General features: G+C 38.7%; 2 protein-coding genes and 1 long non-coding RNA gene across 5 annotated transcripts in view; 2 read left to right on the forward strand and 1 right to left on the reverse strand.

The window, feature by feature from the left end:
- Nucleotides 1-24,703: 24,703 nt before the first annotated feature.
- Nucleotides 24,704-26,312, reverse strand: LOC119617669. The gene is made up of 2 exons (XR_005234025.1): nt 25,892-26,312; nt 24,704-25,389 (listed from the first exon to the last, which is right to left on the reverse strand). It is a non-coding gene; the product is annotated as an uncharacterized LOC119617669 (long non-coding RNA).
- Nucleotides 26,313-26,845: 533 nt separating this feature from the next.
- Nucleotides 26,846-53,378, forward strand: LOC108231077 (lysosome membrane protein 2). Of its 2 annotated transcripts, XM_017407925.3 has the most exons (13): nt 26,846-27,181; nt 37,145-37,302; nt 37,767-37,914; nt 38,072-38,260; nt 38,430-38,521; nt 39,129-39,248; nt 45,382-45,560; nt 47,825-47,943; nt 48,380-48,453; nt 48,555-48,606; nt 49,995-50,147; nt 50,297-50,323; nt 51,558-53,378. In XM_017407925.3, the coding sequence occupies exons 1-13, from the start codon at nt 27,059-27,061 to the stop codon at nt 51,663-51,665; spliced, it is 1,542 nt and encodes a 513-aa protein (XP_017263414.1). In that variant the 5' UTR covers nt 26,846-27,058; the 3' UTR covers nt 51,666-53,378. The 2 variants fall into 2 exon arrangements, with proteins under 2 accessions (XP_017263414.1, XP_017263415.1); XM_017407926.3 differs by lacking the exon at nt 50,297-50,323.
- Nucleotides 53,379-54,176: 798 nt separating this feature from the next.
- The window catches only part of nup54 (nucleoporin 54), an 11,145-nt gene continuing 10,476 nt past the window's right edge, over nt 54,177-54,845 (forward strand). For both annotated transcript variants that reach the window (XM_017407883.3, XM_017407884.3), the window contains exon 1: nt 54,177-54,291. In XM_017407883.3, coding sequence (XP_017263372.1) covers nt 54,249-54,291 — 43 coding nt within the window. In that variant the 5' untranslated portion in view covers nt 54,177-54,248. The remainder of the gene's footprint in view (nt 54,292-54,845) is intronic.

Consider the following 54,845-nt stretch of genomic DNA (forward strand, 5'->3'; position numbering starts at 1 on the left):
CCTCCCAAAAAACAGGGACCACCTAGCCTGTCGGGGGTTCAACCTCTTAGCTGTTTGAAGATAGGCCAGGTTCTTATGATCCGTCCAGATGATGAACGGTACCTCACACCCCTCTAGCCAATGTCTCCACTCTTCCAGCGCTAACTTGATGGCTAGCAGCTCCCGGTTGCCCACGTCGTAGTTCTTCTCAGCTGGTGTAAGGCGGCGGGAGAAGTAGGCACAAGGGTGGACCTTGCTGTCCTCAGAGGACCTTTGAGACAAGATGGCCCCAACACCTGAATCTGAAGCGTCCACCTCAAGGATGAACTGAAGTTCGGGGTTTGGATGACATAGTATAGGGGCTGAAACGAAACAAGACTTTAACTCATCAAAAGCGGACTGGGCTTCGGCAGACCAGACAAAAGGCTGTTTAATGGAAGTCAATTGTGTGAGAGGGGTGGCAACCCTACTGTAGTCCTGAACAAACTTATAGAAATTTGCCAAACCTAAAAACACTTGTAGTTGTCTGCGGTCAGAGGGGATGGGCCAGTCGGCAACAGCCCTGATCTTCTCCGGGTCAGTCCGATAATGGCCTTGTCCGAAAATGAAGCCCAGGAAGCTGACGGTGGTGACGCTGAACTCGCATTTCTCTGCCTTCACAAATAATTGGTTCTGGTTTAGTCGTTGGAGGACTGCTCGCACTTGGGCCCGATGTTGTGTTGGATCCTGGGAATAGATTAGAATGTCATCCAGATATACAAAGACGGAATTGTTCAAAAAGTCACGTAACACGTCGTTTATGAGGGACTGAAAAACTGCAGGTGGATTTGTGAGACCAAAAGGCATGACCAGGTATTCAAAATGTCCGAGAGGAGTTTTGAACGCAGTCTTCCATTCGTCCCCCTCCCGGATCCTTACCAAATGGTAAGCGTTGCGGAGGTCCAGTTTGGTGAAAATCTTGGCAGCATGAAGTTGTTGGTGGACAGAGTCAATTAACGGGAGAGGATACTTGTTTTTAATTGTAATGTGGTTTAACCCCCGGTAGTCGATACAGGGACGTAGGCTCTTGTCCTTCTTCTCGACGAAGAAAAACCCCGCGCCTAGTGGAGAGGTGGATGGTCGTATGATGCCAGAGGCAAGAGAATCTTCTATATATGTTTTCATTGAGTCGCGTTCAGGGCCCGAGAGGTTAAACAACCGACTAGATGGTAAGGGTTCTCCTGGTCGTAACTCAATTGCACAGTCGTAAGGTCTGTGAGGTGGTAAAGACAGGGCCCGTGCTTTACTAAAAACTGTAGCCAGGTCGTGATATTCGGTGGGTACCTTGGAGAGATCGGTCTGTGTCTCTGAAATGTCCTTAGTGCTTGGGACTGGTAAGGCAGATTGAAGACAATGTTGTAAACAGAAAGGACTCCACGAGTCGATTCTTTTAGCTGACCAATTTATGACTGGATTGTGTCGCTGTAACCATGGAAAACCTAATACTAACTGTGAAGATGGGGCAGAAAATACTAAAAATTCAGCTGTCTCTCTGTGATTTCCTGACGTGATGAATTGTAATTGGGGAACCTTAACTTCAATACGGGTGATAACCTGACCAGAAATATCCATAACCGGAAGGGGTGAGGATAATTGTACTGTCTTCAACTGCAATTGTTTGACTAAATCGCCAGATATGAGGTTTTGTTCGGCACCGGAATCAATTAACGCGTGTATAGGAATCTTTATCTGTTGGTTGATGATGGTGGCATGAACAAATAGTCGTGAGCCGAGGGGTTGCGAAAAACTACCCACTAGTACCCCCTGGACACCTAGTGAGTTTGTCCTTTTAAATTCGGACACTTAGCCCGGAAATGATTCTCTTCCCCACAATAGGAGCATTCCCTGCACTCCAATTTATTCGGCCAACAAGTTCTTTCACGTTGCCTCTCCCTCAAATGATTATCTAGACGGATGGACAAGGTAATTAAATCGTCTAGGGAGCGTGGTTCATCCCGACCAGCTAACTGATCCTTGATTTGCTCTTGTAGTCCGTGAATGAAAACCCCCTTTAATGCGGGCTCATTCCACCTGGATGTTGCGGCTAAGGTACGAAAATCGATCGCGAATTGTACCACCGAGCGCTGCCCTTGCCTCAGATTCCACAACTTCTGCGTGATTTCGGTTTCATTAAATCAAGTGCCAAATGTTCGTTCAAAATCCTCAATGAACTGGTCAAACGGTGTTAGCAGGATAGCACGAAAGCTATATTTGGCCTCGGCCCACTTCAAAGCTCTGTCACGTAGTAGCCCAATGACGTAAGATATCTTAGACGCGTCGTCGATGAAAGACTGAGGTGAACGAGCAAAAACTAGTGAACATTGCAGTAGGAAACCAGCACACTTACCAATTTCACCAGTGAAGTGCTCGGGGGTTGGAGATGAGACCTCACGGAAATGTCCGGAAGTGTGTTCCGGGAGAGACGATGTGGAGGAAGCGGAAGCGGAAGTGGATTCAGTGGCTTGGGGAATTACTGAAGAAAGTTTCTGGTGAATATCTTGAGCGAGAATAGCGAGTTGATCGAGACGACCGGTTTCTGATTGTTGTTGTTCACAAAGTGCATTAATCATCGATTCGTGTCGGGCAAGCAAAGAAGCTGCTTCGGACCCTTCGGCTCTGGGAGAGGTGTCCGCCATCTTGGACGTGATTCTCAGAGCCCACATAAAACTCGTTCCGGAAAAAACTAACTGGCGAAGGTAGGTTCTCGATACAGTCTTTCTACTAATCTTCTGTGTGAAAAGTTATGCTCAAAACTAATCCTCACTTAGTTCTGGTTCTGGCGTCGCTCAGGACAATCGTTTTGGCTGGAGCATTCTGACAGGATCGCAGGGTAATTTTGTCCAGAGAGCGAGACCAAAACCAGACACGGAGACAACAGCTGAAGGTAAGTGTGTTTATTTACAAGGTGACTTATATACAGTGCGTGCTTCGTGGTAGGATCTGGAAAGCAAGAGGAACAGGGTGAGTCTCGGGCACCAATCCTACTATCAGCTGAGCACTGCAAGATGGTTTAATTCTTGTTCTTTTGATCTTACAGGTCCAGGAGGTGTCCAGTGGCGAGGAGGAGATGAAGGAGGCGTTTAGGTGATCCAGGAGTTGATAAGCCAGTAATCCTGTCCAGGTGAGTATCCAAGTGTCCGAGGTAAGTATCCGTGAACCCACAGCTCCGTGACGTGGCAAAGAATCTATAAACAAGAGGCATAGAGAACGTAGTCAAAAAGGTTACCAATCTTGGTTAGAAACAGTGGCTGCGAATCTAACCCAGGAGGTTCGATGCTCCAGCGAAGGTCTGGTCTCAACTGGAGGCTTAAGTACTGGCAGTCTTCATCATCCTGATCTGGATCACCTGTGAAAGTAGGAACTAGAGGAGCCGCCCCAAGGCGGGGCTAAGAACCCAGATCCCTACACAAAAATCTCAACTTTCCTGCTGTATCAAAAGCCAATGAATACAAATTTGTTTTAAGATGAGTCTCAAAAACAGCAAGAATTAGAAACATGAGAAAAAAATGAAGGCTGAAAAGAAAGGATTGTGTGTTATAATCAAGGAGAAAACTTTGGAAATGTTCCTAATCCTGCTGTCTGCTGCGTTGTGACTGTGATGGTCCTAAATCAGCTCGACCGTCTACTGAAAAGAGAAAAAGCTGCACAGATGCGTCACTGCTTAAGTAAAAGAGACACTTGGCTGTTTATTGGTATTTTTAACACTGTAAACGTCAAATCGTGACCTCCGTGGATAATGTGCAAATGACAAATTTCATGTAAAATGCATTTCACTTCCATCCGTCTTTCACTGTTTTTGCATCCTAATGAGTGTGAGTCAAGCGCCAGTTTCTCATATATTTGCATAATTTTCATCTTACAGCTAAATAGAGGCTCTCAGGACCGTCTCCTGTGGAATTAGAGAACAGTTTTGGTTTTGGAGGCAGAAACCCTCTTTGTAATACTAAGATCAGGGATGAAACTTTGCATCTTAGGTGTTTCTGACTCAAATGACCCTCAAGCATTGTTTAGTTATGCTGCCGCTGGAACGTTCAACATGTATGGAGCTCCTCCCTCCTGCCATCCCTTTCCATGCATTTATAAGCAACTGCTGCACATCATCAGCTTTGCATCTCTCACATAGTTTGTTTTTCTAATATTAATCTTTTCTTTATCCAGTAAGGAGGACAGGGCTGTCTAAACAAAAGAATAATATAAATTAAGGGAAATTAAGGTAATAAATTTCAGTATTTTGTTTTAAGTTTGCAATGTTTTACAATTTATTCTATATTAAATTTCACCTTATTTCTTAGCCTTAGTTTATTATCACCCACTGCTGAAAGGCAGCTGATAATGTAAGTGTCTATGTGTGACAAAATATCAAACAAACCACCGAACAATTTGTAATGAAACTTTCAGGTAATAGTCACTGGATGTACATCTATAACTGAGTAACTTTATGAGTCAATCAAATTAAGGATGAGAGGATACATAATCCCTCCAGTGAGTTCTGGGTCTGCCCCGAGGTCTCTTCCCTGTGTGCCTGAAAAACCTCCAAAGGGAGGCGTCCAGGCGGCATCCTAATCAGATGCCCGAACCACCTCAACTGACTCCAGTGGCTCTAACCTGAGCTCCCCCCAGATGACGGAGCTTCTCACCTTATCTCTAAGGCTCAGCTTGGCCACCCTACGAAGGAAGCTCTTCTCAGCCACTTGTATCCGGGATCTCGTTCCTTCGGTCGTGATCCAAACCTCATGGAATTAGGTGAGTGTTGGAACGTAGATGGACTAGTAAATTGAGTTTTTGCCTTTCGACTCAACTCTTTCTTCACCATGACCGATCAAAGCAACGCCCTTATTACTGAAGACGAGGCACCAATCCGTCGATCCATCTCCTGCTCCATCGTACCATCACTCATGAACAAGACTCCAAGATAATTGAACTCCTCCACATGAGGCAGAGACTCACCCCCAACCCGGAGGGAGCATTCCACCCTTTCCAGTTGAGAACTATGGCCATTAACTAGATCTTTAGTTTTTCTCTGACTTATTCTTTGCATCAAAGTGTTCACTTTCTACTGTACATATCTAATTTTAATCTTTATGTCAACCAGCTCATCTGTAATAATGATGAAGAATGAATTTCCTCACAACAATATGTGAATATTGTGCACCAGATAAGCTGTTGTGAAAATAAAACCTTAAAGGTTGATATTTTCTAGCTCTATGCATATCAGTCTAATTTGTTTCAGCCAAAAAAAGTGCTGTATCCTGGGTGATATAGTTCATTCAAGTAGGTGTGAATTAATTTGCTCACTTTTCCCAGCTTCCCTCTTTTTTTCTGCCTCTCTTTTTGGTCGGTTGTCAGCATAATGGTCAGGTTTTTCATCCAAGCAAGGGGCCATTTTATGCTTAATTCAGAATGATTAAACTAGCAAAAAACAAGTCAAATGACAGAATACTTTTCATTCAGGAGTTTAAAAATGTCTTTGGCTATAAAGCAAAGACAGTCATAGCGGTGAGCCTGCTCCTCAGTTAATTAAATTGCAAGAAAAATCATTTTATTTCTGTGTCTTTCGTCTGTGCCAACGTGTAGGAGGCAGCAGGCAAGAGTCAGCCACCATTATTGAACTGGTTTCAGAGCCACTTTACTGAAAAGTTAAGTTCAGTCTACCCTGACACAAAAGCAATTGTGGCGTTGTGGTGCATGCACAAGAAAAATCAGTCTGTTCCACTTTTTCTTATAGATTGAAAGGGGCAGCTTGAATTGGGAAAGCCACGTCTTTGAAACTGATCTGTTACACTGAGCGAACTAAGTAGTGTATTTTACACAGCTGGGTGCTCAGAGCAGGACCTTGTATTGTCACTGCTAACGCTGTTCTGTTAAAAGTGGCTCTTTAGCTTTTAGATAAGGAACAATGCGGCAGGCAAAGTGAGTGGACTTTTTGTTTGATTTAACACAAATAGTGAGAAATACACTGGAGACTTTTTTTGCTTTATCAGAGCTTTTTTTTGTCCTTTAACAGCAGGTCAGAAACAATTTTGTGATATAGCCTGCATTTCCTTTCATATGTGGTAGCGGCGGCGGAAGCACCACTGAGTTAAATGCTGTCATTTTTCAGTAACAGCACTTGTTCAAAGCCCTGTGAAGCAGCCAGAAACACCGCACTGTCAGTCACCCCGCTGGAGGTGGAGTTAAACTGATTGGATTAAAAGACAGAATGACTGGAAGCTGCAGAGCTCTGCTGCCCTCTGTAGGTTATGCATATAAAAAAGGCATTATTATGTGTTGAGACGTGTTAATTTGAGAGGAGACCTGCAGGCATATTAGTGTTCCTTTACAAAAAAATAAAAAAATAACTGCGGTAACTGTTATATCATGCTAAGCCATACAAAATTATCTTTTTAACAGCTCTAGGTGTGAAGGCAGACTTCAAAGCTCTCTGTGAAATGTAGCTGCTCTGTGGTCCTAAACAGATTTTTAATGCTTGAATTCAACTCTGATTAAATGTTTATCCCTGTAGAGAGGAGCCATGGAGTGTCTTTAAAGTAAAAAATCAAGTGGTTTATCCTGAGAACAAGGTGAAACTGAATCGGTGTAATTGATATTTCCTCATTTTAATTATTGTCTTACTGGATATCAGCATACGTTTCACTCCAAAGGCAGTCTAAAGATTTACCATTTCAATTATGAATGTATCATTGTACAGCTTAGCTTATTGTTCAGCTTTCATGGCAAAGCTGAAAAAACATTTAAAAGTTAAAGGTCAAGCATTCCTGGAAGAAATGCATGCCATTCGCCACCTATAAGTTGTAGATGTACAAGCAGTGATAACTTTCTGAAAGTTTCATTAAAATCTATCCAGAGGTGTATGAGATAAATTTTGCTAATGCTACAGACAAACAAGCATTCGCACACAGACATGAGCAAAAACATTATCGCCTTCAGTGGTGGGCAATAATTATGTGTTTTCTGAAAACACATCCAGTTGATGTATAAACCAGTAACTTAGTATAAGCCTTGTGCCTTCGTTTTGTTACCTGAAATCCAGGGCCTTATCAATAGAGTGACCAGCAGCAGGTTATTTTATGCAGAGACAGACATGAGATTGGGGCATATATTCTTCAGGAGACTATACAATGGGTTGTTAGATAAAAAATTGAATCAAGTGTTTTTGACAATCCATTCTGTTTGGATTCAAGTACAACACATAGGTTGAATGTGAGGGATAAAATACACTTTTTAAACCCAACAAAATAAGGCACATGAGATTAAAAACAGACAGCACGCCTCTGCTAAAATAACAAGCTCAAATTTTGTGGTGGTTTTTTTTGTCCTGTAATTTCAGTGCCATAAAAATGACCACATGTGCCCACGGAGTAAGAACCATCCCATGTGAACCCTGAAGAAAGCATTGCTCATCAGAATCACACCGTGTGGTCAGATATGGTATTCAGCCCAGAAATGGTTCAGATTTTTTATTTATTTATTTTTTTTGTATCTACAGCAGATTAGCTTGTTGTGGTGTCAAATACCCTCTGTTATGACTGCATACAGGTTTCTACGTGAACCCTGTGTTTGGACAACATGCAACCCATTCGGCACTGCTGCTGTAAGCATGTCAGTGGCATGGGCTTCATTAGGCTTCTGCCACTCTACACTAAAACCTGGGTAAGATTGTGACAAAACTTGTGGTCTGAGTGAAAAGATGGACAATAGCTTCTTACACAAAGCATGAGTTGGATATGTGCAAAATACATTTAAAACCTGAATCACTATTGAACTTTTATTGTTTTGTCTTCTTTGAACTTTGTAGACTGCTGACTCACTTTTATGCACCTGGTTTTGGAAGGTTTTCAATCCCTTAAATGTATAATGTTTTGCTGTCTGTGCACCTTTGTTCCTGTATACTATCATGGTTTGAATATGTAGATTTAAAATTTTGTGTTAAAATTAAAATAACAAATACAAAATGTAAAGACTGAAACTTTTGTTTGGCTTTCAGTATAAACCAGTTTAATTTATAGTAGTTCATTTATAGTATTAAAAAAAACAACAGCATGATTTCACTAAAAGATTGCAGGATTTTTGCAGGCACTAATCAGGAGCAAATCAGAATTTGCACATCCACCTAATTCTCAAAGCCCCCTCAAAGGGAGACATGCGTCACAAACTGTGCTGCTTACCAAACAGCATCCCTCTGCGCTGAAACAGTTTGTCCACAATTAGATGAGATGATTTATTTGTGTAAAGAGCTTCTTTAAGCACAAAGTGCTCAACACTGTGTATTGTCTAAGAGTTGATGGTATTTGTGTCTCAGGAGAAGAAACAGAGGAAGAGGAGTAACCTGCTGCACTGTTGCTTTCACAAAAAAAGGGCGGCTATGCCAGGAAAAGTATAATTTATCCTCTCCTTCAGTGATGAATGTCAAACATTGTTGTTTTCAAAGACAAAATATAAACAAACTATGTAACTTCTAATTGTTGCTGTTTTACATTCAGAATAAAAAAAATGTCTGATAGAGCATTCCAGCTGATAGTGCGTCATATTAAAAAGGTTAAACATAACCCAACATAATTAGGTATGCAAATAAAACTTGTTCCCATCTTGCAGTCACATTCTGTCCCAGTTGGCAGCCATGCTGAGGAAAAAAGGGGTCCTGAGAGAGTGCAGCAAGCACACTTTGGTCCAGAACAGAAACTAAAATCATATATTTTAATTTAGTAAGTGATAAGACTGTGTAGTGTGATTTTTGTTCCTGGCTAATAAGTGTGATTTCCCAACTTCCTTTATTGCAAAACAATAGAAAATGTCCATTAGTCCTTTTAAACTTCCCCTTTGTGACTTACAGGATGGCTTCTGATGAATTTTTATTATCTTTTTTGTGTTGTCTAAATTTATTTGCTAAAATTTTAAGACTAGAACTTTGTCAAAATTCCTTAACTTACTTGAAAATCAATAGCAAAAAAAGCAAGTTTGTAAATTTGTTGTCAAAGCACAAGTTTTTGGATCAAAATAGTTTTTGTTTCCCCCATTTTGTTCACTTATAAAGAACTGAGAAATTATAGTTGTAAACCAAGAACAAGAAAAAGGTGAAAATTTGTGACCTAGTGTAACATGAGAATGCAATGATGATCAGGAAAACACAAAGTGTCACTTATTATTTTAAAAGTACCATCTTGAATATAAGTCCTGCTTGATACATACTGACCACATTGGTTTGTGTTTAAGTTAATTTGTTTTAGAGCATGAGCCGAACAGCTGACTAAAAAGTTTCACATAACATTGCACCTTTTATGAGCCACATTTTTAATCTGAATTTGACCATATTTTTATTCTAATCTCTGTTTTGTTTTGTTGTTTGTTTTTTTGCCTCTGTAAAGCATTTTGAGTAAGACCTGAAGTTTGCTGTAAGAAAACTTTTTTCTCTGTTTCTGTCACTTTTGTACCTGCTGTGTTTGTAGCAGAAGGTCATGTTTAGGTTGAGCAGTGAGAACAGCTATGATCTGATGCAAAAAGATCAAAATGTTTACACCTACTTAACTCAATAGCCATTTGTTTTGGGGGTGAGGGTGGTTTGCAGCATACAATTAGTGCTACTTGTTTTATGAATGCAGTGCTGAAAAGGAGCAAATAGTGGGAGCAAATGATGCACCAAAATGAAGTAAAAAACAGGCACTGCACATTTTTAGTCAATCTGGGCCTCAGTGTACAGTCTAATAGCTGCTATGCTATGGCAAGGCTACTTAGCATTTAGCACTACCATTTCATCTACTTTTTTACTACTGCTACTTCTAGTTTACTTATATAGCACTTTTAAGCACATTTAAAACTTACTTACAACACTTTTCAAAGCTTTTTGAGTGAATGTCTTGTTGGATTTAAGGCTGTTTCAGTGGCATGCTGTTTAAACTGGCTATACCTACAGTAGCTACAAAAAATAATTGATAACAGTTTAAGAATGTTATATGTGACAAAATATCTATGACAGTGTGTTTTAGTTCATTTTGTAAATGGTGATTTATGCTGTTTTTTCACCTGTTATACTAAATAATTATTTCTTTTTATGCTTTACACTACTTTAAGTGGCTACATTACAAACATGTTGGATTATCAGTTTTTACTTTATGAAAGGAAAATGAAAAACAATATTTCCTTTTAGCTTTCACTTGCAAGACCTAGTTATCTAATTTGTAGCCAATGCAAACATGTTTTTTGTTTTTTACATTTTGTCATTTTTCCCAAATGTTTTATACTGTTTACCTCCTGTAAAATAAAAAAGTAAGATTATGGTGTTAACTCTGTTTTGATCAGTTGGCTATGTCTTTAATTATGTTTGTGACTAACAGACCAGCTTTGAATTGATTTTCTTCCGAGTATACTTAAAGATTGCATGGACTGCTCACCCTAACAGTCCTCAGAAGTGACATATAGCTGCTGGCATTCCAGACCTCAACACGAAAAGAGCTGCATGCTGAAACACTAAATAAGGTCATCGAGCTATAAATACAGTTTTCTTGTCTCCAAGCATCAAATGTTGAAAATCAAACACTTAACCCGTACATTTCCAGCTGCTTCACTGTCAGCCTGCTCTGATTGGATTGAAAGTTTGGATATGACTTTTCACCAAGCCAATAAAGGCTACTGAATAAGCCTGTGTTGTTTTAGTGTAATGTCATATAAGTGTTAGAGCACTGCAGAGGACAACAGCTGCTTCAGGCGAGGGTTTTAAATCAGTGTGTAAACATAAAAATGCAATTACTGCTGCGTCACGGCTCCTGTCAACATGCACTTTGGACAGGGGTGGGAGAAAGAAAAGCCACACACCAACTGCATCTAATTTTAGCCTGCACTATTCAAAACTTTTTTTATTTGGGTCATAAACGTGAAAGCATTAACTTAACTATAAAATATATATAAATGCTTCCATGCTCAGTTTATCTTGGCTGTGGTTCATTTTCTTTGAACAAAACAAATAGCTAGGTTGTAGTTAGGTTTACTATTAACAAAGATTTATTCTGAAACTTTTTTTAAAAAGTCACTTACGTTATTCACCTTCTACATACTACAAGCTTCTCTAAAGCAGGGTGACGATGCTCAGTAGCTTTGTTTGGTGCTTTTAATGTTTTTTTACACCAAACTTGGCAGCATTTGCCACATCCTAATACTACAGTTGGAGTGGGCAAAGATATACACACTGTATTTTAAATTAGATCAATTTCACAGTGGTTGTTGCTTCATATTTAAAATAAAAAGATTAAAACTTTACAAAATCCGCAACATTATAGTCTAAATGTTTTTCTCAATTTTGCAGCCCTTGCGGCTGGGAAATAGCAGTGTCAGGATGTCAGCTGGTCTCCGCTTTTTTTTTTCAAGCAGAACTGTGAGAAAGTGCACCACAAGTAAAAAAAATTGAAGAAAAAGTTCGAAGGATGTCTTCCTGCAGTATATGTGTGAAGAACTGGGTGTTAACCACATCATCCGTTTGTGTAGATTTTCCTTAAAGAAAGACAGAAGTTCACTGAATAAAACTGCACAACAGCATAAATCATCATGCCAAAAATGGACTAAAATGCATTGTCACTGATATTTTATTAGCACAACATTCTTAGACTGCTATCAATTAATTTTGTAGCTACTGTATGTAGAGCCAGTTTAAACTGCATGCCACTAAAACAGCCTTCAATCATCAACACATTCACTCAAAAGGCCTCGGAAAGTCTTTCCTCTGAAGGATATTTCTTCATTTTGTATTTTGTGGGTGTTGTTGGCATTCTGAAAACTGTTATTGGTGCTCAGCCAGGGATCGCGAAGGCCATGGCCTTTAATCTACTTCATTTTTATCCCCATCGAACCATGCTGTGGCCACAGTGGTCTGAATGGGGGGCTTTGTAATTCTTGAAGTGACCTCACCCACCATGACAAAGCGGTGCGATCACTCAGCTTTGTTTTGATTTGCAGGAACCCTTTCCTCTGAGGGAGCAGATGGATCCCAACCATGCCGACAAAATACAGGCGTGGACTGAACCGTAAAGCACTGAGAGCCCTTCTTAGGAAATCTATGGTTTTCAAATGTTTTGTCGTGCTTAAGGAAAACCTACCTTGGTAACCTTGAGCTCAGGATGTGCTCCAGTCTGTTGACAGAAATTCACAGACATCTGCAGTCCGCACTGGTTATAGAAAAGATGTGAGACATATCAGATGGTTTTTCTTCTAATTCTGACTTCATTATTAGTTCTGCTTGACACAATTGACACTAGAATACTGATTAAGAAATCTTCCCCTCACACATTTAATGTGCCATTTGAAGAAATGCCTGTGCAGCAACGATTCTCCAAATATGTCAGATCAGCAGCTTTAATAACTCAAACAAAGGCCTAGTATTAGTTGAAGGAATGCACATCGCCCATCACCTTTCATGGCAGAGTTTGAGACTAAAATCATCTTATGCTGAGAAATGATGTAGTGTTATTGATTTGGGTCAAATCTTGAAAATAACATTATGCAATATTGTTACTCTCAGAGTATGTGGTGAGAATTATCCTCAGCTACTACTATGTCAATTTTTTGCTCTATAAAAATATTAATTTACATTCGAAATCTTTTTGAAACTTGTTGTTTGCTTGTTTGTTTTTTATAAAAATATAAGCTCAGTCCGAGTATAATAAGACATTAGACTTGCTGCAGTTGTTATTGGTATTAATATGCAACAGCAAATAGAAGCTTCGATATTGTGAATTTATTTTAAGCAGGCAGGAAACAATCGGTCATATGAGCAGAACAGACCTTTGAACAAATTCCATTTGAAACAAAGACAGCCAGGAGTGGGCTCTTCGGGGAACAGTCAGCATTGTGTCAGCCAAGTTGAGACAAAAGTCAGCTGGAGACACCATCAGCAACTAAACAAGGTGTAATAAATAGATAAACCATCACCTAGCCCTATTTCAGAGCAAAACAAATTTATATGTATTGTTTACAAATTTGACCCAAACAAGGACTTCTTTATGAGAGGTTAACCTAGCGAGCATCAGTGTTTATGTTAACTATCTTCTTTGTTTGCCAAGGGAGGGGTGCTCTGTTGTCCACTTCACCGTTTCCTGTCCCATATCCTTAAACTGTGTGGAAAAATATTGAGAAATGAGATAAACAAACACGTCAAAGTCAAGTTCATGATACATGTTTTCCTGAGACTGTTAACTATCTCAAAGCTCAGTTCCTATGCTTATCAATTGCAAAAGATTCTTTTAAATCTTAAGTTTTGATGCGCACCCGATGGCAGACACTCCAACAAAGACGGTGTCATCACGAAACTCTGGAAAATTCCCGATCTGTGCTGCTTCAAGTTGCCTGCCTGGCCACTTCTTGGGGGGAGAAGCAGCAGTTTGTTTAACTAAGTGTTAATATAAACTTTAGGAGGCCACCCCCCTGCTGACACCACATCATTCGACATTTCCACGTTTTCCCTGACAATTTGTTCCTCTGAGCCGCTTCAGGCTGACAATGAATGGACCAGTGCCTAAATCACTTGAGCAGAAGTGAGACCACCGAGTCCCAATTTGAAGGCAGATAAAAACTGATTTGGGATGTTTGTTTTGACTGTCCCTCTGCAGATGTTCCCACAGTCAAAACGCAGGAGGCAACACTGAAGACGATGTGCGAAAGAAATCAGCTGCCTTCTGCAGAGGAAGGAACAGTGAAAAAAAAAAATTAATTAAACACAAAATCAGCTTGTGTTCTTCCTGTTTTGCCTTACAAGGGACTGCTTTGTCATCCTTTTTTAGATTATGTAGCATTCTTTATTTAAAAGTCATAAGGAGAAATCAAAAGCATCATGGCAGCAAAGTGAAAACAGTGACACATCTCAGACTTTTTAACTTTTACCCAGAATAAGTCAACTGCACAAAAAAGGAAGTTGTTTTGTCAGCTACACTGGCATCCGCCCTTAATTTAATTATTTCACTATTTCAGGTTTTCAACTATGACTCAGGCTCAAATACCTCCATTATTCCACTGATTAATGGTAAACTTTGTACAGATAGCCTTTGTGCCCAGATAATAAAACAATTCAACTTCAGGTATAATATGATTGGTCTTTCAACACCACAAGCAAATATTTATTTAAGGTATTTTTTTACATGTTTTTATCAGAATTATTATTTTTCTTTTGCATAACCATGGTGGCTCAATTTTATTTTACTAATTAATTGATGTTCAGATTTCTGTCAACATTTTTGGTTGGATTGTTATGATTATTAATGTTATGTGGTTTTGTTTTTTTTATTCTGCAATTTAGAATATGTTTATTTTTTTCTGGAAGTATTTTTCAAAACCAGTATTTGCCATATTTCACTACCTGTGACCTTAAAACAGCAACAACAATGACAGAAATCTGTTACACAGAGACAAATTTCAGCAGGATAAAATACTCTGCCGACAGTGGTTTTAAGATTCAACTACATACAACCAGTTATCAGACATTTTAAAGTGTAACTTGTCTTGTTGTGGTATTTTTAGTTTACAGAAACCCATAAGTGTTAAAACTGAATTAGAGTCAGTAAAACAAATGCATGTATGTCTCAATAGGAAAATTAATTAGTAGTAAAACTGCAGCAATTTTCAACTGGGAAATGTGCTTGGTAATTAACTCATCTTTTTTTAATGGCTCTAACTTGGTAGGAAAAAATTTCTAAGGCTCAGATTTTTCTGACATTTTCTGGCATATCCATTCTCAGAAGAAAAAAACTTAAATAAATTTACAAGAAATTGCCTCTGGTAACTTTAGCTGTTGCTGAGATCAGATCCTAGATTTGAACTCCTCCAGGTCTTCTGGTGCTGTGACCTCACACAAAACTAATAACATCTCTGTTAGCATCAGACGATTTAATTTAAAGTTATTTGTCAAATGGTACCTAATACAGATTTACCATTGGTGTTAGCTACCATTGCTATATATCACATGTCAAACTCAAGGCCGGATCTGGATCTTGGTAACATTTTATCTTGTCCCCAAGATAACATTTAAATTTGATCAGATCTGGCTCCCCAGTTCGACACGGATCAAGTCTTTATCGCTTCTCATGTTACTTAAAAAAACTGAGCCTATTTAGTGAAGTCTTGTGACAGTTACTTTGAAGGCAAGGAAGTTAAGTTTTATTTTCTCAGTAATCTTTGATTTCGACGTGGAAAAGGCAGCAGAGAACGTCCAACCAGATGGATCAAACTTTTGTTAATAAAAACTTGCAGCCAAGAAAAGATGTCTGGTGTCTGACTTGAGTTAATATGCATCAGAATAGCAGGGAGTTTGTTTTAATGTATATTGTCTTTTTCTGTATTTTTTTCTTGTTTCAGAGGTAAATGTTAGTAGCTGTATGGTCGGTTTTTGCTGATGGCTTTTTAGATGTTTTCATGGAGAAATTTTCATAAATACACAGAAGAAATTATTGCTAATGATGTGTCTTTTTAAGTTTGATCTATTTTTCTTTGGTCATTAAAGAATGTTTGTTTTAAATTTTATATATTATGTAACTGGAAGAAGATAATTGACATTTTTATATGAATAATTTGACATATTACATATAAAACCAGGGTTAATTTGTGTATTTTTTCAATGAAAATTTGGTTGAGATTGGCTCTTGGCTAGGAGTTTTTTATTTTAGCCCTGTTGTTTTACTAAATTTGACACCCTTGCTATATATACATAGAAAATAACATGAACTGGATGACATCTGAACACATTATTTGGCTTATAATTACTTGTATATTTATCATATAGTAATTTGGTGGTATTTTGTGCCACTGTCTGCACGAGAACCTATGTAACCATTTCCAATTAAAGGACGACTATGGGTAAAGCTGAGCTTATGTTGTCCTGCTGTGCTGAGGATGAACATAGAGGATCATTCAAAGAGAAAATGGAGCCCACTTCTAAACCAGGGATTAAGGAGTCTTGAGGAGACCATCCATCAGGAAGTCAAGCTAATACTGCTGGATTGGTGAGTGCGGATCACCAGGATTTAAACTGAACCCATCAATTACCTGTGAGTGAAAAACAGAAAACTAGAAAATAAGAATTATATAGCAATGATAACGATCAGTAACATTAAACTCGTTCTCTCCTCTCATACATTATAAGATTACGTTGTAACACCTTTAATTTTCTGGGAACGAGTTATCCAGTTTCGTGTCTGAGGTTTACGCATTATTTTGGGATCATGTGTTTGAACCATTCTTCTTTCCAGAGTGGAATGATTATACAACAGACAGCAAATTTTCTACAGTGTTGAGGTTGGGGCTTTGAGAAGGCCACTCCAGAAGCTTAAAGTTAGTCTGTTTTAGTCATTCAGAAACCAGTTCTGATGTGTATTTGGGATCATTTTCACACCCAGTCAGCTGTTGATTCAAGGTAACATTGAAGAATTTGGAAGTAGTCCTCCCTTTTCATTATTCCAAACAGTCTGTGCAATGCACCAGCACCACAGCATGATGCTACCACCATCATGCTTGACAGTGGTCCCATAGCTCAATCTTTGAATTGTCTGACCATAAAACCTTCCTCCAGAAGGCAAGCTGCAAAATTCAGCCGAGCTTGAAGGTGTCTCTTTTCTTGGGCGGCTCTTGTACTGTTTAGTTTAGCTTTATCTTCCTGTACACTTAGTTTAGTTCTGTACATTTAGTCATGCTTAGATCTGTTGGTTTAGCTTAGCTTATTTAGACAATTAGTTATCTGTAATTTTGTTCATTATCATGTTCTGTAATTTTGTTCTTGTGTTGTAAAGCACTTTGAGTCACCTTGTGCTGAAAAGTGCTATATAAATAAATGTACTTACCTACCTACCTACCTGGCAAAAAAGTGTTTCAACTCAACGACTGAGAGCTGAGATGCAACTGTAGGTTTGTTTGCTGCTAAACCAGAAGCTAAAGCACACAACCCAGACCTCCTACATTAATAAACATTTTTTTTTTGTCTGTTTTTATCAAACCCTTCCCATGAGTAAACACTTCTAACATTGGCCTTGTGCCCTGATGTTCAGCTGTCCACTGGGCTTAAATTAACAGGTTCAGCCCCGGTGAGAATCATGTCAGGAAGTCTGTGTACACAAGTCAGACAGCTCAGCCTTCACGCGATAAAGGATGACAAGAAGCTAACGAGAGGAAACAAGTTGTATACACTATGTAAAAATGAGGCATGAGGGTGTTTTGTTTTAAATGAGATTTATTCAGCCCTGAGGAATAATTCTCAGGTCTAATCATAACCTGTTTGTTTTCAACAAAAAGCTAATAAGAAAAACCTTCAAAAAGCTTCTTTCATTTCAAATTGCACATATTAAAGCAACAACAAGGTGTGTGTTAACTTTCAACACGTTTTATGGTTTAGGAAAAAGATAAACTTATATTACCATCATGAGCAAACAAGTAATAGCAATTAAACTTTTATTACGACGAGAACAACCTGCTAATTACTGAAATAGACCTGCCAGCATGTGCACAGAGGTGTGTGGGTGGCAAAGGACACAGGTGAGGCTCTTGACTCAAGCTTTGTATTTAAAAAAAAAAACAAGCCTAGTGCAATTTAGATTTCAATGCTATTACTGATACACAAGCAGAATAAAGGAAAGAAGGCATTTAAGGCCCAATTCTGTTTCAGAGGACTACAACAAACTCTTCATCTTTGATTTACCTTTTAAATCAGAATTCAGAATGAGGTCACTTCCAACTTAATTGTGTTTAATTACAAGTAAAAAATAAAGTGGAATGTGCTCATTGTTGTAATAACTGACCAGGGTAGTTATTGTTTTCTAAAGAATTAATAAAAAATGTGTTATAAAACCTTATAGCCATCAAACAGTGTAGCAAAATTTGCTACTAATAAATTTAAATAATGTTCAACTAATGTAATGAGTTACAAGTTGACAGAACTGCAGCTATCACCAGCTTTTATGTGCAAGGTGACCATGTTGAACTTTCAGGTCAAAGCTGTTAACATTCCTCTGACTTTTCAATCTGTGTCCACTTTATTTTTCCAACCATTATTTTTCCAATCTTACTTCTAAATTTAAATGGATTTTTAAATGTGGTACAAAATAGACGGACATCTCTTCAAAAAGTCATCAGTCATCAACTGAAGTATACTGTATGTGTAACGTTTTACCCAAATCAATCCCATGTGGGAGTGAATTAGAAAGGTGAAAGAAATAAGGAAAACAAAGTGTGCAGCTAGCATCAAATCAGGAATCTATGGTGGTGAAGTTTGCAGATTAGATCTTCCTGCATCCCTTCCTCTATAAACTCTGCATTTATCTCAGAAATGACCAAATAGGTTCTTTGTTCATGCAAATACCAAAGACTCACAGTTTTACATTTAAGGAATATACCACTTTTAGAGGTCATGAGAATGGCTCTAAAGGTTTTGTCTATTAAAGTGAAGACTGGAAATAGAAAACAAATCCCTCTGAGTTCCACAATCATTCCTGCTCTTATTGACACAATCTGTTTTCCAACCAGAAAACAATTTCTGGCATTTTTCTCTCTCTTTCAAAGCACTACAGTTTTTATTATTAATATATATTATTTTTTAGCTTACTTTCTTCCAAATGACTGTAGAACTGATGTGCTTTCTTTGAGTAAATGCACCCAGAGTCTTTTCACAGAATGTTCCCTCTTTTCAGTTTAACAACTCTAAAAGCTTTTAGGCCAAAGATCTCTGAACTTTCCTGAAAGGTCATTGGATCATCGCTGTCTCGAGTTGAACTTCTCTGATGTGTCAGACAGAAATATTCCTAACGAGCAAAGAAAAGCTTGATTGTAGAAACAGATGTCCAAATAGAGAGTGCTGTTGCTGAGCTGTTGTTGTTGTTATGCTTCTAATGCTCATCTCCAAATTGGCAAAAGTGTGTTTGTTACCAAAATATCTCATGAACCATGGGATGGATTTTAACGAAACTTTCAGGGAGGGATCATTAGATGTACATCTACAACTGATTAATTTTTGGAGCCAACCCAATTTTAGATGATTGCCACAGCCAACTCACTTGAGAAAACACAAAATAGCTATAACTTAGCCAGTTTTACATATACTGAGTAAATTTTGATGTGGTAGTAGCTGAGAGTCATTCACAACACATACGCTAAGCATGACATCTTGCAGTATGAGGATGTACATAACATTATTTTCAAGGTTTGACCAAAACAGCTATAACTGTCATTTCTGAACATAAGAATAATCTTAGTCTAAAACTCATGGAAGGTGGCGGGTAGCGACTTCTAGACCTATAATCTAATTATCAGATGTGTCATACCTCCTGTTGTCTTGTGAAAGTGCTACTTTTGAATGCACAATAAAGGGTTAAACAAATGATCTATGAAGTCTAAAAAACAAGAAGACTTCTCATACTTATCATCTAATATTGTAAAGCTGCATGTGTCAACATCATCCCATAGTGAGGTTTTATTAAAATGTGAGAATTTTATTACAAGAAAAGCAAAGAAAACTAGACTGAAGTGATATTTAAAAATACCACACTTAACTGCAGCCTGTCTCAGCTGTTATGTGGTGAGAGGGAGTGTACATCCCAGGCAGTCCGCCAGTCTGTTAGAAAACTAACAACCACACTTAACATTCACTCCTACAATCACTTTAAATCACCTATTTACATAACACAGATGTTTTATCACCGTGGGAGCTAGAGGAGCCAAAGTTAAGAAAGAACATACAAATAAATAAAAAAGGCATCAGTTGAGGTGTGAGGAGACTTTACGGACCAACATGTCACCCTTCAAAACAGCAAGTTCTTGATGTTTTAATGATCTGATTTCACTTCCAGCAACTAAAAGCATGCTGATAGGTGTGAGGTTTCTATTTGCAGAGGTGTTCTTCTATTTTCGGATGCTCAGAAGCATGATGACACAACGTGTGGATTAAAACATTCCCTGTGCCCTCTCTGATCCCGCTCGCTAACAGGAGTTATTGGGAGCTGATCAAAGAAGCTCCACTGTAGGGGAGCAGACTCGTGGCAATGAAGCCCTCTTACTTTCTGAACCCCTGGAGAAGAGGTCAAAGGGCACACGCTGAAGCAGGTGGAGGCCTTCGAGTACCTGGTCTTGAACATAAAAGAGGGAGGCCCAACTGGACCTTTGTTTTACCGTGGCCGGTCTGAGGAATAAAAGGCCTTTCAGATAACATTTTTATATCAAATTGTCCAGTGATAAAACTAATCACAGCTTTCCTCTTTTGATATTGGAAATCATTTGTGTCATTGCCAAGACAGGTCACACAAAAATCACACATATGAAGGTCTAAATTATAACTCAAGGTCATCCTTTCTGCCTTTTCAAAATCTCCATGAACTGAATAGGAAAAGGAGTGGAACACTATGGGGATGCAGAGGTTTTAAAAAACATGGGTGCTGGTTGTTTTGGGTAATGACAGACTTTTAGTCGACTAAGTTTTGTTTTGTGCTACATTTCTTTTTATTTTTGCCTGGGGAAAAACATCTCCAAATTCGTTTTGTAACAATTCAATAACTGTGAGCAGGAAGAGACACTTAACAAAAAAAAAGAAAAAAACAGTTTGAGTCTGATCATCAACCTAACGCCTTTTTGAAAGTGAAAGCTTTTTGTTCTTTGATGGCACAAATGATTCACATAAAAAAACGCAAGACTGAATTTGGTCAAATGGAACAAAAATTATTTGTTTCTAGACTTGTTAAAGGTGTTGCTTTTTCCATGTTTCAAAGCCCCTTTTTTGTCAAACCTTGTCAATTTTGTTATGCTTTGTCTCATATTATCATGGTAGGTCTTGTGAGATGTGATAGAACTAGAAGCACATGTTGGGGATGACTCTCACTCACTACCACACTAAACTTAGCTTAATATCAGTACATTTCACTATAGTTTAGGCATTTTTGTGTTGGATAATGCCAATTACCTGTGATAGTCCTTGGGTTAACTCCAAAAGTTATACAGTTTTAAAAGTACATCCACTGATTACTTTCTGAAAGTTTCATTAAGTTCCATTTAGTGGTACATGAGATATTTTGCTAACGGTACAGACAAACAAACACACAGTCACAGGCAAAAACATAAACGCTCTTTCACGTTTGTGGGCGGATGATAAAAATGTAATCAATGCTCTGATAGATACACTCACCTGTCATTTTATTTGGTACACATGTGCAATTGCTTGTTAACACAGATAGCTAATCAGTCAATTACATGGCAGCTTTAGGGCTTACAGATGTGGTGAAGACAACTTGCTGAAGTTCAAACCAGGCATCAAAATGGGGAAGAAAGAGGATTTAAGTGACTCTAAAAGAGGTGTGGTTGTTGGTGCCATACGGGCTGGTGTTGGTATTTTAAAAACTGCCGATTTACTGGGATTTTCACACACAGCCATCTATAGCATTTATTGAGATCCATCAGAGCAGGCAGTGCTTTTTCAGTCTCTCATTGTTCAATTTTAGTGACTCTGGGTGAACTGTACCTTCAGTTTCCTGCTCTAAGCTGACAGGAGTGGTGTTCACTGTGGTCTTTTGCTGCTGTAGCCCATCTGCTTCAAGGTTGGACGTGTTGTGTGTTCAGAGATGGTATTCTGTAGACCTTTGTTTGCAACGAGTGCTTATTTGAGCTGCTGTTGCCTTTTTAGTCATCTCGATCCAGTTTGCCCATTCGCTTCTGATTTCTGACATTAACAGGGTTTTTTTGTTCACACAACTGCTGCTCACTGGATATTTTCTCTTTTTTTGGACCATCGTCTTTGAACCCTAGATAGGTTTGTGTGTAAAAATTCCAGTAGATCAGCATTTTCTGAAACACAAAAACCAATCCATCTGGCTCGCATTCAAAGTCACTTAAATCCCCTTTCTAAAGCCCAGTTTGAGCTTCAGCAAGTCATCTTCACCACATCTAGAAGCTTAAAGCTGCCATGTGATTGACTATTTGTGTTAACAAGCAATTGAACAAGTGTACCTAATAAAGTGACCAGTGAGTGTTTGTGTAACTATACTGATAGACTTTAAATTTTGGCATTAAATACATGTTTTCAATAAACTTTTATAGAAATATATATAAATCAGAAACTGAGTCATGTAAAACATCCTTTTCAAACAAGTTTTAGTTACAGAGAAACATGTGGGAAAACATGGTTGCTACAAAAAGGTCAGGAACTGCTCTCATTGTTGTGTTTGCATTTTTTTTTTGAACTTTTGAACCACAAACTCCAAGCTGTTGCAGAAAAATAAGACAAATCGTGCAGAACTTGATAACAGCTATCTGCATGATTCATCTTCCAGTAAAAGGCTCTCTTGTGTGAAATATGACCACTCATGTTAGGACTTTCTTTGACAGTAAAAAATATTTCGACACACACAACTAATCAGGACTTTATCTGGTTTAGTCTTTCAATTTTGGGTGTAGCTACAACATGGGGCAGAAATAATTCCTTGCATTCATGAGAAGACACAGGAAAAAGGTTGTTTCCTCAACGTAAATGTAGAAGATTTTGATGCATTCTGTCTGTAGAGTGAACGTGTTCCCCCTCCGTCCTCAGATCACTAAATCAGACTCTTGTATATTTACATGTGTTTCGACACAGCATATGTTCAGTATTCTTAGTTCTGGCATTGTTTCTTCACACAATGCCAATTCAAACAGCAAATGTGTTATTGAAGCTAAATGCACCGCTGATTACATTTTCCTGTTATGTGTAACAAGTAAGTGATGTTTTGGGGGGGGCTATTTTCAGTGGTTTTAAGTTGCTGCAGCCTGTACAATGCAAACTGCAGGGGGATGCCGTAAGACAATGGTCTTTTCCTAAAGCCTATTTTTAAAATTAGGCCAGCGGATGGAAAAAGGGGGCTCTTGCATAGCACCGATCTTTGAAGTTTTAGTGTATTTTGTCTGTGTTTGTGTTTGCACCTGTTTACCAGCTGTGCTGCTCGCATTGTCAAAGCTACAGTAGTTGCAAGACAAATGACTGTATGGACCTAAAGAGGAAGTTGTAGTCTAATAACGGTCAGCAACAATGGCATGTGATTTAATGAAGTGAATGATTAACATTTGCACATTCTTTTCAAGCAATTACACTGCAAAAACAAAATGATTTCCTAGGTCTTCAGAGGTCCCACGAATTGTCGCCTTTGAGCAGGGTTACTGCTGGGAAAGATATAAAAATATAAACATGTAGGAGTTGACTGCATCAAGTATGACAAGTCTCTTGCTTTCGGGCCATTACAGGCTCATGATTAATAAGCAAAAGCAGAAGTTCCAAACCAAGCAGATGATTCACTGTATATGAGTCATGTGACAACACGCAGGCTTGTAGCTGAAGGTTGCAATTGACTCTTAGAAGTCGTTACACCAAAACTATGTCAATGTGTTTAAAGAGCCCACGTTTAGACAATTGAAACATGCACAAATATGCCACAAGATTCAAAAACAACCACAAAATATCAGGCAGGCAAAATTGCAGACATTAAAAAATAACTTACAACTTACATTCATTATAAATAATGAAATATTCCATGTTTACTTTCTGCTATAATACTGTGTATGTATGTGTTTATTGGTTTTAATGAGTTTTGTAGGAAGTATTCATTGGATGATCATCTACAGCAAATTAACTTTTAAGGTCAACCTAATTCAAGATGGCTGTCACAGCCAGCTGACCTTAAAAAACACAAAAATGGCTGTGATTCAGTCAGTTTAGCAAACATTAACCTAAAATTGATTGTGGTAGTAGCTGAGACTGATACCCAGCATATTCTGAGTACAAGATATTGTGCAAAACCTTCATTTCAAACTTTCCCATAAACTATTTGGAGTCAAGTCTGTTTGTCTGTTAGCAAAATATCTTGTGAACCACTAGGTGGATTTTAATGCAACTTTTATAATATAATTATTGGATGGCCAAAAGTTTGGTCATCAATTTTCTTTGGCTATTTTTTTTTTCAAACGTTCTTTTTAAATCTCTTAGCACTCTATTACGCTTGAAAATAGAAATAAAAATATGTGTGAGTTTCTCCTTTCAGTAGGGATGGATATTTACAGCCTTAGGAAGCAAGAAACATTCTTCTTCCTTGTGCCACTAATACAGCCTGAGACCGTTCAATAATGAAGTTCTGATAAAATTAATACGGCCGTGCTTAAGTCATGTACCTTAAATAACTAAACTTGCTGTCAAATAATGAGAAAAATATTATTAACAGTTAATTTACTTGAGATTTACTTTTTTTTTTTTTTACGTGAGAGTGTTTAAAAGTCACTGGTGTTTGTTATCTCCAGATCCCATGCTTGTTCATTTCACTGCTGTGGTGTTTTCTTCCAGGAAGGAAATATTACTTTAGGAGGAAATTTTTTTAAATGCATAAGGTTCAAAACATCGTCAAGTTCACACGCCAAGAGTCATTCCCAACACCTTATTGTCATACTATTTTCTTTGTATATAATAGGTTGTGTGTGTGTGTAGGGCGTGTGTGTGTGTGTGTGTGTGTGTGTGTGTGTGTGTGTGTGTGTGTGTGTGTGTGTATTCTGATTTACCTGGTATTCATGTGCCTGTATTGTTATTAATGATGTGTTAGTTTGCAGTGTTAGTTTTTATTCATCCATGGGGATTATTTCTATCCAGTTTTCATGGTTTTTTTTTTGTTGAATTTCATAATTCAACTTTATTGCCCAATTAACTTTATAACAAGAAATACACACGAGCCACCAAAAGAGTAAAACCTCTTTTACTGGAGCATGGACCTCTCTATTCAATCAATCAGTCAATCAACATTTATTTCCAGCAGCCAAACGGTGCACAAAGTGCTTCTCAATAGAAAAGTTAAAAACAATTAATAAAACAATACAAAAATGCCAGAGTGCCACTAGGTTTTAAAAGCCTGCCAGAATAAAAGAAGCGTTTCAGATTAGATTTAAAAAGGCCCAGATCAGTGATGGTGATGATGGGTGTGGCAACCAAAAAAGGAACTATTTATAATCTCTGTGTCAGCATATTTACAAAAAGATTGAACAAGCATTGTAAATTTGCAAGGACTGCGAGCAGAGAGCCTACTCCATAGTTCAAAGCAGAGGACACAGCTTAAATTTGCCAAATTGCCTCTTAAAAGATAAACAAAAAGCCTATGGGAAGATAAGACCATATGGTAACTTGTTTGAATGCTCAGCACTATGCTTTAAGAAACCCACACCCAGCAAGTCAACGCACACCAACCGTGAAACAGTTTGTTTCGCCAGCAGCAGGACGTGACCATATGGTAGCGATTGACTCAGCCGTGAGCTCCTCCTTATATCGAGTCAAATGGAAGCGCGTCTGTCTGGCAGCTGGAGCTTGAGCAAATCTGGGTGATGCAACGGGACAACGATCCTGAGCACTCCAGCAAATCCACACCGGAATGACTGAAAAAAAAAGGTGTAGCAATGGCCCAAAGTCCAGACCTCAACCCAAATAAAATGCTGAGGGCAGACATTAAAAAACATTTAACAAATGAAGTGAATCAACTTGGTGAAGAAGAGCAGGTTCAAATAAATTCTACTACAACAAAGTGTACGGCTCATAACGTCATATAGTTGGTAAATTTATTGCTGCTGCAGGTGCTTCTATGAGCTAATGAAGAAAGTGTTACACAGAATGTACAGATGTTGTTACGTTTTCTTTAACATATTGATATTTGCTGCATATTTCAAACATGCAGCACACTAAGGCGAATGTGATCTAATTCCAATGTTTTTGCCCAATATGCGACATGTTGGAATTTTTCATATACAACCCAGGTCTTTTCAGTATGTGGTACTGTAACAGATACATATCCGATATTTTTTTCAAAGCGACCTCAGTGTGAACGTTTACGTCGCATTTCAACCGACTTTTAAGTCGAACGAAAGGACGGAGGTCCCTCACCTCAAAGTCCCACCACTCTCTTCACCACTCTTCATCCACACGTGCCTCTGCACGGAGGCAGCAGCCACAGCTCCAGAAACAACAGTCGTCCTTAACATTTGCGCTCTTTTTTTTCCTTCTCCGTCTTCTTTTATATCTTTTACCATTTGGATACGGCACCGACTGGACAGCAACTTCAGAATCAACACACACGCTAACACTGGTGGTGTCCGTATTTACTTCTGTCATCTCAGCGTGCTGCGGAGCGTGTCGTCATGTCTTCTTCTGCGCATGCAGGTCAATTCAGGAGCTGGAGACCGTTCACACTGGAGTCTGAACGCAAAGAAATCGGATTTGAGCACAAAATGAGAACTGCAGCAGTAGGACCTACAGTGTGAAAGTGCCATGTGGAATCCCCCAGCCCTTCCCCCCCAACACACACACACACAGTTTCAAGTCTAAGACCGCCCCTGGCCTGAGGACTCCACGTTTCTGCTGAGGAGCGTCAAAGGAAACCTATTACTATTTGTCTTAAAACACATAGTCATTGCCGGATATAACTGTGGTGTGAGCCGAGTTACTGACTCTACAAACTGAGTCCTTACACCGACTTTGCACGCATGCGCCTCGTGCGGGTTTCCTCGTGCGGCAAAGGGAGTAATAAAGTGTGTCACAGAGGGGGTGTTGGTTGGGAGAAGTGTGGGGGTGCTGCGTTTTGGGGTTATTATAGGTTGGGGCAGAGAGAGGGGTGGGGAGGAAGGGGTGCGTCTCACCCCACCGAGGACACACGCTGACGGACCAATCGCTGCTCCGCTTCTGTAGTAGTTTTTATGACTTTGAGTCATCGCTGCAGACTTGACAGACACACTCACACACACTCACACAGAGAGAGAAAGAGGAGAGGACCTCGTGCTCTTACCGCTCACAACAAACTCTCCTGCAGCTCTGCTGAACTTGGAAACCCCCCCCCCCCCCCCCCCNAAGTTGTTTGTTTGGCAAAAAAGAAACTTGCACGGTTCTTCTTCCAACTTTATTTATTTATTTGTTTCTTTTGAACAAGTGAAGGCAGCAAGGGGGAGAAGTCGAGGCCCGGGAGCGGGGGACACTGAGCGCTGGTTTCTGTTTGAATGAAGAGAGGAGAGCCGCGGACAGAAACCCTGCAGCTTTCTCTGCGTTGCACCTGCGAACATGACGCGACGACCGTGCGCCATTTACGCGGTGGGGACCATCTGCGCCCTCCTGCTGCTCTCTGGAATCGGACTGATGCTGGCTCAGGTTTTTCGCACGCTTATGCACAACCGTCTAAAAAAGGTAACAGAACTGTGAGAGCCACGTGTTTGTTTATTTATTTATTTATTTTGTAAGTCAGCTTCTTGTGCTCCGCTCCTTTGAATGAATGGACTGCTGTGCGCAACAAGGTTTGGTGTTTTGGGAAAGATGGGGCAACAATGATGGGATTGTGTGACTCTTTTACAGATGATCTGCTGTGTGCAGACTGTCAGTAGATGAACTGTACTTACATAGCGCCTTTCTAGCCGGCCAGGACACTTAAAGCACTTTACAACACAGTCTCATTTACCCATCCACACACACATCTATACAGCACTCTACAAAGCTGATCTGAATAAGTCATTCTGTAGAGTTTAATTCCTTAAACTCCATTCATACATCCATACGGCACAAATCAAAGTCAAAGTGGGGTTCAGTGTCCTGCCCAGGGACACTTTGACATGTGACTGTTGCCAGGAATCGAACCTCCAGCTTTTACATTGGAGATGCCGCCCCAAAATATCTCAGCCCATTCTCAGCGCCCATGACTTGGCTCGTCGAGTTTCTTCTCATGGATGCAACATTTACCCCTTAAAAATAAAATAAATAAAAAGATCTGCATAACTTGGAAAGCTGAACTTGAAATGACTGAATATGGGCGATTCTTTAAAAAAAAAAAAAAAAAAAATCATCTCAGTGCGTTCAGATGACTTTGGGGCCCAGCAGCAACAGGGATATAAACAAATCCATTCTGCTCCATTTGGCAAATGACTGAGCTGCTTTGAAACATTTGCACTAAACCAAAGTAACTTCTGCAACCTTTAGATTGTTGAAATGAACTTTATTGACACAAAGATGCCCGCAGCAAAGAAGTGACACTAATAAACTGTCTTGTGAGTGTTAAGGAGCCAGCACATCAGCACTTCCTCTTTATACAGCTGAACTGATAATCATCAATCCAGTTTTCACTTGCATACAGTTTCATATATTTTACATGTCAACAGAAAATGATCCTCCAATTGGCAGTGTATAGTGTTGGCTTATGGCACCATTTATGTTCATGTTTATGCCTGTTGAAAACAAACCGACTCCACCATTTTTCTCATCAGGTAGCAGTTTAAGCTACATTAGACATGACTGAACAAATATTTTCACTTTCCTGCTGATTTCTCATATCATTCATATTACACTTTCTGTTCTGGTTTTCTGGTAATGTCAGTGGTCGAAGTGACAAAAAAAAGCTGAATTTCAAAGATATAGTTCAGCAATTACATAGACAGCTGGCCTTGTTGGAACATGGTCTGCAGTCCATTGCAACATGGACGCCATCTTAAATTTACTTAATTCACATAGATATCTGAAACAAAAATAATGCACTGTAAATCTTCACAACCATTTCTTTGCTTGAGGCCATGTCCTCACAGAAACCTAGCTTTTTCTAAAGCAATATTTCTTTTTTGTTGTTTTTTAAAATAAGAACATAAACAAGGCATTGTCTCTAAAACTGTCTTCATCTGCACAAAAATACAGAAAACTACCCAAAATGCTGCAGCAACTGTACCAGGCCTGTAGGTGGTGCACTAACGCTGCCACAAAAATACACCAAAAACAGGAAACAAGGCGTGGCGCATACGCATAAAGCCTGCGTGCTTGGGTGCAAAATGCAAACACAACAAGAAGACGAGGACACCCTGGGGTCATAGGTTAGATTAGAAGTGAGGCTATGACATCATCATTCTCAAAAGATTGGATATCAGTTGTCTACAGTTAAACGCAAGAGTGGCAATTCAAGATTGTTTTCACTCTGGAGCTGTTTTTTTTAAGAACACACTTTTGGGGCTCTTAAAACATTGTTTCTGTGTTGACACAAAGCTGAAAAGATTAAAAAGAAAACAAACTTTTGTGTTACAAAAAGTGTTACCATGCGGACTAAGCCAAAATAACTATAAAACCTTTGAAGTTTGTATTGTCCAGATTGTAGAAATTCCCTCTGAAACGTGACCTCTTCTCAGTAAGCTGTTAGCTTGACCCAGCCATTAGAGTTTCTCCCCAATCCTTTAAACTGAGGTTGTTCTGACTGCTGTCTTCTGTAGGTACAACACTGACTACTTTATTCAGAAGTATGAAGAATAAACAAAGCTATAACTACTCACTAGGAGAAAATTGGAAGAAATGCAAATGTTGGTATGAAAAAAACCCTGAATACACAGGAAAAACATGCAAAGTTCACTCATAAACTTGATATTCAAATTGAGAATATTTCAGTCAGAAGATAAAACCACGACTCAGCCAGGCAGCCTGAGACTTTCTAACCTTTCAGCTCACTCCACATTGGTTACTTATTGACCTTTAAAGGCAAACAAAGGTCCCTAATAAATACCCATGGATATTAGGAAGTGAAATGAAGTCTTTACTTTACAGTATGTAACAGAGTTCTTCCAGCTTGTTGTTGATAGAGTCACACAGAACAAGCAGCTGTACAGACTAAACCTATGTCTGCTATCGGCCTTATTATTAGTCTGCCATCATCCCATCTGGATCACTATCAAACCTCTGGGAACACAATGCTTTTTGTTTACAATGAGCTTAACGTGCTGTCTCATTTATAAAGAGCCGCGTCTCTTCACCTGCACTGTGAGCAACAAGAAGCTCCTTCTGTTAGATCCACTAAGTTAGAAAAAAGGGGAATTATGTGCACTTGTTTAATTTGCAGCAATTCACAACAATGCTATTTATAAAAAAGACCAATTAACTTTGTTATGGCTTCATAAACTCACTATTCTTCATACTTTATAGAGCAAATAGAACTGGTTTAGTTTCATTATTATGGCTGCTTTGTGTAGCCTGTATTAATTTCAGCACCAGTTGTACATATCCTTGGAATTTTATGCTCCAGTAAATGTAAGATGCAATATGGAAGTGACCAGTAGGGGCAGCATTGTGGGAAATATGATTGGATAGTCAATCTTGTCTGTCACCCTCTGCCACAAAAGGTAGACAAGCATGTAAAAGACTGTGTGTGTCTGTTTGTTTGTTTGTCTGTTAGCAAAATATCTCACACTTGTTGGCCTGGTGTCCTGCTTGATAGGTTCAACTGCGGAGAAAACACAGTATTTCGAGTGGAAATATACATCGCATTACCTAAGTTTTTTAATCTAGTGAGTCTGAGAAGCACACATGTATTTTGTTATTCAGGGGAAGAGTTAAGTTTTTGTACATGCAGTACAGTGTTAGTTGTAGAGCTCCAAACAGCTGTTGTTGTTTTTTTCCCCCCAAAACTACAGGAAATATAGTTTGTGACAAAAGTGATGCTAACTCAAATCTTCAAATCGGACAGGAAACGTGAACATCAGTGTCGTCGTGTACACGTGCCCGTCTCCTTCAGCTCAAACCTTTCAACTGTTTTGTTTAAAGGCTCTGCAGATGTTTGAACTCAGTAAAATAAAGACACAAGCACGGGGCATCCTGTTTATGACTTTTCAGGGCACAGATAATCACTCTCACATGGGAAAACATGTTGGTTAAAAAAAAGCACTTTCATATTGGTCAAAGACAAAACAAATGTAGCTGCTTTCTGCAGTGGATGCATTGAACCATCAATCAGCAGAGAGGATTTTTGATCATCATTGAAGATTTATCTGTGGAAAAAGTCCAACTTTGAAACCTGGATTTAAATGCAGGCCTAGTGCTCCTTGAAGAAATGCATGTTGCTCATCACTTTTTTTGCCAGAGTTTCAAGTTATGATCATCTTATATGTTATAGCTGTTTTGGTCAAACCTTGTATTTTATGACATTTTACATAATCTGTTAGCACTAAGAGTGTGTGTTGTTGTGTTAAGTCAATATCAATAGTTACAGACATTTTTGTTTTTGGTAAGGTTGATCAACTGCGGCCGCCATCTTGAATTGGGATGACTCCAAACATTAATCAGTTGTGGATGTGCACCCTATGATTATTGTCTGAGAGTTTCATTAAATTTTGCTCTCTTACCTTTGGCAGCTGGTAATAAAGAGTTAGCTCTACAACTTCAGTGAATATAAATTAAAAAGGAAGTCTGTTACACTAATCTTAAATATTGCCCCGTCACTGTCTACAAGATAGACTACAGTGTAACGCCTCTACAAGTTTGGGGGTGGGTGGGTGAGTGTGGACTTCTCTGGAATTATCTCCTCTGCTGCATTTTCACATCTGGAAGAGGCTTGGTTCTGAGTGGGTGTGAAGGAACAGGCAGGAGGTGAGGACGTACAGTGTAGTGAAAGATATGTTGCTGAAGTTGACGTGTCCTTAAGTTACTGTGAAAGGTGAAGAAACAGGATCAGAAGATGACCTTAAACCAGCTCAGACCCAGGCCAGAATATTGTTTTTATAAGAAATGACTCTTGCAAACTCAGTTCAGTGTAGAATTTTTTTTTTTTAAAGCCAGAGATTGGGAAATCATTTTGAGTATCTCTCACTAAAAATTGTGCTTTTGAATGCTCTAAGAAATTAACATTTCTTGATACTTCGATACTTTTTTAATGAAAGCACAAAGTCAAAAGTTTTGTCACCTTTACATTTGTTATTAATATTAAATCATTTAATTCTGAAAAAATGAAATCAATCTAATGTCCAGAATTCTTGCTTCATCTTAAGGCTGAATGACACTGGTTAGAAAGCAATAAATGCATAAGTTCAGTAATCTGTTTCAGCTTTATTAAAGGAGTTTGAATTGGGTTTGGAAATGTTGCTGTGCTTTTGGTGTCCAAAAAACAAAATGCTCCATATCTTACCTGTTTAAACAGGATTAGAGAAACTTGCGATGTTTAATATTCCACCAAAACCTTCCCAGAAGGTTCACTTTACAAGGAAAACAGTGCATGCAGCAACACGCTGATCCCCTGATTAATATTTATAATAATGCTTCATTTTTAGTTTCACATTAGGCCTGTTTTTTCCATTGCAGGTATCAGCTTTGCATTAACTTTAGAGGTTAAAGAATCCCCCCCACCCCCACCNCTTTCCACTGCAGTGTGAGGAGTGGGAAATAACGGGTAAAACCCCTACAGCAGCCCAGTAATATGTGCTTATAAGCTGTGGATAAGAATATGCTGGGGGTATTTTTGCAGTTCCCTATGATGTGCCATAGAAGTGGTGAATGCAAACATTGTTTTAACGCTGAAAGTTTCTGTTTGTACCACAAGAGGCAACACAACAAGAAAGCAGTCTTTTAATTATAGTTTACCTTAATCTAAATTTGCACATCGTAGTCCTGGGACAGTTTGGTTTAGAAAGTAGCTCTTTGTTTTTTGTTTTTAGGTAATTAAAACCTTAGAATTCCTTGAAAGAATGCATATATCCCACTGCCCTTCATGCCATAGTTTGAGACAAAAATTATCTTATGTTGCGAAATGACAAGATTGTTGACATTTTGGGCAAATCTTAAAAACAACATAATGCGAGATCTCACACAATATTGCAAGATTTTTCACTCAGGGTGTGTGTTATGAATGACTCTCAGCTACTGCCACATCAAATTTTAGTTTAATATGTGTAAAACTTACTGAAATATATCCATTTTTGCATCGGCTAGTGTTGATTAGCTTTGGTGTACACCTTGAAGTGGGTTGACTCCAAAAGTTACAGAGGTGTAGGTGTACATCCAGTGCTTACTTTCTGAGAGTAATGTTTGGCTTTTAATCGTTTGCAAGGATTCTCTTACCAAATATGTAGAGGTTGTCATTTCCCTGCTAAATACTTGACAAAAAAATGTATCCCCATTGGGAGGTGGACCTCGAGGGTAGACCCAGGACCTTCTGGAGAATTTATAACCCACAGCTGGGCTGAGAATGCCTCTGAGTCTGAGTCTCTCAGCTCTCATTATCTAAAGATAGCTAGTTCAGATCTTTTGAAGTGGGGTTCTGTGGAAAGATTAGTAATTAATATAATACCTGTGGAAGATACACAATACTATAACCATTGATATGGTTATAGTATACCGGGTATCCAAAAATAGCAGTATTGTTTTGAAATTCCAGCGGTGCTTGAATAAGTAAACTGTATGTGTATGAAGGGGCTACTTCCTGTGTAAACTCCTCTTCTACTGCCCCTCATGTGATGTTGTGGTATCAATACTCTGTAGCAACACCTACTGTTTTAGAGTGAGACTGCAGGTAGCTTAATGTACTTTAATGTAAACTGTACACTGCTGTGTTCCACCTGTTGATTTTGTAGCCTAATAAAATGGCCTAAATGTGTCTTTGATGACAAAACTTACAAAATACATCAAACAAGTTTATTTAAACACATTGCTGCTTTTATTCCTCTCATAACCGACCTATTTGTCCAAACTAAGATCTATCTACAACAGGTAACACACTACTTGTTCATAACTTTTCTACAGAACCCCAATTTAGAAAAGAAAAATGGACTGAACCTTTGCTAAATTCCTGAAGATATTGTCCCCACGACCTGGTCTTGGATAAACTACAAAAGGCGGAGGGAACACAGACCCTTCAGTGGAATGAAATCCTCTTTAGGTTCTGAAATTTTTATGAATGAAACTGTGTTTAACACCTTTTAAGGTAATGTTTGCTTCTCTTATTTTTTTGCCCTGCAGATATAACTTTGTGAAGGGTTTCAAGTTTATGTATTTTATGTGAAAAATAATTGATGTGGTAAAAGCTATATGTGGGTGTGACACGCTTGCTTGAGACTCACATTCCTTTTGCCAAAAAAATATCTCCTAGTATGACAGTATGATATGCCCTGGCTGTGTCCAATTACAGCTTCACACCAGTCGGACTAGAGTGAAGGATCCCCTCCCATGGATCCCCTCCCAGCAATGGACTCTCTTTGTGTGCTAAGCCTCATTAATTCCCCTTGGTTTATTGGGAAAGAGGCTGGATTGGCACCCTCTCAGCCTCCATGTGAAGCAATCAGGGTGTGAACATCGAAGGAGATGGCAGTGAAAAACATGATAATTTTTGTACTTTTACATGAACAAGTCTGGACAAAGTGGCTACAGTAGCAGCCAGTTGTTGAATTTGCTTCAGGGCTGTAACTTTGACTCAGCAGTTTTAAAAAGTCAGAAGTTTTGGCTACGTTCACATTGCAGGTCTTAATGCTAAATTCAAATTTTTTTGCTCAGATCGGAATTTTTGACGTGGTTGATCACATAATAACTTAAATGCCATCTATGTCAGACTCCAGTGTGAACAGAAGTGACCCACATGCACAGAGGAAGGCGTGGCGTCACACGTACCCCTCATTGCCTTCGATGTGCCCCATCGGTCTATGAATGTGATCGAAATCACTGATTAGACTCCATAGAATGATTTATTCGTATTAGTACTGTGTGAATGAGTAAACGAGGACCTGTTTCATATTGTTTTTCAGACTTATAAAACAACTCTTTCTCAAAAACAACATACTAGAGTGAAAGAACTCTACATTAGTTAATAGTTAATATTAAACCTCTACACTGTTGTTTAGTTTTCTCAACTGAACAACTTTACTATGCTAAAGTAGGCGTGCAGAGCATGGACCATTATATTCTGATGGTGCTCAGAGGCTGTAGTTGAGAGAATGGCAACAAACTAAACAAACAGTCTTGTTCAAAAGTGGAGAGGTTTAATGTTTGTCAAATGGATGAAGACCTTTGCTTTTTTCTCCTTACTCTATGCTCGATGACTGATGTCACTACTGATAAGGTACTGACTATAAATAACTATTTGACATATTACTTCAAAAATAACGAGACTTTATTTTGGGGTTGCTGTGCACTTGTTGAGGCATTCAACCCACCAAACTTTAGCTTTTATTTTCCACCCCCTGACTTCTCCAGTCTGCTTCTGTTGTGCCGAACGTTTCCACTGAAGTCAGCCCTTCGGCCTTGTGTTTTGCAGAGCTGTCCCACCAGCACAGCTGACAAAGCAAAAGAAACACACCTCGAGCAAACTTGGATTTTTGTATCTTTTGTTTAAAGATTTTTAGATTTGGTTGTAATATTAAATTGATACTAAATCTGAATAAATTTCAATATTATTCTGATAAACTCAGAAAAAGAAGAACTTTAGGTTCCTGAGCATGTTTTTTTTTTGGCTGGTACAGAGGCAAAACCCCTTTAGAGTGTGTGAAGCTCATTGGGAAGATTTATTGAAGAGCCTCTTGCGATGCTCAGTGTGGATGTGTGTGAATGCCTCCACTTCAAAGCCCTAGTGTAATATGTGTTTGTGTATTCACCTGCCACGTGTGTTTGCCTATAGGGTGTGGTGGAAGAGTAGCCCTGGTAAGCCCTGAGATAAGAGGACTTTTTTCTTCCTGTTTTTCTATGCATTTCATGTGTCATGCTGTGAGAGTTAAAGTGGGATTGTTCTAAGCGTGAAACCAGCAACACGGGAAGACCACGCTCTCTGTTCCTCAATCCAAGCGGACAGCTTTATTGTCCTTGGCTACTCAGCTAAACTTTTGTCTCTGAACACAAGTAAAGAGGACCTTGAAAGAGTTGGGGGAGGGTTTACGCTCCGCTTAAATAACAGCTCTGTTGTTTTCAGCTCCTCTGGGCTCTTGCTAAAGTTTTTTTCCTGTTAACTTTTATGACAAGTTTGACACATCTAGGCCACTGCAAGATTTTCCCATGATGTGCCATTAGGAGGACTACCAATCCTCTAATCACTCTTATTTCTCGTGTTTTTACATGTAATTAGAACGAATACTGCTTCTTGAACTTTCATGTTTAATCGGACGGGGTGGTGCCTACAGGGCCTCATAAACGCTCGATCCTAAAGAATGTGGCTCGAACCATTAAGGCTGGGGCGCAGTGTGAACAGCGGGCATCTAGCTCACATGATCCGTCAGAGGCGCTCTCCCAGTGCCTGTTGCCAAGGGCAACGGCTGACAGTGGACTGGGTCTGCCCCCCCATAACATTCATGTGTGCAGCCAGGGCTCTTGTCTGACATTCAGACAGCGTTCCCCCCACACAGTCCTCCCACCGCCTCAGAAGGATGTTTTTGTTCTTTCGGTTGTTTTTTCTGGTATCTCTCTTGGGAAACTTCACAATAAAACGTGTATGCTGTAGGAAAGCTCTGCACTTTGTCCAGGAACCATGCCATTAGCTGAAATCCCACTTAACAATACCCAAAACACTGGACAGTTATTGTAGTCAATGTGAACCATGTCTTAACTTTAGAAAAGCTCAGTTGGTTTTGATTGGTCAGATGACTGAAAAACAAATTAAATGTCTAGCAGTCTTTAAAGGAATGCGTGTCACCTGATGCCTTTCATGTCAGAGTTTTAACTCTGATAATATATAATATATATATATATATAACAAAACACAGAGTTATGGCCATTTTGATAAAATTTGACAATAACATTATGCACAAGCTCACGCACTAGCACAATATTTTGTTAATCTGTTAATTTCTCACCTCTCAGCCACTACCACCCCAAATATTAGCTCACTAACTGTAAAACTGTTATATCCAATTTTATGTTGGCAGATGTTAAATAGCTGTGGAAGGATGACTCTAAAAGTTAATCCAGTAAAGATGCAATAATGACAATAAATTTGCAGCCAATAGTTACTTTCTGAGGGTTTCAGTGAAATTTGTTCAGCTCCAAAAGTTAATAACAAATTTGTAAGCAGTAACAATTTGTAGCACTTAAAGTATGTGTTGGGGATGATGCTCAGCGACTACCACGCCAATTTTTAGCTCAATATCTATAAAAATTGACTTAGTTGTAGCCATAAGATTTCCTTGCTGTGGCAGCCACCTTGAATTGTATCAGCTCCAAAAGTTAATCAGTTGTAAATGGACATTCAGTGGTTACTTTCTGAACGTTTCATTAAAATTTGTTCATTTGTTCGTGGGATAACCATTATGACTCCGCCTTCAGCTGCAGGTGTTAATAAAAATGATAGAGTTAGCTGCATTTACACTTCATAATAATGTCAACAAGTGAAAGAAAAAAAATTAAAAGAGTTTCTCGGTTTTTCATCATTCGTGCGTTTTGTTTCTGCAGGAGATTGTTTTGGTGGAGGGCAGTCGTGTGTTTGAGTCCTGGAAGAGGCCTCCCCCTCCCGTCTTCATGGAGTTTTTCTTCTTCAATGTGACCAATGTTGACGAGTTCCTCAAAGGGGACAAACCAGAGCTTGTTCAGATCGGACCCTACACATACAGGTAGGGCTCCATACACTAGAGGCTCCTGGGCGTAAATATAAGTGGGGGAGACATTGGCTTCCTGAATAGCTAATAACACAAACTTTCAATTTGAGTCAATCTGGGCAGATTTTAATGAAACTCTCAGAAAGTAATCATTGGATGTAAATCATGAACTCAGTAACATATTCACAATAACTTTTGGAGTTAATCCAGTTCATGATGGCTTCAAAAATGGCTATAACTCAGTAGGTTTTACAGATATTGAGCTAAAATTTGATGTTGTAGTAGCTACAGTAGAGTCATCCATAACACATTCTCTGATTAGAGCAAATGAAGAACTGATGCATTAGCAAACTGTAAAATCAAATTCAATGTCTGCCCACATTTTTCTGGATGGCTTTGTGAATATGTTGCAAACACTCACTTGCAAAACTGGACAAATCCTGGAAATATTGATGAATATTAAAACTGTGTTTGTGCAGGGAGTACAGGTACAAGGACAATGTAACCATGATTGAGAATGGAACAATGGTGTCTGCATACAACACAAAAAGCTTTGTGTTTCTGAGAGAGAAGTCTGTAGGAGACCCGGCCGTCGACGCCATCACCACTGTCAACATCCCCGCTTGGGTAAGTTGTGAGTCGAAGGCATGAGATAAGTGGAATAAGTGAAAATCCAAGTGGAGTAAAGGAGAGAGTGTGTTTATCTGTGTTAAGAGCTTCCTGAGATCCATCTCAGTGCTCACCGCCATCCTGCAATATGTTCCACATTTTCTTATGTCTCTAGGCTGCGATGAACAAGGCGAAAGGTTTCTTCAGGATCTCCATGCTGAACGTCTTCATGACCTCAGCCAAGAGTGATTTGTTCACTACCCGTACTGTAGATGAATTACTTTGGGGCTATGAAGATCCACTGTTGGTCCGCTTAACTAACACTAATCCTGATGTGGAGAAGATCTTCGGCCTTATGTACAAGGTATGTGTAGGTCTAACGAAAAGAGAAAAAAGCTCAGCAGTTTCAGCTGGGGTTTTAGAAAACTTCCACGGTGAAGCGCTGAAAGAGATTCGCTTTTTGTTTTCCTAAGGGGAACATTTTTACTGTTTTTGAACTACATTCTAATGAGATGAATGTTTGTTTGACCTAGAAAAATGGAAGTAACGACGGGGAATTTGTCTTCCACACTGGAGAACAGAACTACTTGGATTATGGCCGGGTTGCAACATGGAAAGGTCAAAGGTTAGAGCTGAATCAGTCTTGAATAAATACAACCCTGCTTGTCTTTCTTCACACACAGTGATGAAACCTTACTGAATACCCTTTAAATTAACACATTTCTCTGATCTACAGCTTTATAGCTACCAGTGTCTTTCAGTCTGTTTGCCTGTTAGTCTTGGCTGCTGCATTTGGCACACAGCTTTGCAAGACATCCTGATACTTGGAATGCTGAAGCAGTGGCATTTTACTGACCAATCTAATCCAAAATCCCCATCTCTGGTCCCTTAATGGCTCTAATTGTTCCCTTACTTCTGGGAGACTGCTTTTTCAAGTGTGTTTGTTGATCAAAGCATCTTTCATGTTTGTAATCAAGTCCTCTTATGATAAAGATAACAGTGTTGATGATATGTTGGTGCAGAGTTTTTCTGGTTTGGCATGTTTTTGCCAATACAGAACAACTTTTAACAGTCTATGTATGTTTTTTGAAGGCTTTATTGGGAAAAAAAAATGTTTATTTTAAGCATTTTATAATGCAAACAAAAAGCTCATATAGAATACATTTTAATCTCATTCTGGTAATTCAAAGAAATAAAAAGGCTTGTAATTTTGACATTTTGTTGTTTTGCAGACAGCTGACTTTCTGGTCAAGTAATGAGAGCAACAGCATCATGGGATCAGATGGAAGTGCTTTCCATCCCTTATTGGAAAAGGATGAACGCATTTATATCTTCACTCCAGACCTGTGCAGGTAAAGTTCAGGACCACACCACCTGCTGCCTTCAAGTTTTATGGCTTAAAAAATACCATATGTTTCATGCATGTTTTAAAGCAGAAACCAGCTAAGTTTTTGATAGAAAAAATTGATGCCAAATATTCTCTTGTTGGCTGAAAGTACAGTAGATTCAAAGAAGGTGGACTTATCTCTGATGGTATAGACTTTACAACTTAAGCTTAAAGCACGCTTGCCAAATGCCTGGCTAAAAGTCAATCGAAAATATTTCCAGCTGTTTGCTGCCCAGTCAGTGCAAACTGGGCCAGTTTCAGGAGTTGGATCTTAAAGAGACAGGAACTAGAAGTGAATGTTTCAGACAGATGGTGATTAGAGGGATAGTCAAATCAACAGAAATGCTTCTCTAGAGTAATAGAGGAAGTAAACTGCTCAGAACACAAAGGCAAATCCTAATCAATTACTCAACTAAAATCCACAAACCATAAGAGGGCCCCTACTCAAAGGAATGGCCTGGAAGGAAGAACCAGGCAAAACCAGGATGGAGGAAGACCAATCAGGAGGCCAGCTTGGGGCCCATCCAGGTGGTTGAAACAGATAAGGATGACAGTCTGAAAGGAATTTTTTAAAGACCTTTTAGAGACTGCAATGTAGCATGGTGGAGGGGCGTCCAAGTTGTACCCTTTTAAGATTTGAAGATTTGAAACTTGATGTGGTGGACATATCCGGTTGGACCTTGGAGACTGAAACTAGACATAGCAGAGGGGTGTCCTGGTTGACTTTTTCTGAAACTCAAACTAGACATTTCTGGGGACAGAGTTGACTAGACTTGACAGAGGAGTGTCTGGTTAGATGGAGGAAGACCAATCAGGAGGCCAGCTTGGGGCCCATCCAGGTGGTTAAAACAGATAAGGATGACAGTCTGAAGGGACTTTTTTAAAGATCTTTTAGAGACTGCAATGTAGCATGGTGGAGGGGCGTCCAAGTTGTACCCTTTTAAGATTTGAAGATTTGAAACTTGATGTGGTGGACATATCCGGTTGGACCTTGGAGACTGAAACTAGACATAGCAGAAATATAATATATATAATATAATTATAAAGAAATCCTGCTGGATCCATTTTCTGTTCAGATAATTCTGTTAGGAACCATGGTGAACAAGAAGAAATACCCAAACACAAATCTCATTGGTGACCAGTGGCAACTCAAGGTTTTTATTAATAACAGAATGGTGTCTTACAAAAAGCAGTGCAAGGCAGGTAAATAATAAATCCAAAAATACCATCCAACAAACAGGAAACTGCAGGAAATTCAAGGTACAATATAGAGAAAGTGCAGAGAAGAACACTTTGAACTGATCGATAACTGAGCTATTCAAAAAACGTATATACCATCAGGGAGTGATCAGCAGAATAAGACTCCTGTGATACCATTGAACAAAGAAGTGTCAAACCAACTGAACTGTAGAAAAGAACTGTTCTTTCAAAATAAAACAGGAAGCAAATTGAACAGGGCTTATAGGCGAACCCTAAGCTAAAACCTACAGACATGACAGGGTCAATAGATTATCTAAGACTATTAGACATAACTTAACATGCTTCAGGGGACTGTCATTTGTCCATCCATAGCTACACATGCTTTATCCTTCAGTAGGTCCGGGACAGATATAGTTTAGTCACATACCTAAACCTTAGCACAATATCTTGAAATAAACACAATGCTCTGAGGATGAATAGTCTTAGTTTGGTGATACTCCACTTGGGGCAGGTCTCTAAACCATACCTGGCGTGTGAGCTCATTCAGTCCAACTTATGAAGTATTAAATTATTCATAAAATTATGCACAATCCAATGCAGTAATTAGTTGTAAACCAGCTCAGAAATGGTTAATAAGGGCAATCAGAACATTTGATCACAGCATGTGATAATGCCTGACAAAAACCGAAACAGCTAACAGTAAATTTTTATGATCTCCATCTTAGGTGATAACCTGAGTTTTTCTTTGCTACCGTTATCAGTGCACCATGGTGAACTTTTACCGCTGAGTTGTTTATTGAAAAAAAAAAATATATATATATATATATATATATATAAAGATACCATATTTCCTCAAATAAAAACTAGAATTTTCTTTTTAAAAAATCCCAATGAAGGACTTGTAATATCCAAGGGTGTGGTCAACATGAGAAAGTCATGTTTGACAATGAAGCTGTCATTGTATTGTGTCATCAGATTACATGACAATTACAACATTTCTTGTACTTCAAAGATATATGTAGTGCTTTTATATCTACATAGTAGCAAGATTGTGTCATACTGCAAGTGTGCTACAAATTTGCATACTCACAAAACCACATTTCCAGAGTTCCGTATGCAAGCTCTACTTTAGTTTGACGTGGTTAGGCAATGAGGATTATTTGTAGTCCATGACCTATTAAAGTGGGGTGAAAGCTTTTGTACCTGATGTGAAGCTAGTGTTCCTAAACTTTGGATCTGATCTTTCATAACATCTGATAACTTGTAGACAGCATTGCTGTTTATACCTGTTTATGCTTTTGTTTGCAATGGAGCCAAATCAGGTTATGGATGACAACCAAGGATTCAAGTGTTTTTAGTGCTTGTCTGACATTTTCTGTGTTAATAGTTGATTTCAGACAGGACCATTTTTGGATGATCCACCAGGATTTCAGAATCAGCGTATCTTTGCTGAGAGCTTGACCAACGTGGATGGACAGTTACCCTTTACACACTGGCAGACTGATGACTGGACCCTTGGTGTTGGGTTTCACAAATGTTGAGCCTTGGTTATTGCAAAACTATCGCCTAATTGTGGCAAGAAAACAAGAACAGAAGCTGCCACCCATGACTTCCTCTTTTTGTGGCTTGTGGAAAGAATTTGTTGGAGTGGTGTGGATGTACCTTTGACTCTGATCGGACATGTGCCAAAACCCCCTCACCCAAATGTTTCATAACACTCTCACCTACTTACACATTGCCTGATGGTGTCATTGTGTCTGACTCTTATAATGACTAAAAGAGATGCTTCCTCCCCATTTCCTTTGCAATAATTGAAAGAGGAAACATTCACCTAAGTGATATTTCTAACCTTTACACACACACTGCCACCTAAAGCAAGTACTTCAACAGCTTAGTGGGTGAAAGGTACATTAAACTGACATGAAGGATTGGTCTGCTGGTTAAAAGCAGTGCCAGGATTCCCATTTGCGTTGTGCATAAGGTCACTGCGTTGTGACCTTTGGCCTCAGAAACTGACAGCTGAGTCCCAGATGCCTCAAAGTTTTAAAGCTCTGCAGACAGGTGTCACTGTTCAAATACTAACTTTGTGAACTTTGTCTTTCCCTTAGCTATGAACATTTGCTTATAAACCTTATTTAAAATATTTTAGTCTTAAATTCAAGCTCATCAAAATACATCAAAGTTTTTTAGTCCTAGTACAGTTTTTGCATTCCTTGAAGTAAGGCAAAAAAAAAAAGATTTCACATGTTCTGTTAGTTCTCAAAGTATGTGCTGGGGATGACTCTCAGCTACTGTCACACCAAACTTTAGCTCAAAATCTGTAAAGTAGCCGGAGTTACAGCCATTTTTGTGTTTGGTAAGATAGATTAGCTTTGGCAGCCATTTTGAGTTGAGTTGACTCCAAAAGTTAGTCAGTTGTAAATGCATGTCAAGGGATTATTTTCTGAGAATTTAAAATCTGTACGGTGGTTCATGAGATATGCTGCTAACAGACAGACAAATAAATGCACAGCCACGTATGCACACAAACACAAGCATCCAAACCTTTTTGAAATGGATGACTGTTTCTCATTCCCACCAGTGCAGGGCAGAGTTCTCATTCCAGACCTAAAGTAGAAACACATCAGGCGTTTTTCTTGGCTTCTCTCACAGAGGTCAAGGGAAGGTCTATATAGTGTTGTTACATGACTGGTCGGCTGCGTTTCCTCCCAGTCAGTTGGCAGACACTGTATGGAGTCCTTTGTTCTCGCTCAGGATCGTCCAGATTCCCCCCTGTCAGGATAAAGCTGCAGTTATTCACAGAACAAGGATGAGCTGCTCACAGTAAAGCAGTTCTCCCAGGAGCTTTTGAAACAAAAAGAGGTTACGTGATCGATGGTTTTAACCACAAAAAGGACTTCATCGCCACAATACCACATTGTTTTCTCAACGTGTCTAGAATGTAAAATGTTACCATCAGGCTTTCTGTATCAAATAAATTATTACAAATCTACTGACATTCCCTTTTTCCACGGTAATTTGAAGCAATAGCACTTTAAACTTTGTTTCACAATTTCTTTGCCAATCTTAAAACAGTAACTAGAAAAAGTGTATTTTCTTCAATAATGCAGTGCTGAAGGACACTGCTGAAATCTATTGAAGAAGCTGAAACTAAGTTTTTAAAGGTAAAAAAAAAACAGAACACTGACTAAAAGTAAAATGTAAGTAAAGCAGAATGTTAGTAAAATGTGGAAAAAGTTACCTAAGCTTAGCAAAAGGATAGGTGAAAGTATCAAAAATCTAGCTAGAAGGGGCGTATCAAATCTTTTTGGGTAGCTTGAAACTGGCTGCTGTATTGTAGTATAATTGGCCACAAATCTGTTTAAACTTTTTTAAGTTATAAAAAGACAAAGTATTTCCTCACTCTTTGCTCTAGAGCACATCAAAGATGTTTCTATTATGTTGAGATTTAGGGGCAAATCCAAGTAATTGTTCCATGCCAGTTTGTAACTATTTAAGCTGTGCTATTCAGCCTGATTTCATCATGGAAGATGGCTCCACCATTAGGAAATGCGTCAAAGTTGGGATGAAGTAATCATGCTCAAAGGCTTCTTTAGACAACCTCCATGCACAAATTCATCTTAATCGAAGAACTAAACGGCATCACTTTTCTGACAGTTTTGAATGATACTGAGTTGCAAGATGGTGGTTTAGCTCTGCAGACACATTGTTGTAGATCTGTGATTTCTCTATTTTTTTCTCCCCAAACCCAGTTTTTCCTTGTTTTGGGGATTGAAATATGACATCCAGTGCAGTTTCTCTAAAAAAAACATAACTTTTGTAATATTTGTATTTTATATGTTAGTGCCTAAACTTTAGTAATTTTCACTGATCCCCTCTCAAGTCAGACTTGGTTTGTATTGGGCCTCTGTTTCACGTGTGAATATTTAGAGTTGAAATGAGGACAAAAGTTGTTCCACAACTAAGCCGTCTCTGTGCTGGCAGTGGAAGTAGACACAGAGCCAAACTGGCATAATGGTACACATTCACTCTAACGAGTTGGTTGACATTATCATCACTCTGCTGCTTGTTATGTGTAACGACACAGCAATGCGACTCTAAGCCACCGCTGTTTGTTCTGTTTGCTTTAACAAAAAGGGAACAGTGCCCCCCAATAAAAGACAAGTGGTGTGATAGACCAGGGACAGAAGAACACAGGATAAAGTAAAATAAAAATGCTTTTATTTATGCAAAATGTTTCTAATGGCTTTCAAGAAATTGTCAGACTTACAAAAATGGGGCCTTAAAACTGACCTCCCACAATGAGACAAAGGGGAAACTTAAAGTGTCTGATTAGACCACTCGACACAAACAGGGAAAAAATAACACTTAACATGAACCTAAAGTTCTTCTTTTTAACTCAGAGAATCCATAGGTACTTTTTAGACCTGAGTAACTTGGCCTCCAGTAGGAATTCTTTATTATCTGGGTGTCCAAAAAATTCTCTAAAAAGTCTAAATCTTACATCATAACATACAAAGCTCTAAACAACCAAGTGATTAAAGATCCTGTTGTTCCATAGTTTCATAACAGCTCTTCACTCTCAGACTACAGGGTTACTTGTGGTTCCTAGAGTTTCTATAGTGGGAGGCAGTGGTTTTAGTCATCAGGCTCCTCTTCTGAGGAACAAACTCCCAGTTGAGGATGACGCCCTGTCTACTTTGAAGACCAAGCTCAAGATTTTTGTTTTTGATAAATCCCATAGTTAGGGTTGACTTGGGTTTCCTGAGCTATCCCTGAGTTATGCTGCTGGCTTAGACTGCGGGAGGACATAGTGATCACATTTGTAAATAGCTCTGATGTCAATATCCTCCTTTCACTTTTTGCCTCATAAAATGAGATTCTGCTTTCCTCTCCAGGACAATCTACATGGATTTTGAGAAAGACGTTGAGGTGAAAGGAATCCCCGCCTATCGCTTCACTCCGCCGCGCTCGGTTTTGGCCAGCAAGGAGGATAACCCTGCCAACAAAGGATTCTGCGTCACCCCATCTGAGTGCCTGGGAACCGGGGTCCTTAAAGTCAGCCCCTGTCGGAAAGGTAATTATCAGCTTGGGCAGCACATTTTCTCAAGCAGTCTTTGAACTCGAACGCCCCACTCAGGAGTTCCCTATGTGTCAGCAACATTTTTCCTTTGTCCTCTCTTATCTTATTTCTCTTATTATACTCTAACATCTCAAGTAAAACTGTGAAGGCTTTCAAAGATGGAGGATTTTTCTTGTTCAAAGGAGGTTTCTGGGCCACACATTTTAATTTTTTTTTTCATTAAACAAAGATTTCCATGACACTGATTATTCCATTCACACTTTTTTTCATACTGCCACCATTAGACCTCACAGGAATGACTCACGTGACACAGCTCTCCAGCTCTTGTCACACTGCAGCCACCATCTGACCCTGACTGACCAAGTAGCTGGTGGCAGTAAGCTCTGTCACCTGATTCTGCCCTTGAATATGATTAAGAGTGATCGCACTGCCCACATTTTCTTTGTTTCACCTAATCTTATTGATTTCTATTTACTATTATTGAACAATATTGTAAATGACTGTAAACAGTTCAGCTATTAAATTCATTTTTGGACACAAGTAATAGCTCATATCTTTTGAAGTAGAGTTCTGTGGAAAGAATATGAACAATGAATATCTTACCTGTTGTACATAGCTATAGCTATTTAAACATCCTCAGTTTGGAGAAATAACTAGCTGTTAGCCTAGGATAAGCAACTAACAGCTAGTCCAAGTGGAGACAAGACCAAAGTGGACTTCTGTCATCTTAAAAAAACTCCAATCTCAAAGGTTTCATAAGGATTTATGCTAATACTATTATATACATCATTACAGTACCATACATTTAGCATCATAAGGTAATTTACAGAGAGGTCTGTGGTTATTATAGATATTTGCAAATGCAAATAATGAAATGTTTGAGATATTATTGTTTAAAATGACTGCAATCAGCTTTCGTCTTGGCCCAACTTGGACTAGCCATTACCTCATCGGTTCGGTGAGAAGAAAATTCTGTTGGTGCGTTCCGTTTGTACTTGAAATCCAGACTTTCCGAGTTCCAAGTTGGACAAATCAACTGGAATGGCTCCTTAAAAATCAAGATTCTTGATCAGCCCTGTCCTCAAAATCAAAATTGTCTGACTCATGTATGAAAAGCTGTGGTAGCTGCAGTAACAAACTTCCTGTTTTTACTTGTCCGCTTGTATACTGCTCAGCCATCATCAGTCAACAAGTTGGCACAGTGTTTGACTGCACAGAAAGCTGAGGAATCTGTTATTTGTTGAGTCGCATGGCTAATGGTGAGCACAACAATTAGCGAACCCTACTGGTTTTCCAACTTGCAAATGGAGCCGGTGTTCACATTCAGTGTTAAACAGATGATGAGAAGAAAAAGTGGTGAAAGAGTCCAAACTCTGCTGAGGTCAAAGGTTTTATTTAGCCATCGACAAAAATAAGGCTGAGCCTAAAGCATTACATGTTGGAGCAGGTACTCCAGGAATGAACATTGTGATTAAGGTCACCTGTAAGAATACTGATACAACTATGTGAGTTTGTTTACACCACAGTGACCTTGTGGGTGGTGACGTGAGGGGCCTCTCAGGTGACTGCGGGTGTTTTTGCCCATGGCCTATATCCAAGCACAAGAGAAGGAAATCTCTTACCTCTGCCCCACTTCATCAGCACCTCAAGCTGCTCCACTGCATGACTTTGTTATTGTTGCCGGTAATACTGCGCGTCTCACACAGTTGGACCGCTCTTGTTTTTGTCATCGTGCGTCTATCCGGAGTTATGCTCACAAAGCTCCTCATGTGGCTACTTATCGTGCCAGGTGATAATTAATCCCGTTGACAATGAAAGGAAGGAACTTTGCAAGATTTCTACATTTCTATTTTTGGACTGCTTTTAATCAGTTTTACAAGTGGCTTTATTGTCCATCTGTGTCCCTGTATTGTTTGTTTTCTTTGGACATGTTGACTTCAGGATCAGATTAGAACCTTTCACCTTGCCCTAATAGCGTTTTACTAAATCTTTATTGTATCCCGATTACATCAGACGTTAAACAGAAAGTTGAAGATTAAACCTTTTCCATATGTTGCCCCTTTGGTGGGAGATTTAGCCTTTTCTTTTTTTCATCAGCTACATTTCTGTGCAGAGAAAGAACAAAAAGGGGCACGTCAAGACATTTAAGTTTGGCAAATGATCTGAGACGACCCATAAATATGCACATTGACTAGTATTTCTCACTTTATCACTATTTAATGAGCACGGTGTGAACCTTCACTCCTTTCCTTTCACAGGTGCCCCTGTGGTCGCCTCCTTCCCTCATTTCTACCTGGGAGAAGAGAAATATGTGGCTGCCATTAAAGGACTGTCTCCTCAGAGAGAGCATCACCAAACATTTCTGGACCTCAACCCGGTAAGACGAGTGCAGGACCTCGGCCCATTTGGCTACTTTATAAAAGACTGTCCAGTTTGTACGCTGCTTTGTGGTATGATTTAGAAACATGATGTACTACTGCTCCACCTATTGACATGCAAAGAGTAGTGCAAAACTTTCAATATCATATGGTTTCAAACGTCTGTGTATCTGTAGTTTTAGCAAAACGTCTAATGAAGCGTGAGACAGTTAAAAAAAACATACTAAATTGTTAAAAGTGTATCTATTTAAAATACATATTTAAATCAAATCAAGAAATATAAAGTTACGCTTGATGGGAGGAGCTATAGAACCCCGTCATAGAATCCTCTGTCTTTGGTTATTGTCTTTTATCTGCATACGCTCAAAGATTCTGTTATTATGATTCTTATTGTCATATTTACATTTATTGTGTATGTCTTCACTTTGCTAACAGACTACCGGAGTGATTGTGCGTGCAAACAAAAGAGCTCAGGTTAACGTCTTGATTAACAGAATCACTGGATTTCCGTGAGTATCTGCATTCGAACACCGTACTCTAACTGTACCGATGATGTATTTTGTGTATCATATTTTATTGATGTCTCTTCTCTTCACTGTGTTCCTAACAGCAAAACGAAAGGTCTGAATGATACAATCTTTCCTGTTATGTTCCTCAATGAGGTGAGAAATAAGAGTTATACTCTTTTTGTTTTGTAGCTGCTCACATTTGTGTGGATATGGTGATGCTTTTCTTTGCAGCTAAGAGTGGTATTAAAGTTATTTTTTGCACAGTTAAACATTTTGTGAAGCTGTTTGAAGATAAATGAGAAGACTAATGTAACTGTGCAGATAAGAACAAGCTGATCAGATGGATTTAGTTCAACTGGGCTAAGTTTAGAGGAAACACTGATAAAAGCAGGAAACTGTAGGAGATGAGAGGTCAAATGCTTTTGCCGGGGGCTCGTCCAGGTACTTTATCTTTTCTCTGCAATCTAATAACCCAAGTGTTACCGTATTTGGTCATTTTTAAAGTATATTGATTGTAGTGGGAGTGTTGTGTTGTTTGTTTGCCTCATTTGTCCTTGTGTTGGCTCTGTGATGGACTGACAGCCTGTCCAGGGTGAATCGAGGTGGGGATGGAAAACAGAAGAATAGTTGGCAATCGCACCCAGATGTTGCCCCACTCCTTACTCAGTGTCTTCAGTCAGAAGCGCAAACAAATGCATTTGCTCAGCATCTTAGAGGCAAACCATCTGAGTGATTCCTAATCTAAAATTCTCCTTTGTGCGTCTGTTTTGTTCTTTGGTGCTAAATCTAGGTCAGCGTTTCCCAAACCTTTTAGGTTTTGACCAACAAAATAAGAGTGGAAGAGATTTTACAACACAACACAAATAACCATATATTTTTAAAATCAGTTTAGGACTCCTGGTTTTATTTCTTGAAATAAATATGCTAAAAACATACTATTAAGATTAATTTTAATTCTGGAGATAATCTCAAGACCCCACATGTTTCACAACAGTTGGGTCCTGAGCCTATATTGATCGTGGTAGTATCATGGTTTGGGCCTGTATTAGTTATGGTAGTATCATGGTTTGGGCCTGTATTAGTCATGATAGTATCATGGTTTGGGCCTGTATTAGTCATGATAGTATCATGGTTTGGGCCTGTATTAGTTATGGTAGTATCATGGTTTGGGACTATATTAGTCATGATAGTATCATGGTTTGGGCCTGTATTAGTCATGGTAGTATCACAGTTTGGGCCTGTATTAGTCATGATAGTATCATGGTTCGGGCCTGTATTATTCATGGTAGTATTATAATCTGGGCCTGTATTGCAGCATCTGGATGATAACAGGGTTCTGCATTAATTAAAAAACAAACTTTGCATTATGTCTACACATTCTACAAAACAAAAGGCAGAACATCTGTTCAAAACCTAATCCAAACAGGAGGGAGTAATATTGCAAAACAAAAACTAAATTCATTCAGATCATCAATTTTTTTTAAAGATTTTTGAGCATTCAGTTTGTTGTCATCCAATGTGCCCTGTCTCTTAACTCACAGAGTGTGGTGATCGATGATGCTTCTGCAGCGAGAGTGCATAAACTGCTGACGATTGCCAGTCTGGTGCCCAACTTTCCACTCTTTATCGTTGGACTGGGTGGGATTATGCTACTCGTTTTCATCATCCTTCTCATCCGGGCCCATAAACAGAAGGTATTACCCCCCACGTCTTGTTGACTCTAACTCTAACAACTTATAAGTTGCTTTTAATAAGTAATTTGTGTTAATTCACATTTGTTTTATTGCTTAACCACCCACTAATGGCACTGTGCATGTTTTTATCACCCTGTATCTCTGTGCAGAAGAAGTTTACCAAGCCTTCCTATGCTGTAAGTCTTATAATTTTGTTTTTGTTTTTGCTTCTTTTTTTTTTCTTTTTTTTCAATCTGTCTTATTCCTCGTGGCCCTAAAATGCACCATGTATCTACTTTTTTCAATACACAGAAGAGAGACAGCTTTTACCTCTGGTTTTAACAGATTAACATCATTTAGTAATGCCAACACTATAGGAATTTTAAAAACTGAAGTGTTTTTCAATGCAATGTCTTCACCTACAGTACTGGTAAAAAGTTTTTAAACCAACCCCAATTTATTTTTACATAGATTCAAAGGAGCCACGCTTTCTTGTAATATTTTTAAATGGCCTTAATCAGTAGTTCTCCAAGATTTTTAAAGATCTTTCAGAGTTTTTTGGATTTATCTTCCTTTCTATTTTTTTAAACATTGACTACTTTGAAACCCTGCAGAAATCAGGACGCATTCAGAAAATTTTCAAGAGATGTTTGGCCTGAAATTCGACCAGATCAACACCAAAATTTAATCACTTGTTACTTGGACCATGTGTGACATTGCCTGAAAATCTCATAACAATCCACTCATAACCTTTTGAGTAATCTTGTGCACAGACAGACCCACAACCAAACAGACGCTACTGAAAACATAACCTCCTTGGCCGAGGGAATAATTAGAAGCTTAACATTCCTTGAAGGAATGCATATCAGAGTTTTAGACAAAGATCATCTTGTGCTGAGAAATGATGTAGCCATTTTTTTTTTTCAAACTTTAAAAATAACATTATGCCCGATCTCTCACCTTATTGCAAAACATGTTAGCGCTCAGAGTATGTGTTGTGAATAATGGTCAGCTATTAACCCATCAAACCTTAGCTCAACTTCTGTAAAATTAACTGAGTTATAGCCATTTTTATGCTTTAAATATTGATTGACTGTGGTGGCCACCTTGAATTGGGCTTAATGAGTTTTAGATGTATATCCAGTGATTGCTTTCTCAAAGTTTCATTCAAATCCACATAAACATTGATATAGCACAAGAGGCAAATGAACACACCCAGACATGGGCAAAAGCAGTATCACACTCTTTTCAAAACACTTTGGCCTTCAGCAGGTGGCAGTAATAACGCTGGATAATTCATGACTCTTGCACAGTGCTGCATGGGACATCAGCCTTTTAAAATGAAAAGTTTTAAATGTTTTATTAAAAAAAACAATGGTAGTTTTTTATTTATTACAACTTTTCACTTCTTCCTTTTACCTTCTGCCACAGACTACCACAACTGAAGACGACACCTCTTATTCTCCAGTCAAGGACAAAGAAGATCCCAAAAATGGAAACTACATCGGCATGACCCCTAAAGGTGACCCACAAGCTTGAAGGAGAAGTCGAGGAAGGGGCGGGGAGGCGGTTGCGAAGACATGAATTAGATATTTTTCGGAAAAATGGCCAGATTTAGCACCCAAAAAAAAGCAGTTTGACATCCTCCGTCAAACACTACCTACCTGGGGTTACTTCTTACTGTTCATCAGTTGTTGAATTATTACCACTGGTTGCAGCTGACTAAAGATGGAGATAGCAATTTAAAAAAACAAAACAACCTTTTTGAAACAACTTGTTATAAATGCCTCCTCGATGCTGTGCCCTCCATCCATTTTTCTCGCTTTGAGCTCAATTCATTCAGATAGACTCACCACTTCATCAGCCGAGCATCATTTTAGGGAAGCAGTATACTGATATCCATAAATATGGTGTTTTAAAATTATTTTTCTGGTGATATGCTCTCAGGGGGTGCTTGATTAGACACCGTCAAACATTAGTAAAATTAGGAAAGAAGCGAAACTGCGAGCCGTAATAATCAGCTCAGTGTTATAATTAGCCATTATGCCTTTTTTTTTAAACTCTAAATTCAGTGTTGCAAGAACATTTTTAATGGCTAATTCTTTTCTGCTCATGCACTGCATTCAGACCTGTGCATGTCATTGTTACATGAAAGATTTCTGAGCTGCTTTTGTTCCTATCCATGTGAGACGAAGATAAAGGTCAAACAAAACACTTTATGTTTGAACACTTTATTTTTATAAAGTAAGGCAGCCTTTTGCTTCTTTTTTTTTTGTTGTTGTAAATGTTAATGTAGAAATCGTTGAATGTAGAACATCACCAGCTCCAGCTGCACAGGCGTCTTATAGTTTTATAATGAGCCATCATTTTATCAGCCATCGAAAGCCTTAATTACAGCCCGATAAATGCTTTTTATAACTAATTATACTAACATGAGCTTTCAGAAGAAAATGTTTTTAAATGCTGTAGTTGTGCCTTTAAAAGGAGCAGGATTGCTTTGTTCCTTTTATTGTTTTTTTTCTATGAAATAAGTGCACTTATCCACTTTCGAGTGCATAATTTTCCGAAAATAGAACATGAAACTCATAGAAATTTTTTTTTTTTTCTGGAAATGTTTGTTTCCTGGTGATATTTTATGTAATCTAAAAATGGAGAAAAAAAACAATGCTGTGGAATGATTCGAGTAAAACTGTGATGAGCCTCGGCTTTTATTACTGCTCCTATTTTGTCGTAACATTTCAAAGATTGAGTTCTTTCACCCCAGCTCATTATTCTCACAATGTAATCACCACAATGTATATATTAGCTAATAGTGAGATGTTTTTTTTTTCCTTTATTCATTTGATTTTATTATTTCGCTTCGATTTATTGTTTAATTCAGTTACGTTCAATAACAAAACCTAGAGTAAAGGCAACATCGTGGAGAGTTGTGGTAGTTTGGAATTAATGAGAGGGGGGAATTAACAGATAACTAGTTTGTTTTAAGCAATATACGCAGTATTATACAATTTTAGTCTAGTTAAGATGAAAGAGGATAAATTATTTTGTTACACGGACAAAACCAAAACACTGAGAGTACCACTTAGATTCTACACTGGTCTACTTTGTGCCAATTTTTGATTTTTAGATTGTATTTTGTAAAATTATTGTTACTGCTACAACCTTGAATTCCTCTGACTGTCAGCCTGTTGTAAAATGACTGTTATTGCTGTTTTTACTCTGTACACAGAAATAAAAAGTAGTTTCAGTAGATGTGTCTTGTCCCCTTTTTGAGATATCCAGCTCAGAGCATGTGTTGTGAATGAGTCTCAGCTACTACCGTGTGAGATTTTGGTTCAATATCTGGAAAAATGACTGAATTGGAGCCATTTTTGAGTTTTCTAAGGTCAGTTGGCTGCAACAGCACTCTTGAATTAGACTGACTCCAAAAGTTAAGCAGCTGTAGACGTGCATGTAATGATTATTTTCTGAGAGGATTAGTGGTTCATGAGATATTTTACTAACATGCAAACAGTTGACTAAAAGATTGTGCATGGTGAGTTTTGTTGTGATTTATTCTGTTACTACCTAACTCAATATCTGTAGAAATGACCGAATTATATCCATTTTTATGTTTTCTAAGGTCAGTTGGCTGTTTTATTATCTCACTGGTTACATGGTACTTTTAAAATGAACATAAAAGTCTCAGATTTCAACTCAGACTTTCATGTCATCAAATTTAAAACCTGCAGGGGGCTGCTCCTTTCAAGCTGTCACACCTTGACAGCTTTGCTTGAAGGTAGGATTCATCATAGAACGAGGTTCACTTGTTTCAATGCTGTACTGACAGCACTGATTTCTTTAAAACTTACCGGAAAATGCTCATATTAAGATGATCTTTCAGTAATTTTATCATGAAATTATGTTTTTTCATCTATTTACTATTTAACAATCACTTTATTATTATTATTATTATTAAAATCAACTTTAGTTACTTTTAGTTACTGTCTTAGCTGAGTCTCACAGCGGTAGCATTCTGTATTCCGGACACCAGGTGGCGGTAGCGCGCTGGTTTATATTTTTTAAGGGAGCGGGGAGAAAGGAGGCGTAGAAGAAGAACACTTGGCAGAGACGGTCGTCAACATGGCGTTCAGTTTTGGCGGCGCCACGAGTAACACAGCGGCAAGTAAGGGCATTATTGACTTATATTTTGCATTTTCAGTAAGACGGAAGATATGTCGGACATTAATCATAAGTGACATTACTGTGAGAGGAATGTATTTATAATATGCGGTAATATGCTGCGCTAATGTCAAGCTAAACTGTTGTTGATCAGCCCCTCACTGATGGTCTCGTATAAATCGACTAACTTATGGACATGTACAGTCTTTTTACACCAATGCCCTTAATTAGTCGGATATATGGTAACTCGTTTTGTTACTTGTGCACGTTTTAGTCCAAAACAAAACCACCCGTAACAGCGATACGACTCCTCTGCTAAATTCAAAAAAAGTTTAAAAAAAAAAAAAAAACTGGACTTCTATTCTGTAGCTGAAGACGTTTCGCTTCTCATCCGAGGAGCTTTCTCAATTCAGAAATAGTGTGGAGTTGAGCTTTTAAAGCTGAGATGTGATGTAAGCTGGATTGCTTGCAAATTGTTCTCACTCTCCTAACAAAGGAGGCTCGTTAGAATCCTTGTTTGTCTGACTCACTGAGGGGCCACTCTTGTCACATGAGTGC

The sequence above is a fragment of the Kryptolebias marmoratus genome, linkage group LG14, assembly GCF_001649575.2.
Source record: "Kryptolebias marmoratus isolate JLee-2015 linkage group LG14, ASM164957v2, whole genome shotgun sequence".
NCBI lineage: Eukaryota > Metazoa > Chordata > Actinopteri > Cyprinodontiformes > Rivulidae > Kryptolebias > Kryptolebias marmoratus.

Bases quoted from the DNA above. Each gene is read 5' to 3' on its own strand.
- LOC108231077 (XM_017407925.3), top strand. From the start codon at position 27,059: ATGACGCGACGACCGTGCGCCATTTACGCGGTGGGGACCATCTGCGCC. The intron at 38,261-38,429 runs GTATGTGTAGGT...TGTTTGACCTAG, and splicing joins TCTTCGGCCTTATGTACAAG to AAAAATGGAAGTAACGACGG. The intron at 48,454-48,554 runs GTGAGTATCTGC...TGTTCCTAACAG, and splicing joins AACAGAATCACTGGATTTCC to CAAAACGAAAGGTCTGAATG.